This window comes from Plecotus auritus (genome assembly GCF_963455305.1).
Source record: "Plecotus auritus genome assembly, chromosome: 1".
Classification (NCBI taxonomy): Eukaryota; Metazoa; Chordata; class Mammalia; order Chiroptera; family Vespertilionidae; genus Plecotus; species Plecotus auritus.
The window spans coordinates 161,952,090-162,023,513 of NC_137770.1; the positions used below are offsets into that span (position 1 = coordinate 161,952,090).

The following is a 71,424-nucleotide window of genomic DNA, read 5'->3' on the forward strand; positions in this document are numbered from 1 at the left end:
ATCTAAAAATGCACCCTGCCCAGCATTTTCTTTCCCTCTGCCCTGATTTATTTTTCTCTTGGCACCTCTCCCTAATTAACATGCCATATAGTTCACTAACCTATTTGGTTACTTTTTGTTGAGCACAGAATGCTAGATCCTTGGGCATGTTTTTATTTTATTTTTAAAATATTTTTATTATTTTCACAGAGGAAGGGAGAGAGAGATGGAAACATCAATGATGAGAGAGAATCATTGATCGACTGCCTCCTGCAAGTCCCACACTGGGCACAACCTGGGCATGTGGCTGAACTGTGACCTTCTGGTTCATAGATCAAAGCTGAACCACTGAGCCATGCTGGCTGCGCAGATCCTAGGGCATGTTTTTAAATAAGCTACTCTTTCCCTGAATGATCAATAAATATGCTTGAATGAATAGGTAGAAGGGTAAGAGGAAGAGAGAATAGAGAAGTAGGTAGCAAACCTTAATAATAATCAATAATTATTCAGTGATTTAGCATTTTATTTTTTTATTGATTTTATAGAGAGGAAGGGAGGAAAAAAACATTGATCAGCTGCCTCTTGCATGCTCCCCTGCATGGATCAAAACCTTGGCTCAGAATTGAACCAGTAACCTTTGGTACACAGGAGAACACCCAACCATCTGAGCCATACCAGCTGGGGATGATTTAGCATTTTCTATCTCAAAAATTATTGTATATGTAGTGCTTGCTAACTGGAAGCTCTCTATCGAAGTGACTTATTTTATAATCATTGTATCCATCTTTAGGTCTAATATATACTTTCCTGAGTGCTTAGAAGAAATTGAACAACAGTCATATTTTTATCACATTCCTCATCATCAACTTGAAATGTTTATTAACTTCATATATTTAACCAGATTAACATTGTTTTAAAGGAAGGCATAATTCATTTCTGCTCTTTTGGGAGATTAAAATGGCAACACCAATAGTTTTATCTCCTTAATTTGTAGAATAATATGCCTGCAAAAATAGAATATAATAATTTATTTTTGTGTAGGTGCTCAAGTGCAAGTAAGTATATTTGTATTTTACAATGTATGTATTACATTGTAATGCAGCAGCACATGCTTATTATAACACTAGTTGGGTTTGCACTTCCCCATAAAAATTATATTAATTTTCATACTTAAGGAGTTTAAAAGAAACCAAACAGTGACTTGACTAAGGCTTTCCTTTTACCTTTTAGTTTTGCTGATCACCCAGATTATCCATTTAATGATGAATATTGACAACAGTGTCAGAGAGTGCTCCAGCTTTTTATTTTGGTTGCTGATTGGAGAACATCAAGGACAAGAAGATGTCTGATTCATTTTGTGCCCCTCAGCTGAACCAGTCATAATATGGTTGAGTCCCTGGACCAGGAAATCAAAGTCTCTAAACTCAGTCTTTTCCCCGCTGGAGTAAATAATGATACAGTTTGAACAACTTAACCTACCACTGCTTTGGCTATTTTGTTTGCTTGTTTTGTTATGTGTTTCCCTGTGTCACTGAGGTTGAAATGCTGACATTCCAGGAAGTAACCATAGTGGATATGAACTCTCAAAAAAAAAAAAAAAAAAAAAACACAAAAAAAACAGAAAACTAACCATTTACTATACTTGTAAATGTTCAAAGTCCACTTTTTTACTTGTCTGTAGTTCTTGTTTCATTTTCTCTTTTGTTCTATGAATTTGTCACACCATACAACTTTATGAGACATTTTAAGGAGATCTTAAACTTAACACAAATCCGTGAAAGGTCCATATTTCAATTAAAAATTACTCCCAATACCAAGAACAAGGGAGATACCAAATTGAATGAAAGATAAGCAACAGATTCATGCACCAAAATGACTCAGATATTAGAATAATCTGACAAAGGTTTCAAAGCAGCCATCATACAACTGTTTCATCAAGCAATTACAAATAAAGCTGGGACAAATGAAAAAAGAGAAAATTTCAACAAAGAAACTTCAAAGCAATTTTTGCAGCCTTAAGAGAAATGGTGCTGAGGGAAACCAGACACAATGAGGCAGGGACACCAGTGGAATGGTACACACATTTGAAGATATGCAACATATTTCCCTCGTGGCTGAAATTCTTTAGAAGAACACTGGCTATTTAAAGGAAAAATAGGACAAGAAGAGAGAAACCAAAGAACTTATATACTTACATGTATAGGTCATGGACACTGGCAATAGGGTAGTGAAAACCTGGGAGAGTGGGTAGGGTTTGGGAGAAAGGGGTAAAAGGGGGATGGGAGAAGTCTGTAATACTAATATTAAAAAATAAAAATAAAGGAAAAATGATAACATTGTATTGTGTATTACATCTTGGAGGAATCAGTATAACAAAGCACAGGGCAGGAATGAATGTGTACTGCTTCCTGGTGCTTCCATTATACTCTAGATCAGTGGTTCTCAACCTTACTAATGCCACAACCCTTTAATACAGTTCCTCATGTTGTGGTGACCCCCAACCATAAAATTATTTTCGTTGCTACTTCATAACTGTAATTTTGCTACTGTTAATGAATTGTAATGTAAATATCTGTGTTTTCCAATGGTCTTAGGCGACCCCTGTGAAAGGGTCATACGACCCCCAAAGAGGTCGCGACCCACAGGTTGAGAACCGCTGCTCTAGATGGTCTCATTTCACTTCAGAGAAGAAGGGACAGATTAAGGTGCAGGTGAGCCCCAGAGCCACCTCTTAAATGTCTGCAGGGTAGGTGGCCTAAGCCCTCATTAAGTAGACCCGGGTCTCATAACATGGTTGAGGAAAAGGCCCTCACTACCTAATTTCTGTCTTTTTACTGCTTTCTCCACAATCTCCAGTTTCACTTTATTTGCCCATTGTCTATAAGACCTGTCCACAACTGGCCACATCTCCTAACTTTGCTGAGGCTGTTTTCTCATTTTCCACGTATCTTTGGGCTTCCATTCCAATGAAAGGAGAAAATGCCCATGGGACAGGTATCCATTGCGATGAGCACTCCCACCCCATCCCATTCCCAAAGTCATCAGGAACATAACCAGCCATCTGACACAAGCAGGCTCCTTGGAGGGGTAAGTGTCTACCCTTTCTCACGGAGTCTGTGTCTGCAGGCACTTGGGTGGGAAAGAACTCCCACAGAAGTCAGGTTATCCAGAGAAGAGCAGGGTCCCAGGGGAGGAGGGCCTGTGAGACAAGCTGCACAGAGCTTTTCAAGTACCATGTGTAGGAAATTGATGGAGAATGTGACTGCATAAACTCTGTGAAACTTCCTAAGCTTTATACTGTATTTTTCTGTGTATAAGATGCTATTTTTTTTCCTAAAATCATCAGACTGAAAATGTATAGTTCTTATACACAGAACTAAGCCAAGGAGGGAGCCATGCAGGTATGTAGCTGCCCATACCTTGGCAAACAGGCTTCCTCCAATCACGAGCCTTATTTTACTGAAGGCAGCTGTTGCCATAATTGTAGGTGGAGGTGGAGTTTGTGCACAGATACAACAGAGAATGGAGCGTTCTGAGCCCATAAAGATGTCAAAAAATAAAAAGATAAATACTGGTAAGCAATTGTCTTACTCTGCAAAATTCAAACTGAATGTAATCAGCTATGCAAAAGAGCATGGAAATAGAGCTGCAGAGAGACAATTTGGACCTCCTCCCACTGAGTGTATGATCAGACAGTGGAGAAGACAGGAAGAACAACTCCTTAAGATGCTAAAAAAGAAGAAGGCCTTAAGAGGAAAACCAGCAAAATGGGCAAACTTGGAACAGAGGCTTAAGACTTGAGTTATGGAGCAGTGCCAGAGTGGCTTATGTGTGTCAACCAAGTTTATTCAATGTCAGGCAAGAATGTTTGCAAGCAAAATGAACATTGTTGATTTTACAGGAAAGGCAAAATGGTGCTTCAATTTCATGAGGAGGGAAGGGTTGGCCATGAGAACATGAACAAAGTTAGCTCAGAAAATTCCACCAGTTTATGAGGATTATCTCACATATATACTAGTAGACAGTGACTCAGAAGACAGCAGTGATACAATAGAAATTAGAGAAATCAATATGTCTGAAACTAATAGTGATGAACAAGAGAGCAGTGATGCAACAGAGGCTGAATAAAGTGATATGCTGTATAATATCATAGTACTGGTATGTAAACATTACCTGAGGTAATTACTAAACAAAAATGTGTTCTGTTTTGTGTTTAAAATATTGATTTATTAATTTTGTGTTGGAAAAGTGGGTGGCATCTTATACATGGGGGTGTCTTATACACGGAAAAATACGGAAATACCCTTATTTTTGCTACCTGTTGTTTCTTTCCTCACAATGACTCGCAAAGTGTTTAAAAATAAAAACAATAACAAAACAAAAAAACCTTAAAAATCTAAGGCATTGCGAAGGCACCTTCTGTAGGAAGATCCTCATTGAGCTTGAATGTTAGTAAGTCTCTGCTGCCATCTTGTGGCAAATGTACCCAACAGCTCTGATGCTGGCTGGGAAATTGTAAATGCGAGGACAGGGGATGCATGCATTACTCAGGATTCCATATTTGAGTATTTGCTTACAGGCTAAAATTTATTTGTAATACTGAAATCAACATTCTTGGGGCTTCCCTGATCATTTTCAGACATGCATAGTGCAACAAAAATTGGGGCCCCCTGAGCTGATTCGCACTGGGCTGCCAGGAGGCACTGCTGTGCCTCTTCAGCTCTCACTGTGTCCCTTACAGGATCTGTTTAGTGCCAAGTGCTCCTCATTTGTATCATTCTTGTTGGTGATTTTACTATTTTAAGTGGTCCTAGTAGAAAAGCTATTTAAAAGTTTGTAAAACGGTTTCTATAAAAGATTAAGTGATTATAAAAGTGGTAGCTATTATTGCAACATGGTACCCAGCCACAGTATAGCCTCTCCACACTTGTGTATGTCGTCAGCTTCCAAGCTTAAAGTATAAACATGTACATTCTCTCTCCAGCCTGCAGGGTCTTTGAAAGGTGTCAATCATTTACGGAAATTAGACAGTGTAACATGTGGAGATAACTTAGATGATACTATGATGAGTTAAAATTATGTAGTTTACAACATACAAAATTAAAGGCTCCATGATTTTTATTGATGTTGCTTATCAAACTATCAAGGGAACAGTTGCATGAACTGTATGTGCAGTATGTGTTTGTCTTTTTAAAAGGAAAATTACGAATTACATGTTCTTTGTGACTGGTTTGCGAGATATGTTTATGCACATTTATTACATACTAGAGGCCCGGTGCACAAAATTCATGCATGGGGGTGTGTGTCCCTCAGCCCAGCCTGCACCCTCTCCAATCTGGGATCCCTCTCACAATCCAGGACTGCTGGCTCCCAACTGCTCACCTGCCTGCCTTCCTGATTGCCTCTAACCACTTCTGCCTGCCAGCCTGATCACCCCCTAACCACTCCCTTGCCAGCTTGATTGCTGCCTAACTGCTCCCCTGCCAGCCTGTTTTCCCCTAACTACCCTCCCCAGCAGGCCTGGTCACCCCTAACTGCCCTCCCCTGCAGGCCTGGTCACCCCCAACTGCTCTCCCCTGCAGGCCTGGGTTTCTCCCAAATGCCCCCCCTGCAGGCCTGGTCACCCCTAACTGCCCTCCCCTGAATGCTTGATTGCCCCCAACTACCCTCCCTAGCGGGCCTGGTCCCTCCCAACTGCCCCCCCCCCCCTTGCTGGCCATCTTGTGGTGGCCATTTTGTGTCTACATGGGGCCAGGATCTTTGACCAGATGGGGGCAGCCATCTTGTGTGTTGGAGTGATGGTCAATCTTCATATTACTCTTTTATTAGATAGGATAGAGGCCTGGTGCACGGGTGGAGGCCAGCTGGTTTGCCCTGAAGGGTGTCCCGGATCAGGGTGGGGGTTCCCTTGGGGTGTGGGGCGGCCTGGGCGAGGGGCCTGTGGTGGTTTGCAGGCCGGCCACGCCCCCTGGCGACCCAAACGGAGGCCCTAGTGTCTGGGGTTTATTTATCTTCTATAACTGAAACTTTGTAGCCTGGAGTGGAGCCAAGCCTTCTGCTCGCTCAGTGGTGGCAGCCATTTTTGGGGGGATTTATGTATCTTCTATAATTGGAACTTTGTAGCCTTCAGTGGAGGCCTGGGACTGCCAGGGCTGCAGAAGCTTGGCTTCCTCCATCGCCGGGGGAAACCCTAGCCTCCTGCTCTTTCCAGCTCCATGGCTGATGCCATTTCTGTTTGGATTTATGTATCTTCTATCACTGAAACTTTGTAGCTTTGAGTGGAGGCCTAGGCCGGCAAGGGCAGGCGGAAAGCTTGGCTTCCTCCATTGCCGGGGAAACCCAAGCCTCCCTCCTGCTCTCTGTGGCTGCAGCCATCTTGGTTGGGTTTATTTGCATATTCGATCCTGATTGGGTGGTGGGCATGGCTGGTGGGCATGGCTTGTGGGTGTATCGGAGTGATGGTTAATTTGCATATTACTCTTTTGTTAGATAGGATTTTATAAAACTGATCTATCTCTGTACGTCATAGACATGAACAAAGATTAGAAGGATCCACTACAGAAATGATTATTCTTGAATCCTGAATATTTTAGGCCACTTTTATTTTCTTTCATTGAACTTTTCTGATTTCTTTGCATTCTGTATCAAGTGGAATGATTTAATGAAAGAGAAAAATATTGTCAGTATTAATAATAACACTCTATTAGGCAATTGTGCAGAACTTTTCTTATACTTAACATAAAGAAGAAACATCTGTCAATCAATTCATGAAAATGAGCCTTTTTAACCTAACATAATAAAGTATTTTATAGCAGCTTAAACATGTCCCCAAAGTAGTGCTGAAGTGCTGCCTATTGTTCCTAAGAGCAAGGAGGCTGTGGAGTGTTTTATGGGAAAAGTAAATGTTAGATAAGCTCTGTCCAGGCGTGAATCACAGTGCTGTTGGCTGAGTTCAGTGCTAATGACCCAACACTGTAAATGCAAAATAAGGTGTCTTTAGATAGAAGCACACATGGAACAGGTGATGTATGATCGGATGATGAAACTGTTGTGACCAGAGACTCAAAGCAGTAGTTCCAGTGCCTGCGAGTTCTGTGTTTGCGGTAACTTTGTAGAACAAAACCACTGTGGGTGTTAGTGGTGAGACAGCAAGACTTGTCTTCTTGAAGGAAAGATTTCAATAAAGAGACAATGTGTAGCAAAGTATATAAGAATTTACTGGCTGCAGCAAAAATATACGTAGGACAATGAAACAAAGAAGGGCAAACAGGAGATCCTAGGCTTGACTGCTTTGGCTCACCGGGAAGTCAGAGAAAAGGGGGTCTGGCAGACAGGTTCAGGAGGTTAGCCTGGGAGGAGATGCCCCTGCCCATTGCTCCCCTGGTGGCAAGTCTCCTGGGGTCCCTTAGAGGAAAGAAGGGGGAAGGAAATTGTATCCGCATGCTCCCCTGGGGAAGGGCTCCTCCTGGGTCCTTTGTGTTGAGCATATTTCTCTCTCTTGCAAGTGGAAATCTCAGGGGAGGTTTCAGGGGAAGGTCTCAATAGAATATGCATCAGCTTTCCAGGTATGCTCTTTCAGGGTCATGGTCTCCACTGATTGGTCAGCACCAAGGCAGGGGATCATTAGTCAATGCAGCTGGTCCTGAGTCAGCCACAGCCACAGTGTCACTTGTCTGGTTTTGTTGCTTTTCTGGGCTGGAAGCTGAAATACAGCTGAGGCCTAGATGCTATCTTTAGGGAGGGAAAGGTCAGGGCTTCCAAACCGCATGACCAGCAATATGCTAGGGGAGGAAAGGTTACTCTGGGGGCAAGGTCCTTGTTTTCCTGGTATTGTCCCTTGCTAGGGATCCGGGGCTTTCTGCCCTGGTGAGTGTCTGTACCTGGCCCATAGTCCTTGCTCTGCTCTTGTCTGTCTAACTGCTTATAACACGGGTAATGAGAACCTGCTGTGCTGGAGGAGGGGCTGAGACACGGGCTTCTGTCTCTCAGGAACAAAGACCCAGACACATAGCAGAGCCACCCTCGCCTCTGCAGTCACACACTCAGGACCGAAAGAAGGGAAGACCACCGACTTTGTCCCGGACACTCCAGTAGAGAAAGCTTGTTTTCCTATCACTGATGTTTTTATGTCCTCCGGGTGTCATGCATCAACTGGAAACCAAACAGAGACTCCTAGACTGTGTCTATGGCCCCACCCAGTAAAAGGAGAGGGGTCTGGGTGGGCGGGTGGGACCCCTTCTCCCGTGAGCCCAACGGGAGAACCCCAGGCCCCAAACAGACAAGCAGAGTGAAAGCACAGGCAGGACGTGCGGGCCACACCGTCAGGGCTTGAGGACACCCATGGCTTGGTTGGACCAAACATTTGTTCCCCAGACAGACCAAGGCCAGTGTCTGCTGATTTAGCCACCGGTCAGGCCAATGGTGCGCTCGGGAAGAGCCAGGAGACTGCAGCTTTGCACATTAGCGTCTGGGGCCCGTGCTGCCCGTCCCTGTTTCGGGCACTCTAGACCACCCTCTGCCTGTGGTAGAAGTGTGTCTCCACCCCGCCAGGTGCATCACACCCAGGCCGTGTGGGTGGGAGACCCCTGGGACTCCCGCCCTGGACCCTCTCCGGCTAGTTGGCCTCAGGAGCAGATACGGACAAGCTCCTCGACTGCTCCTGCCAGAGGCTGGGGGTTCAGGGCCACGTGTCAGCTCCCTGACTAAGCACTGAGGCTTGAACCTCAAGGGGGTATGGGTGGTGCACTGAGTCCTGAGAGCACTCAAAACAGCAGGAGGGATGGCCTCACAAATGAGGAAGACCCCGTGAGAAACAGGCAGAAAACACGTCAAGTCTGTGACCGGCTGGCCTCCACACAGACAGCTTCACCACTGGGCGAGGATGGTAGCCTGAGGTGAGGGTGTCGGGGCAACAACCAGGAGTAGCTAACTCCTGTGGAGGCACAGTCCTTGGAAATGCCCAGCGGGTGAAGTAAGTCCCATCCTTGGAGATGTGTGTGGGAGCGGGGCTTGGAGCTGGGCAGGATGTGTGGTGGAGATGATCCAGAAGCCCTGGCAGCAGGTCCCAGGGGGCGGGAGCTCCTGGGCCAAGCTGGAAGGAACGTGCAGGGGGCAGGAGTCACACACTGCCCTGCGTGGATACCCACCCTGTCCTTTCCTAAGGGGACAGAACGCCTGCCCCAGATCCACTCCACTGTCTTGGACTGAACACCAAGAGCATGAGGGGAAATGACCACATCCATCTCTGGTTTGTTTTCACAGGTTTATGTCTGATTAAATCTGATTTCCCAGAAACCTTTCTCAAACATTAGTGTTTTAAAATTAAAATTTAGACTGTAAGTAAGAAAAAAGGCCTCTGTTGAACTAAGACAGCTCACCACTTTCACCCAGTCTTCCTTTCCAGGTGTGAAGGTAAGGGGTTCGCTGTAAAATCATCTGGGGGGGGACTGGTGGGTGGCAGAGAGGAGGGGCTCATTGCTGAAGCTGAGTCGCAGCTGTAGAGGTTCTTCATGCTGGTCTCCCAGTACTCCGTGGGGCAGCACACTCTCAGACGCTTCCTCCTTCAATCTCACTGAGTCTGATGATTTCTTGGGGAGCTTAGCCTCCGTCCCTCCCATCCCTGGCCAGTGGCCAGGCTGTCTGTGCCTCTGAGGCAGAGCCCTGTGCTGCTGGGCGGGAGCCCTTTGGCCCTGGATTTGTTGGGCGGTGAGGGGGGGGGAGAGGGAGCGGGAGCCGGCTCAGTACTCTACGTGGAAAGGATAGTCCTTGTGATTTACAGCTCTGGAAACGGGGGAACAAGTCAAAGACAAAAACAAAGAGGGATTACTATTTTTAAGGGAAACATTTTTAAATGACACAATTATATATTTTTATACTCTCTAGTGTCTAGAATTCATCTTTGGGTTCCCTCACCAGCCCAATCCCAAATAGGAAAGAATTCTGAGATGATTTCATAACCTAAAACATATGATAACTATCCATCCAGGAACCAATGGCTCAACCTGAATATTGCTTCCTCTATTTCCAGAGTAGTGAAGGAGCTGTTCTTACGTGGAGAATTTGGTCAGTCGGAGGTTCCTGTCCAGGCTGAAAAGGGCATTCATATCCTCTTCTGGTAATTCAAAATCAAACACCTGGAACCAAAATTAAACGTTCATGGGAATGTCAGTTCAGTGAACACCTAACCGAGCACTGACCACCTAACCAAGCACGTATCACCTGCTGAGCACTGTGCTGGGCGTGTGGGGGACACTAGGATGTAAAAGAAACACTTCATGTGGCACCTGGCACATTCCCTGGCCCTCAGCCTCAGTTCCCAGGATGCACTGGGACTTGGGCCATTTGGGCTACAGCAGGGACCCTTGGAAAGATGAGATCTGTGCTGTGCTCGTCCCACAGGAGTGAGGAGCATACTAGGACAGTCCAAGGGTGCAGTGAAGGATTTTTCCCAGTGCTCACAAAACACACAAAAAACAAAATACCACAAATCCAAAACACAAACATGTGATCCACACGCCCCAGCAGTGAGGGAGAGTTGGGCCTCAGAGCATTAACTCTAATAATAGCCGTAACAGGTAGGGAGGCTCCAGGGTCAAAGCCTCGGGCTGACCTGTGGCAGGGCCACAAACAAGTCCCAGCCTGGAGGGCAGAGCTCTCCTAGCATTGTTAAGCCTGACCTTGCAGCCCTCCCTAGTTCCTTCCTAAGTAGCTAATGGGCTGTGGGAGGTGCAGCAAGTGTTGCCAAAACAAAAACATTTGTATACACGTTAATCTTGTTATAATCAGACTATAAAATAAAGGCGTATGGCTCTGGGTCACTGTCTCTCCATCAGAGGACAGCCGTCCCACCTGGTCCCAGCTTTTTCCTTCTATCTCTGTGTCTGTCTCTTTCTTTCATTTTCTCAATCCCCAGCCGCCTCTATTCAGGAACCAGACTGCTCTCTCTAGCCGCAGAAAAAAGAGAAATATTTATAGTAACACACTGTACTTTTGAGCTCACACTTTCTGTTCCTTCTAAATGTATTCTAAGCTGCCCCCTTACTTGGCACCTAACAGGCCTGAGGACTGTGACCTGCTCCTACAACCACAGCTTTTCACACGGGAGAGCCAGCCCTGAGCCGCCGCTAAGGACCAGGAAAGAAGGTGCAGGGCATGAGTCCATCTTCACTCAGGAGGGGACAGGCCCCGACCCGCCCCTACCCACCGGAGATCCTCCACGGATGCCTAGCAGAAACCATGGGCTCCCTGTTAGCAGTTCTGCCTGGAGGGGGAGCTGGCCCTGGGCAGTGTGGGTTAAGGGGAGAAGCGAACAGTCTGGAAGGGTCCCTCTCATCAGGGTGGGCAGCCCTGGGACAGCACTAGTGAGTGGTGCTGGGGCACAGAGTAGGCGCTGGGTGGCAGGTGGCCCCGCTGGCACCCTGGCCCCTCATCACCTGTCCTTCCCCATTTAATCTTGTCTGCATCTCCAGGTGGGTGTCAGCCAGGCGCAGCTCTGTGTCCTCTGGGCGTGGCCTGTGCTTCCCCGCCCCTCTGCTGTGTCAGAGCCTCGCAGGCCAGCCTGCTTGCTGCAGTGTGTAGCTGCCTAGTTCATACATGACCCCAAACCCACTGATGTCAGAGAAGGAGAACACCTCCCTGGATATTCTCAAGAATCCGCTTCGGGTTAACGGATTTGGGGATGGCGATCACATTCCTCTGGATCTGAAACCGGATCAAAATCTGCTGGGGAAAACGGATATTATGAGACCAAGGGAATCAGGTGGAGTCAGAAGCCAAATGCTTCCCCTACGAGTCACGTTTCACTGTGCAGGGAAGCCCAGTGACCCGGGCAGTAGGCACTGTAGTGCCCAGCGCTCCAGTCCACGGTCCTTAGGAGAAAAGTGGCATTTCTGCACTGTCCCATAGAATGTCTGGAGGGATGGCTGCTGGCCCCAGGAGCTCAGAGGACCTGCCAACGCCTTAACAGAGTTCGCTATCATGTCCAGTCCCACGAACCGCTGGACATTAGAGCAAGGAAGAGAGTCATAAACTCCTTTGGGGTCCACTCAACTGGTGGGCTGCGGGAGGAAGCCTGGGACCACGGCATGTAGAGAATTGATCTTGGGGCCTGAATGAATGGGACCACAGCGTCCTCAAGGGGCTGGTGAACACCGGACAGTTCTATTAGTCACCTGCTGGGCCACAACGAGGCATCCGCTCATGCCCACGCATGGCTCCTGCAGTGAGCAGAGAGGGGCCCTCCCAGCCCAGCGGGTACCCACCTACCTGAGCTGCGGACTTCTGGTGCTTCTGTGCAATAGATTGGATCACAGGGTTGTCCATCAGGTCCACACCCCCACTAGGGAGAACATTGTAGGGGCTGTGAGACCAAATCTGTGCACCTCCTTCTTTGAATAAACAAGACTTTCTCCAAAATGGAAACTCTAGATCTACTTTTGTCTGATCATGATAATTGCTCAGTGTGGGAAATCTAAATGGTGCAGAAAAGCTTGTCACCAAATCCACCGTCTAGTGATAACCACGGCTGACATTTGGGAGGATGCAGCTGAACACTTGGCCTTCACATCTATTCGGTGCTTTGTCTGGAGACCCAGATGGCAACATCGGAGTGTCTAAAGCACAGGCTCTCCACTGTGCTGTGCCCCTGGGACTTCTGACCTCTTCTGTAAGACCTAGAGTATTGTCTACAGCACCATCAGCATAAGTAGATAATGGATAGCATCTCAGAAATGTTCACCTCAAATCCCAAGAGAAAGCTGAGACAGTGGACCTGTGCAGCCTTTATGCAGAGACTGTGAAGACTGACCCTGGGTCTGCCCTTCCATGATGCCAAGCGGCCAGGCCCTAAGCCCTTGAAGAGCTATTGTTCTTAGTGAACGTTTTTTAAGCAGTTACTGTGTTTCAAGCATTTACTGAGATAAAAACCATCCTCAATGTCTATGAAGGGGCCAAACAGAACCCACCCCACTTGGCTGTGGGACATCGGCCACCTCCCTTCTCTCACGTAGCTCCCACCACCCACTCTCTCACTGGCTTCCTCCACCCCAAGCTCAGCTGTGAATACAACCCAGACGCTAGGAACTCCCTCACTCTACCAACTTCACACACATTTGCCCCACTTCACATGGGAAACACACAGGCAATAACAGTCCAATAATCTCAGCCTTTCCTGGACCACTAATACGTCCCAGGCACTGAGCTAGGGGCTGGTATGAGAGTCATGACTTAGATGCAGTCCCCACAACTCAAACAGTTCTGACAAGTAGAAGAGAATGAGAAAAAAATAATGACAAGATAGTGTGATAAGGGCTGTGGATGCAACACAAATAAGGGGAAATCGGGAGGGCTTCCTGAAGGAGGTGGTGCTGAACTGAGCCTTATATTAGAAACTGGAGTAAGCCAGGTTAAGAAAAAAGATAAGAAGAAGATTTCCAGGTAAAGCGAACTGTATTTGCAAAGGCACAGAGACTAGAAAGCAGGAGCTCGAAATAGTTTCAGATGGTTGGCGCATAGCATGATGCAGGAATAGGTAGAAATAGGCAGGGGCCAGACCAGGAGTTGAAGGATATGTAAGCAGGAGAATGACACAGTCACAATGAGATGGCTCCCTTCAGCTGTTGTGTGAACAGTGGCTGAGAACCAGGCAAACCTGGGAGGTGTGAAGAGGCTGCTGTAATCACCGGAGAGAATTCGGAGAGAATTCGTACTTAATGAAGGCATTATGTGAGAACAGAGATCAAGAGATAGAATCCAAGTTTCCTGGCAAAATAACCAGTGCAGCTTGCTGTCAAGTTGGATTGGGGTAGGAGGAGAGATCAATCAGGGAATAACTTTCTGGCCCACGTGGCCAGTGGGTGGTGGCTCATCCGCTGATGTAGGGGACACAGCACACAGTTCGGGTTCTGGGAAGATGATTCTGTAGAGATCAGGATGTCTGTGACCCGTCCCTAGAGCATGGGAGGTACCAGGAAAGAGCTCAGCAAAGAGGTTGCTTCCTGCTGGTTATGGCCCTTAAACATCACTGCCCTTCTGGAGGCAGCCACTGAAGATGACTGTACTATGTGCACCAGCTCCTCCCTCAGCCCAGCCCACCGAGGCCAGGGTGCTGGCAGTCTTACCTGCTGAGGGTCTGTGGTCTCCACAGCCTGCCTACACCTTCCTTAAACCTAACTCTGTAAATGAAACTGAGGCATGCATCCATTTCTGGCCACAAACCCCTACCTGGAACCCCCGAGGGGCTGGTAGGCAGTCACGGACACATCTCTGGACTGGCAGAAGCTGATCAGATTCTTCTGAGCGAGATATGGGTGGCACTCAATCTGCAAAGAGAATCACAGCTGACCAGAGACCATTGTGACTAACAGGGCACTATAAAAGAGGACCACATCAATGCCCTAGCTCCATCACTGATGAGCTACGTGGCCCACCTTCAGGCTCGCGTGGCCATGCCTGGGAAGTACCAGGCTGAGCTGAGGGGTCTCCGAGAGGCAGCCCGCTGTAAGCAAGCTCAAGAACACCTTTCCCATCTGAATGCTCAAGAATCCCTGCTCAGCAAGGCTCTTCCTGACCGCTTGAGGTAAAAGTGCGGCCCTCCCACCTCCTCCTTGCCTTTACCTTATACTGTAGCATGGATCGTTAGCTGACATCTTACATGTTGTCATTCTTTGCAACTGTCTATTATTGTCACTAGGGCATAAGCTCCCTGAAGGCAGGGATCTGGGTCTGATTTTCTTTTGTTCAAGACATGCCCCCGACCTCTGGAATAAGCTAGGCATAGAGCAAAGCTCTGTAAGTGTTGAGTAAATGAAGGAAGCTGGGGAGTTACGTGTGACAAACACGTGCTACAGCTGATTCCAAAGGATGGTGTAAGAAAATCAGGAGCAGATTCCTGTGTCCTCCCCACTCTCTAAATTCTCATGTATGATTCCAGGTTCCGTGTGAACTCAAAGTAAGTACTAGACTGGTAGAAGCTGATCAGAAGTGAATTCAGAACCAGGGACAGTGCCCTCACTGGTTCCCAGCTGAGCTGTCAGGACCCACAGGCAGAGCTGTCAGGGACCCCAAAGATAAGCCACTGGCTCTCTGAAAACTCCTCTGAGGGTGCATTCCCTAAGGGTTCCCCAGGGTATTTAGGAAACAGACCCTGCAGCCCCTCCTCACCCCACAGACCAGGCCACACCCCTCCCCATGATTTAAAGTGCCACTCAACAAAAGTCGACACAGAACTGAATGCTTATGCACAGACAGGAACAGTCTGTGAGGTTTTAAAGCAGGGGAGCTCAGCGAGGCTGCAGGTTAGGACACCGACCACTCCTCATGGGTGGTGACCAGAAGAGCTCCCAGAAGGCTGAGGACTTCCAGCTCTTGCCCTGGGTACTGAAGACTTGAGTCTGGTCACGTGTGGAAATTCACTGAGCTGTGTCCTTTAAGATTCATGCACTCTTCTGTACTTGTGTTATACCTCCATTGAAAAAGTTTATTTATAAAAAGAATAGAACATAATGTTCTATTATTAATATCGCTACACTGGAAACTACCCATGTGCCCATCACCAATTGACAGGATAGTCATGGGATGGAATACCACAGGGAAACAAGGATGGACAAATCACACCTGGATACAGGAGGACTTGACCCATACAATGCTGAGTAAGGAAAGCCAGATGCAGAAGAGCACATAGCGTGTCACATCCTATCTAATAAAAGAGTAATATGCAAATTGACCATCACACCAAGACAAAAGATGGCCACCCCCATGTGGTCAAAGATGGCTGCCCCCATGTGGACACAAGATAGCCACCACTAGATGGCTGCCACAAGATGGCCTGCAGGGGAAGGCAGTTGTGGGCAGTTAGGGGTAACCAGGCTATTAGAGGAGGGCAGTTGGGGGAGACCAGGCCAGCAAGGGAGGGTAGTTGGAGGGGACCCAGGCCTGCAGGGGAGGGCAGTTGGGGGGAACCAGGCCTGCAGAGGAGAGCAGTTGGGGGAGACCAGGCCTGCAGGGGAGGGCAGTTGGGGGGAGGGGGGCAAGGCCTTCAGGGGAGGGCAGTTGGGAGCCAGAAGTCCTGGATTGTGAGAGGGATGTCCAATTGTCCATTTAGGATCAGGCCTAAATGGGCAGTCTTACATCCCTCAAGGGGTCCCAGATTGGAGAGGGTGCAGGCTGGGCTGAGGGACACACACACCCCCATGCACGAATTTTGTGCACAGAGCCTCTAGTTTTCTATATAAAGTCCAAAGGCCAATCTGTGCTGTCAGAAATCAGAACAGTGTCTGCCTTTGGCGAGGAGCGGGGACTAGAAAGCAGCAGGGCGGGGGCTCTTAGTTGTTTCTTCCTCTGGGTCAGGGGTGGGGAACCTTTGTTCTGCCAAGGGCCACTTGAATATTTATAACATCATTCGAGGGCCATACCAAATGATCAACTTAAAAATTAGCCTGCTGTATTCAGTCAAACATTTAATTAACTCACCCCTAATGCCTTGGCAGGGCCAGACCAAATGATTCCACGGGTCTTATATGGCCCGTGGACCAGAAGTTCCCCACCCCTGCTCTGGGGGCTGGTCCAGAGCTAGGTCCAGTTATGAGAACATATCAAGCTCCATTCTTATGTGTGCACTTTTTTGCATGTACGGTACACAACACGTTAATAAAAGTTTAAGTAAAATAAGTGACCGTTTTTACATAGGAAGGCAGCTAGTCTAGAAAACACTGTAACCCTTTCCTCACAAGTCATTTCTCAGCATTAAAGTCTCACAGAAGAAGCTGTGATCTTGCAGAGGGAGGGTCCCTGGTGTGACCCCAGGAAGCCAGCACCACTTCTGACCATCATTAACGAGGGATCAGGACCGGCTGGACCCTTTGCCCCTTCTGAGCATACCTGGTGATCACCCCACGGCTGAAGTGAAAACCCTGCCTTCCAAGGACTCCACCTCACCAGACGAGACTTTTAAAAAGATCTTGCCTGTACACCTGCCATTTGCCTAAGTCCTCCATGGTCATGACTTGCTTTGTTGTTGTTGTTAATCCTCATCTGAGGATAGTTTTCCATTGATTTTTAGAGAAAGTACACGGGAGAGGGAGAGACAGAGAGAAACATCAGTGTGAGAAAGACACATTGATTGGTTGCATCCTGCACACACCTTCACCAGGACCAGGAACCTGCAACCAAGGTATATGGCCTTGACTGGAATCGAACCCGGGACCCTGCTTTATCCACTGAGGCAAAACGGCTAGTGCCGTAGTCATGACTTTTGACAGCCACAGGAGAAAATGCCTACTTCATGCTCCAGTGTAACCACGTGGAGACAACAGCTGAAAAGCCGACTCCATCCTTTCAAGCTGCTTAGCCATCCACACTCACCTGGTTAGTCAATGGCTTGAACCTCAAGTTGGGCTTATTCAGAAGCCTCTCCAGCTGCTCGTGGTTGAAGTTGGACACCCCAATGGCTTTCACCAGCCCTGCAACCACCAGGTCCTCCATGGCCTAGAGAGAACAATATAATTATTTTGGGTGCATGGGCTCTGTCTACTCCACTAGTAATTTGTGACCCCAAATCCTTCGCACAGTATCTTAAAACTGGATCCGCCAAAAATCTTAAAATATCTTAAAATATTTGACTTCATGTGTTATAAGCATTTCTGTACTTGAAGTTTCCCCCCATTTCATCATTATATGACCTCACAAGCCTCAATTTTCTCATCTGCCAAGTGGGTTACAACCTTACCGTGTCACAGGATTACATCAAATAAGGAACACAGGGCATTTAGCTCACACTCCACACATGTACCTATAATTTCTGTTACTCTGAATTCTGTTGATACAATATTGGCAAGGATGTCCACTGAGGACTGTATCTGCTCACCCAGTTTCTACCTAAATGACCATCTTCCTCAGCATGATGATGCACCATCATTCTAACCCACCACCTTTTACCCTGGAAGGGACTTGAGGGCAGAATCCCTACTCTGTGCTGTCCACTGGCCAGCAAGCCAGACTAGCCCTCAGAGTCAGGAAGAGCGTGGCCTGGTGCCAGGCTAAGTAGTCAGCATGAGTCCTAGTGGCCACAGGGCTGGCGGCCAATGTCAGTGTGCACTGCACGGTCACTCTGACCTCACTCATGCTACAAACAGCCCAGAGTTGCAGCCATGCCTTTCAGGAAAGGCAGTGTCTATGACCCTGTGACCAAAGGGTTGCAGCCCCTCGGGCACTGTTCCCAACAGATCAGACACCTCAGTTAATCTCTGTGAAGTAAGGTCGATTTGCCCATTTAGAGGACGACCTGACCTGGGAGGTCCTCCCTGACTGTGCTCCCCTCCTCCCTCTGCCTGGATGACCTCCGGCACTCCCACCCCTGCACCTGTCCATCTCACACCAGTGGCTCCAGCATCTTGTCTCCCTAAACTCATCGAGTTCCAATGTGAACCTCCTTTCTTTCCATGCCTCACACCCACCCTCATGTTGATTTGTAAGATTATAGGCGCCTGGTGGGCTGGACTAGAAGCCACAGTCAGCAGGAACCTCCTCTCCTCCTGCCACACCGTCAATTCACTTCCACACCTCACACCTGCCACTTCCCCTGACTCCCATGCTCAACATTCTACTTCAGGCCTCATCACTTCCTGTGCGGACGCTGGCAGCAGGTTAGAAATGTGGTCCCTTCCTCCATGCATCTCTAAGACACACCCCAATGTCACCATCCGTCATAGTTTTCATTCTGAAATTCTTACAAAAGAGCTAAAGGAACTATAAAGTACTAGAAGTGGCCATGGAAAATGGACTTTTGATTTTCTTTTTATACTCTTCTGTAGTTTCTATAGTGACCATGTGATGTTTTTCAATACAAAAATAAACATTTAAGAATAAAGGGAGGTCTGGATTAGTTATCCTTAAAATACGCATTTCAGAGAGATGAACAAGAGGAAACTGGGCTCTGAGTCCCACAGACAGGTGTCCCTTTGTGCTGCACACCTGCCTTTTGAGGAGACAACCTGGTATCTCTGAACGCAAGGAGCTCAGGAACCCTGGCTTCCCATTCGAGGCCCATCAGTAGGAGGAAGATGCTGCTGGCCAGCTCAGCTTACCTCCCACGTGTCCAGGTAATCAGTGTCACTGGGAATCACCATGCCACTGTGGTCCAGGGGCAGCTCTTTCTCCCCAGGCTGTCAGAACAAGAAGACAGGAGCTTAGTGGGGGCTTATTGGTAGTCACCCTCTAAACAGGAGACTGGTTGGAGGGAGAATCAAGACATGGGGAAAGAATGCTAGGCCAGAAGGTCTGGGTCCGAGCACAGCCCTTGCCATGTGACTTCCTTTCTCTATGCCCTACCTCCACCTTTATAAGACTGAAGGTTGGGTGGACTCGGTGGCCAGCAAAGTTCCCAACAGCCTGGAAGTTCACTGCCCACCTCTCACATGTCAGGAAAGGAGGACCTAGGATCCTTGCCCATTGTCAGAACATTGTTTAGCAATTTCAGGTAAAAAAGAGGGAAAGGGGTCTTGCCTTCTTATCCTTAGAGCTCAGTCAACTTTCTCCCAAGTCCACTGCGAGGCTCTTCTCTACTTTTCTTAGAATTCACATCACGGTGAGAGATATTGAAGCCAGAATACAAGGGGCTTCAATAATTCTCTTAAGCAATGGTGGGAACAACCTCTAAAATTGCAGCTTGATCCACATTTTTTAGGAATTTTCATGATGAAGCAACTAAGTGTCTCATGTCAAAGCACCCTCCCATGTTGACATATGTCCAGACCTCTGTACAAGTGCTACCTGGCCTTGTCCTTGAGGGCTGCCGACCACCAGGAGCCACTCAGGGATCTGCTAGAAGGTGAGGGCCAGGCAGAGTAACGCATGTCTGACTGAGCATCCGCTTCTGGGCCCCAATAATGACACTAAGTCTCTCTGTGCCTCAGTTGTACCCTCTGTGCAATGGGGGTGTTAACAGTACCTGCCTCATATAATTGTTGTGAGGATTAAATGAACAATACCTGTAAGGTGCCTGAAAAAGTGCCTGGTTCAATGCTAAAAGAACACGGACAGCTGACAGGAAGTGTGACACAGCTACTGTCATCACTTACCCATTATTCTCTGGGTGCACAGACAGATTTTACAGACAGAAATCATTTCTGAATCGTCCTCTCTCATTTCACTTTCTGGGCATCTTCTGTTCTCCACTAGCGGCATGACTAATGGGCAGTTGCTACGTCCTTTATTGAAATTTAAATACAAAGCCTGAAAGTAAAGCTGTGCTAGGAATGAAGTGGTTTTTGTCCTTTAATCTAAAAAGAAACCTGTCAGCTCGACACACACCATGAGCTCCTCAAACAAGGAGCACACGTGGGAGATTCCAGTGCAGCCACTACCCACTCCAGCGTAGGGAGAGCGTCCTCTTCCAGGGCTCGCAGTGCCACCTGTGTGCCTGAGCCCTTGGTCAGGCAGGATGTCATCGAGGCCTGGGGCAGTTGCACAAGGACATCCTGGCCAGGACTAAACTGCGGCTGAGGTTGGGAAAGCGGCTGAGCAGGGTGTAAGGTGTGGGGGCAGGGAGCGTGTGAGACACTATCAAATGGAGAGAATAACACCAAATGGAGAAATAATCTCCCTCCAGAACCCTCTGGACCTGCTGCAGGTGGATAAGCAGGCATCTCCCATATGGCAAAGCAGCCTTCACGCCCCAAAGAGATCATAACCTGCACGAAGAGACAGGGCCAAGGAACTCCCTGGGACCCGGGAAATTACATGAGCAGCAGCTCTGAGTTGCAGTATGTCCTCTGTCCGGATACCTGCTTTTACCTAAAGACCTATGGAAAAAGTGGGCTGCTCTGTTGGCTTGGAGAAGAAATGACTGGCTTAGAAGCAAACACCATAGTTGGTTAGAGGTCCTCGAGGCCAAGCCTCTCCTAAGTTGAGGCCCAGAGATAACTGAATGTGTGTGTGTGGCCGGTGCAGCCCTGGAATCTCTGTGCCCTGGCTCTGGCCCAGCTCTTTACACCACCCACTGGGGCATGACCAGGAAAGAAGCTGCCTATGTTAAAGGCTGGGCAGTACCTTGAAACCCATGGGCCAGTGTATGAGGTAGAGGTCCAAGTACTCCAACTTCAAGGCCTTCAGAGTGTTGGAGCAGGCTGGTCTCACCAAGGACTTCTTATGGCAGGTGCACCAGAGCTACAAGGGAGAGGAGAAGCGTGACAATCAGCCACAGAGCCAGTGTTGACACATCTGCCCCTGGGTCCCACAAATCCAGTATCTGGAAGTCAAACAACATCCAAGACCAGGTGGCCATAAATACAGCAGGCCGTGACATTATTCTCCAATGGTCCAGGGCGTTCACAGGGAGGGAAAGCTCAGCTCCTCCTACCTGATTTCTCCTTAGGGAAAGTGGGAGGACAGGGAGGAACACTGAAATTATTTGATGGGAGAGCTGTCTGGTTATTTGGATCCACTGAGTCAATATATATATACACACACACACACACACACACACACACACACACACACACACCTATGGGCAGAAAAAATATGAGAAAAATCAGAAGAATTTATATATTGAGTTTTCCACTTGAACAGACTCTATGTTAAAGGTTCTCTGTTATAAAGGCCTCATTATCCTGCAGATTACACTAGGTAAGTAAGTTAACACACATGGCCTTATACTTAGTATTTCCATCCACACCCTTTGTGAAGTTAAAAGTTTGTAATTTGTTTTCTCCTCATTGTTTCCTTTATTATACTATTTAGGCACCATCGCAGCAAGAGCAAAACAAACAAACAAAAAATTAATAAAAGAAAGAGGATAAAATATATGAAACCAAATTATAAGTACAGTATGTTTACAAAAAAGAAACTAGAATACATCATATTGTTAACAACAGCCCTTTCTAGATGGTGACTATATCAGTGATTTTTTTAAAAATTATATTTCCAAGATTTTTCTAAATTTCAGGAATAATGAGCACACATCCTCTGCTGGCTATGATCCAGCAGGGAGCAAACGTCCCCTCTGCTGGCTAGCCACAGGAACCCCAGGTACCCACCTCCCTAACTGGAGGATCAGGAGAGATTTGGTTCCTTGACTAAGGTCACCTGGGCCTTGAGTTACAGCATTATACCCAGGTAACACATAAAAGCACCGAAGCTTGCAATTACGGAAATTCATTTATTTTTTAAATGTATTTTATTGATTTTTTACAGAGAGGAAGGGAGAGGGATAGAGAGCTAGAAACATCGATTAGCTGCCTCCTGCACACCCCCTACTGGAGATGTGCCCGCAACCAAGGTACATGCCCTTGACCGGAATCAAACCTGGGACCCTTCAGTCCACAGGCCGACGCTCTATCCCAGGGGTGGGCAAACTTTTTGACTCGAGGGCCACAAGAGGTTCTTAAACTGGACCAGAGGGCCAGAACAAAAGCATGGATGGAGTGTTTGTGTGAACTAATATAAATTCAAAGTAAAGGAGCGGAGGGGAGATCAAGAGAACCGGATAGAACAGCCGGATCCAGCCCGCGGGCCGTAGTTTGCCCAAGGCTGCCTATCCACTGAGCCAAACCGGTTAGGGTGCAATTACGGAAATTTAGATGTGGCAATCACCCGGGAGATTGTGAAATCCACTGTCTCCTCTTCCACGAGGGAGCCGGGTTCCTGAGCCAGCCTCGGGAAGGACAGCTGCCATGTGAACTCACTGCTCCCGGCCTAATGGCCTTAATATTCTTCTTCAAAGTCAAAAGCAAAGGAATTCTTTAATTCTCCACTCTCTAGGTCTGTCGCCAGCAGTTCTTACAGGGCCCACCTCCTGGCTATCTTTTCCAGCCATTTCCTTGCTATCTGTCTAGTGCTGTCCCAAGGCAGGCTATCTCCCCTCCCACCGACACTGCTGTTAAGGTCTCGCGCCTTCTGCCTCCTGTTCAAAGGCACTCTGCTTTCACCTTCACAATCTCCTCTATACACAACAACTTGCTCAACAGAAGGTAAAACCTTCAGCGGTGCTCCTTTGTCTGTGAGAAGAGAACTCCTGAAATATTGATCAGGTCTTCTGTGATCAGGCTCGTCCACGGCTCCAACCTCACTGCTCCTTCTCTTCGCTGCCAACACTGCTCAGTCCAGGAACAACAAGCTTCTCAAGGGTCCCAACGCTCCCCCCCCCACCACCATCACCACACTGCCCCATGCCTCCTGCCTTTGCTCTAGTTGTCCCTTCTGCTTGTCACACTGTCCCCGGCCCCTTCACCTGCACCACTCCCAGCACGTGCACAAAGCTGCAGAAGCCCTTGTCAGGTCTGGTTCAAGTATGAAGTCAGCAGCTCTATGGGAACCTGGAAAATCATCCCCGTGCTACGTCAGCTGTCTCAACACCCAAGCCCCGAGCAGCCTGCAGGCGAAGTCCTACCTTACTGACGATGAACAGGTCCTCCCGCCGAACCACGCCCTCTTGGATCTTGCTCTGGATCCCGGCTCCGACCTCACTCTCATTGTGGTACAGATAGGCGCAGTCAAAGTGCCGATATCCCACATCTATTGCCACCTTCACTGCTTCTGTCACTTCCCCGGGAGCCGCCTGCAGAATGAAGAAGATCCAAGGAGTTGCACGGCTGACCACCTGCAGCAGTAATAAACTAGGTGCTTGTAAGCCACCCAGCTTTTGTGGTTGGTGGTTATGCAGCACTTCGTGGGCAATAGATTTCAATGGCATATTTGTAATCTTACAAGATTAAAAATAAATAAAACGAAGGCTTTGCATGGATCAGGGAAAGGTGATTAGGATTAATCCAATTCTATACCACTTAAGTCCAACAGCTTTCGCAGCTTTTCCTTACCCTGTGTACGAGAACGTGTGGACTCCTACACCCAGCTGTGTGCAGAAGACATAGTGCATACAAGAATTAAAGTCAAGACAGTTAAATCCGTAGAGTGCTTATTGAACGGCTGCCAAATGCATGGCCTTGGCTAGATGCTGAGAACCACCAGTGAAACCACATACTTGGCCTCTAAGAGTGGTTAAGTGCATAGAGGAAATAATTTGAATAATATTTAGGTGAGTTGGGGGGGGGGGGTTTGATCATTCTAATTCCTACTCTAATAATTTCCTAGGTGACTTCTTAAAGGAACATATTTTGTATCAAAGACTACATTAAAAAAAAAAGAAAAGCAAATTTGAAAGTTAGTTAGTGCCAAGTCTCAAAGCACTAACAGGTCAGAAAGCCAAAGTAGAGGAAGTTCCCAAGTTCAAGGTGCTCCACTATCAGGTTTTACACAGGGGACGCAAAGTTACAAAGTTCCTGTTGAAAGCCAAGGTGACAATGGCGGAATTCCTTTATCTTTTTCATACAGACAACTTTCCAATAACAGTTGCCTCTGATCTAGTTAGGTGACTGCCACTCTTTCTGTCTATACACAAGCCTGACAATCTTTTCTTCTGGGCTTTCCCAAACATTATTTCTGAATAATTATGATTTGGCTTCAATATGCAATATCAGAGAGACAACTCCCATTTCCAGATCATCTGCGATCCACAAATTCCATCTTTCAAACACAGGAAGCCGACTAGTTGGGCTGGGGGCTGCAGGTGTCCCCGCGGGTTTCTCCAGGGCGTCCAGGTAGGTGTCCCCCAGGTTGTCCCTGCGGCTGTCCCCTCCACATCAGGGCGAGCCGCGGTAAGGAAAGACGCCGCCTCTCCTGGACCCCAAGGCCGCCTCACCTTCCAGGTGCCCAGGCCCAGAACAGGAATCTTCTCCATCCTTCGGAGCGGCTTCTGTGGCTGCCGTGCTGCTCTGGAGGTGAGCCACCGCGGCGGACTCCAGATTGGCTGGCGGCTCCGAGGTGGCGGGTTAGTAGACATCTCAACTGGGGGGGCGGCGCCTGCGGCGGGGACCGCGATTGGCCGGTGGCTCTGAAGTGTCCGGATAGCAGACCGCGCCCCTCTGGCCAGTGGACACGCCCACATCTCTGGAGAAAGTTGGACGTTAGGAAGCGGGGTGCGCGCGCGCTATGCATTGAGGTCCTGGCAGGTCCCAGTCGTCAAGCCAGGCGGATGGGCAGGGGTCCCCAGAATCCCAGGGTCGGCAGAGCCACCCCCAGGGCAGCCCGGAGAGGACCCGGTCTAGGGCGCTCTGTGCACCGCTCTGGGCGCCTGGCACTAGGGTAGGTCCCGACCCCCACCCCATGGGGAGGAGCCTCCAGGATAAGGAGGGGATGCCAGATTCCTCCTCGACAACTGGATGTGCTTAGGGCGGGGACCCTGAGGGTTCCACTGGTCCCTAGGAGTGTGTAGTGCTTTGTTCCCATCGATGACCTTTTGCGCTAAGGCCAGTAATGCTTTCTACACCCTGAGGTGCTTGGGACAGGGGCGGCCTGGAGGCCGGGGCAGGGCACTGGGCCGCTTCTTCGGGGACCAGGGGCCGGAGCACCCTTGCTGGAGCCTCAGGTCCTCAGGTGGAACTGGGCGGAGTCATTGCCCTGGCTGAGCAATGGAACTGGGCACCCCACGACCAGGACAATAGACGGAATCTGGGGGCATAGAGTATTCCAGGTCTCTCTCATTCCCCCCCGCCCCCCTCCACCCAGGGCCTGGGACCCCACTGCCTGGATGACTCCAACCAATAGTGTGTTTTGTTGTTTCCGGCTTGCGGCTGCAGTGCTGGGGCTGACCACAGGGGGCGGGCGGGCTGTGCCCACTGGGCTCAATGGAGAAACTGGGGCAGGGAAGGGGTCAGTCATTCTGGGCGCGGCCCTGCCTCTGACCCACCTGGTTCCTTTAATTATTAGCTTCCATCTCCTTGATGATGTGAGCTGCTCAGAGGCGGGAGAGGGCTGTGAGATCCTCTCACTGATTTATTCAGTTACTGGGGGGAAAAAAACACCCATAAAATTACTTTTTATTTGTGGGATTACCAGAAAATTCTTTATAGACTGCTTTCACTTCACAATATGGCCACAAGTATTTTTGCATCTGGTACTGTTTATATTGTTTGATCCGTCGCCCCTCTTTTGTCCTACTCCAGCCTGAAAATAAGTCGTCCCTGAACCTGGATGAGACTTGCAGGGTGGGGACCATGCAGACAGACACACTGCAAAAGCTGGTAAAGTACCCGGTGTCTGCCCTCCAGAGCAGACTACTGTGTCCCGCCTCCCTGTCTATCTACTGAAACTTCTCCAGCACCCAACAGGTCACACCTGCTGCGGAAAAGGTGGGTGCTTCTCCCCCACTACAGCACAGTGGTTACTCTGCCACCTCCTAGCTGGATGTCTTGAGAATGTCACTTCACCTCTCTGAGCCTCAGTTTGCTTGTGTGAAAACTGGGGTGCTATGAGGACCAAACTCAGAGGGCTACTGTCAGGACTAAGTGGGATAAGCCATGGACAGTGCTGACCGTGTCTGTGCCTGGCCCTGTGGAAAGGGCTGCTAACGGTGGTGGTTTTACTTATGATTTTTCTCTTCCCCATGAAGCTCTCTGCCTCAAGCCTTATTTATTCTGTGGCCTGGGAAAAGCTGCTTCCCATTTGTAAAGGAGGTGTCACATTCTATCTGGGCGGTTCCCTGTGCTGGGTGTAGCCAGAGCAAAGACTCTTAGGGGCTTGCTGAGGAGCCTCAGGTACACTCAGATATCTGAGAAGGTTCATTCAATTAACAATAGATCTATTAAGTGCCTACTGTGTGCAGGCCCCTTTCTAGACACTTGGCATAGCTCAGTGAATGGAGCAGACTAAAATCCCTACCATCCCTTGCTTCCATTCCAGTTGGGGCATCAGCCAGTGTCACTGGACATCACAGCAGGTAGAGGACACAGGATGTTCAATGTGACACCTTGTTCGCCTTCTCTAGATACGAATTCCTCTGCCCTAATTGTCAGAAGGATGACAGACCCCAGGAACAAACTAAAGGAGTGAGTGGGTGTTGGGTCAAGAGACAGGGCTCCTGTCTCCACGGTGGGGGACATTTGGGGCTGAGGCCAGTGGGGGGCAGCCTCTGGAGGATGTGGACTTCACTGGCCTAAACCAGTTTATGACTTACATGCAGCTCAGCATGTCCAGCCCAGACCTGGAGCACCGTGCCTACCTTCTTTTGACCCAGCTGGAGGCAGTAGCGTGGATGCATGTGAGCATAAGGGGAAGGTTGGTGCTGGGGCTACTCAGGGAGAGCTGCCAGAGGTTGGTGTAGGGGCAGGAGCAGACTAGCCTCAGACCACCCATTAGGAGGACTCAGCCTGGGAAGATGTCCTTTTCTGGAAAATTCTGGGATACGTTCTGTCTTTGGAGAGGCATGCGAGTGACCTCTCCTCCTCTTGCAGCTCAAGCACCATCTCCAGAGTGGCTCTGGCTCCAGCATCAGTTTCTGTAGCATCTCCAGAGCCAGATCCAGCTGTGTAACTACAGGACCCAAGCCTGCGTAGAGCTGGAGGCACTATTGTCATTAGATTTGATGCCACCTCCAGCAGCAGGTCCAGAGCCAGAGCCAAGTATACGACCAATTCTAACAGCAATTCCAGAGCTAGAGACTGCTCCAGAAGAAGCTCAGAGTGGCCTTGCCTTCCCACATGTGGAACAGGAGCTGCACCTGGGGCCTCCCGCCACGCCAGCTCCTGAGCTACACCCAGCACCAGAGCTGGCCTCCTCTGCCTTCTGGTGGTAGCACTTTTTTTTTTAATTTTTTCTTTTTATATTTAAATTCTTAAAAAACATTTTGTTAAAATTTAGATTCAGTATAATGTAACCTTTTAATCATTTTAAACTGCAATTTAGAGGCATTAAGTACTTCCCTACGCTGTGCAGCCAGCCCCACTGTCTAATTGCAGACTGTTTTCATCTCCCCAAGAGGAAAGCCCATACCCAGTTGCTGGAAACCAAGATCAACAGTAATTAATATAAATGTGAGAAGTCCTTCTCCGGCAGAAGGCTGTTTGGACTCCCCTTTGATATTCACACGGTGAATATTTGCATTTTATTACTGCTGACTCATTGGCCTATTTTGGCCCCTTGAGTGTGGCTCTTCCACAAAATACCACGGCCTGGGCGAGTCTATTTTGAAGAAGTGGCATTAGAAGAAGTTTAATTTTAAAAAATTTGGCTCTCAAAAGAAATTTCAATCTTGTACTGTTGATATTTGGCTCTGTTGACTAATGAGTTTGCCTACCACTGGCCTAAAGCAAACTCCCCACAACCTGATAATCTTACTGTTTACTATAAACATTACCATTGATATATCTGATATATCTGTTTGCATTCCTAAAAGGCAATTGTGTATTCTAGTAAATAAAAGCAGTTGGGAAAAGGAGACTCAGTGGAACCTGACTGCTATAGTTGAGTTTGCCCTGGCCTCCCCCCATAATAACAAAATTAATCTTGTCTTGTATCGTTTGTGCATCAGATCTTTCTCCAAGCCTTTGAACCTTTGGCTATGCCCTTTCACACCCAGTGGTCACTGCCTTCCCTTAGTCCCCAGCAACAGCTAACCTGTTTTGCCTGTTTCTTTACCTAGTCTGGATTATTCATATAAATGGAATCATACTATGTGGCTTTTTACGTATGCCCACATATTTTAAGAAGGGCTCATTTTTGGTTTTCTTAAAATTTCTTAAAATAGCACTTTTTATTTAAAAGAGAAATCCCAGATGAAAAAAAAGATTATATGTGAAAACTGAAGCCCTTATAGTAGATACTAGAGGCCCGGTGCAAGAAATTCGTGCACTTGGCGGGGGGGGGGGGGGGGGGGGCGGGGAGGGGGGGCGGTTCCCTCAGCCTGGCCTGCACCCTCTCGTAGTCTGGGAACCCTGGGAGGATGTCTGACTGATGGCTTAGTGGGCCTAAACATTGCCACATCCTTAGCATTGCCACAGATGCAGGAGAGGCTCCCACCACTGCCACTGTGCTTTCCAGGCGTGAGCCCAGCTTCTGGCTGAGCAGTGCTCTCCCTGTGGGAGCGCACTGACCACCAGGGGACATGTCGCTCCTGTGTTAAGTGTCTGCCCCCTGGTGGTCAACGTGCATCATAGTGACGGGTCATTCCACCATTCAGTCATTTGCATGTTAGCCTTTTATTATGTAGGATACACTGTAGATGAGGCCCCCTAGAACCATAAGAAATGCAAAAAAATTCACTGTTAACTCATTCTCTAATTGGTCCCACTTAAAATCGAATTGACCCCCCGTGGGGCGTGTGCCGCACCTTGGGAACCACTGGGCTTGACACTTTTCCTCTCTGAGCTTCATTTCTGAATACATATGCATATACCACGGGAATTGTAATCTCTTCTCTGCCTACCTCACTGGGTTGTCATGAGGAGGTTCTGAGCTAATAAACCTAGAAATGTTTCATCAAGTAAGTGATGTCTAAACGGGAAGGGATTGTTATTTTTAAGCTCATGGGTACCCTCGCAGGTAGCAGGTGCTGATTAGGGGAGGAGGGCATGATTGTTTCCTGGGACTGTAGCAATGGAAGCTTTGCAGAGGGTTCCACAGGCCTTGGAGGGACGGCTCTGGCCAGCAGCCCTGTAGTGGTGGTCATCCCTAGAGGTGCTTGCGGCGGGCAGGGAGTTAGAGGGGTGCTAGGGGTGCGGTGAGGCCAAAAGGGGAGTAACTGTCAAACCTTCCCGCTTGGTGCCATTCTTTAAATTGTACGTGGCTGTTTTGCAGCTGTACCAGCTCAGGGCAGGGCTCCAATCTCCTGGAGCCAGTGGGGCCGCGCCAGGGTGGAGCCAGGTGGGCTAGGAGGGTGGGTTTGGCCGCATTCCCAGCGAGGTTCAGCGTGCTTCACTGCAGAGACAGCGCTGCTGCTGTTGGGTGTTGGGGGGAGAAGGGTCTGACCCTGGGAGGCTGCTCAGGCCTGCCTCTACCTGGGTCTGGAGTTGTAGGTAGGAGAGGCGTGCCCATCCGCAGCAGGCCATGGGCCCTGGGTGCCTTGGGGGCGCTGATGGGTAGTTGCCAGTGTGCTGTTGTTGTGGGCGCCTTTGACCAGGGTGGCAGGGGAAGAGATTGGGAGTCGGAGGTGTGGGCTGCAGCTACCCCTGAGGCTGGGTGTTCTCCCCATCCAGTCAGCCTCCCCATCCCCCTGGGGATGCGAAGGTTGTGGTAGGCTGTCTGTGCAGGGGGATTGGAAGAGCTACTTCCTCTTTCTTCTTTGCAGTCTGGGTTCCTGTCAGGCGCTCTCCGCTCTCCTCAGAGCCCCGGGAACTTGGCTCCAGCCTCCCACCCCTTGCTGTGTGCTCATCAATATGCAAATAGGTCATTACAGGGACACTGTAATGGCAATTAGCATATTACCTCTTTATATATATATAGATGTTCAAAATCTGGGGTGAGGGTGGGGGGGGTAGAATGGGGGAACCACTGTTCTAAATGTCACCAGGAGCCAGGAACCATAAAGAAACAGCTGGCTCTTTGGTAGCCATCTGAAACAAGGAGAACGTTCCCAGTGGAAAGACAAATGGAAACTCAAAAATCAGTTTAATGAAACATGCTGTGCAAATGAGAAGCGGGGCACATGGCCTAAGTGCCAGAATGCCTACCTCCCTGCTGAGGACACACACTATTAGATAGCATGTCACCATCACTAGCAGGTTTTATGTCAGGTGATAACCAACTTTGGGGACAATGTGAGGAAGCAAAGGCCCCACCAGATCCCCTGGAGAGAACTGTGAAAGGACACTAATCTCTGGGAGGGTGCATACAGTCCCACAGGTACAAAGGTACAATCTTTACCTAGCAGTGCTGAGTCTAGGAATGTATCCAGAAGAAATGCCTGCATAATTCTACCAAGCTACATTTATAAGGCTACCCATTACAGTCCACACAGACTATTCATTGTGGGGCCATTTCACTGGTCGTGGTCCCATCCATGCCCCTGTCCTTCTTGCCCCATAACCTAGCTTCTGAGCAGAACAGTGGGTCTGCTATCTGGGACAGATGGGGGAAATGGCCTGGCTGCCTGCCTGCTCCCTCTTCTTCCAAGCACAAATCCCTTCCTCTCAGGAAAGCACATCAAGGTCGAGCAACAGGGATGACCTTGAACATGTCTAAGGGTTGGTGGTCTAGGGCATGTCGAGCTATCCCTTCCAAGATGACAGATACATTGCTGCACCTGGCCCCTCCTCCTACCAGAAAAGGTACAACCCTAATGGCCTCTCAATTTTGGAGGCAACATATTTCTCATTTTGGTATGTGACTCTAGCTAGCCCATTTACCCATCGAACTGAAAAGCTGCTAGTTTTGATCTGGGCCCAGAACAAGAGAAGGCTCTTCAATAGTCCCAGGCTGCCATGCAGGCTCTTCTGTCCTTGGGCCACGGGCTCCAGCAGGTCCAATGGTGCCTGAGTGCCAGGGGCAGTCAGGCTGCTGTGTGGAGCCTTTGGAAGCTCCTTTGGTGAGTCAAGGCACAGACCCTTGAGATTTGGGAGCAAAGCCCTGCTATGCTTTTTAGATAACTATCTATCTATCTATCTATCTATCTATCTATCTATCTATCTATCTATAAAGAGGTAATATGCAAATTAGCCAGGATGCCTTAAGGCGTCACCACGGGCTCAGGAGGAGCTTTGTGTGTAGATGGCAGGAGGGGACTGTGTGCTGCCCCCAGCCCCAGCGGCTGCGAGGAGGCTGGGGCTGGGGGTGGGCCGGAGTGGAGACACAACACCAGGGGTGGGGGTGTGCTCCGAGCAGCCACGGCGTGGCTTGGAGCACCCCCGCAACCCAGCAGACACACACCAGAGGGCCCTCTGCACGTGAGCTGCAGAGGAAACACCTTTTCTGACCGCTCGTTGGCTAAGCTCCCAGTACGCCGCCATTCGCAGTGTTCTTGGTAACTTGGGTAATAAGAATCCAAGAAGGTGATCTACGGTTTTTTCACCTGACTCCTGGAGGAAAAAACGAAGGTCCGCTGCTGGAGGGGCTAAGAAATGTCATATCCTGCCCTAGCCAGTTTGGCTCAGTGGATAGAGCCTTAGCCTGCAGACCACAGGGTCCGGGTTTTATTCTGATCAAGGGCATGTACCTAGGTTGCAGGCTCCTCCCTGGCTGGGGCCCAGGTCAAGGCTCATGCAGGAGGCAACCAATCGAAGTGTCCCTCTCACATGAACGTGTCTCTCTGTCTTTCCCTCTATCTTTCCCACTCTCTAAAAATCAATGGAAACATATCCTCAGATGAGGATAAAAAAAAAAAAGAAATGTCATATCCTATGAAAGACACATCTTGAAAATGCCTAAAGAAAGTTGTCATTTTTTCGTGGTGAAGGGACTGGGGTCCGTGTTGATGAAAACACCTTGGCAGCTGTGGCGGCTGGCAGTGGCAGCAGCAGCAGGGTGATGGGGGTGGCACCTTCCCCTGATCAGTTGAGTCACCTCCTGCCCCAGGGGGAGCAGGCCTAAGCCATCAGTAGGACATCCCCCGAGGGCTCCCAGACTGTGAGAGGGGTCAGGCCGGGCTGAGGGACTCCTCACCCCATTGCATGAATTTTGTGCCCTGGGCCTCTAGTATTATATATTATATAATATGTAAAATATTAATGGTATATATTACAATGTTATAAATAAACTATTAATATGTATAAATATTTTAAATACAGTATTATATATAATAATGATATCTTATATAATAAAGAGGTGATATGCAAATTGACCATCATGCCAACACACAAGATGGCTGCCCCCATGTGGTCAAAGATAGCTGCCACAAGATGGCCAGCAGGGGAGGGCAGTTCTGGGCGATCAGGTCAGCAGGGAAAGGCAGTTGCGGGGGACCAGACCTGCAGGGGAGGGCAGTTGGAGGGGACCAGGCCTGCAGGGAGGGTAGTTGTGGGGGACAAGGCCTGCAGGGTAGGGCAGTTGGGGGAGACCAGGCCTGCAGGGGAGGGCCATTGGGAGGGACAAGGCCTGCACAGGAGGGCAGTTGGGGGAGACCAGGCCAGCAGGGGAGGGCAGACCAGGCCTGCAGGGGAGGGAAGTTGGAGGTGACCAGGCCTGCAGGGGAGGGCAGTTGGGGGCAACCAGGCCTGCAGGGGAGGACAGTTAGGAGTGACCAGGCCAGCAGGGGAGGGCCATTGGGAGGGACAAGGCCTGCAGGGGAGGGCAGCTGGGGGTGACCAGGCCTGCAGGGGAGGACAGTTAGGGGTGACCAGGCCAGCAGGGGAGCAGTTAGGCGTCGATCAGGCTGGCAGGGGAGTGTTTAGGGGGTGATTAGGCTGGCAGACAGAAGCGGTTAGGGGCAATCAGGCAGGCAGGAAGGCGAGTGGTTGGGAGCCAGCGGTCCTGGATTGTGAGAGGAATGTCCACCAGGATTGGGCCTAAACAGGCAGTCAGACACCCCTCAAGGGGTCCCAGATTGGAGCGGGTGTAGGCTGGGCTGAGGGACACCCCCACCCCCCGTGCACGAATTTCATGCACCGGGCCTCTAGTATAATATATAATGTATATATAATATGTATATAAATGTATAATATATTTATAAGATAGTGTATATGGCTATATACTGCATAATATATTATCTTTATATACTAATAGAGACCCTGTGCATGAAATTCATACACCGAGGGGTCCCTCAACCTGGCCTGCACCATCTCGCAATCTGGGACCATTGGCTCCTAACCGCTCGCCTGCCTGCCTGATTGTCCCTAACTGCCTCTGCCTGCTTATTGCCTCTAACCACTCGCCTGCCTGCCTGCTTGATCACCCCTACCTGCCTCTGCCTGCCTGATCAACCCTAACTGCTCGCCTGCCTGCCTGATCACCCCAACTGCCTCTGCCCCCACCGCCTTGGCTTCGTCTGGAAGGACGTCCAGAATGACGTCTGGAAGGTTGTTCAGCTGTCCGGTCTAATTAGCATATTATGCTTTTATTATTATAGACTAGAGGCCTGGTGCATGAAATTCGTGCATGGGAGGGAGTACCTCAGCCCAGCCTGCACCCTCTCCAATCTGGGACCCCTGGCTCCTAACTGCTTGCCTTCCTGCATGCCTGATCTCCCCTAACCCCTCTGCCTGCCTGCCTGATCACCCCAAACTGCTTCTGCCTGCCTGCTGGCCTGATTGCCCCTACCTTGCACCCCGGCTGGCCTGATCACCCCTACCTTGCCCCCCTGCCAGCCTGATTGCCCTTAACTGCCTCTGCCTCGGCCCCCAGCCTAAGCCGCAGTCTGGCCTCCCTCTGCTGGAGGCAACCTGGCCCATCAGGGGAAGGCGCCACCCCCATTACCCCACTGCTGATGCTACTGGCAGCCTCCATGGCTGCCTGAGCCTCTGGCCAGCCCTGGCCAGTGGCAGCCGCCATCCACGGCTTGCTTGAACCACGGGCAGCCACTGTGGTTTTGTCCAGAAGGGTGTCCAGATGGTTGTCCAGAAGACATCCGCCCTAATTAGCATATTACCCTTTTATTATTATAGATTGCCTAGTTGCTCTGGCTAGAACTTTCCATATTATGCTGAGTAGAAATTGAGGGAGTGGGCATTTTTGCCTGTTCCTGACCTGACAGCAAAAGCTTTCAGTTTCTCACCACTGAGTAAGCTATTAGATGTGGGCTTGTCATGAAAGGCCTTTATTATGTTGAGTAAGTTCCCTTTTATTCTTAGTTCATTGAGTATTTTTGTTATTAATACTCACCCAAGGATATTTTTCCATTGATTTTTAGGGAGAGAGAGAGGCCAACATCCATGTGAAAGAGACAGAGACACATCCATTGGTTGCCTCCTGCATGCTCTCCAACCCGGGCCGGGGATCAAGCCTGCAACCGAGGTACATGCCCTTGACTGGAATTGAAACAAGGACCCTTCAGTCTGCAGGTCAGTGCTCTATCTACTGAGCCAAACTGGCTAGGGCTTGTTGAGTGTTTTTATCATGAAAAGTTGTTGAATCTTGTCACTTTTTTTTTTTTTTTTGCATCAGTTGAAATGATCACGTAGTTTTCCCCTTTATTCTGATAATGTAGAGTTTTTTGGTATGTTAAACCATCCTCAGAATAGACTCCCTTATGTCTGGCTTCTGTCCTGACGCTGGTGAGATTCACAAATGTCTGTGTGGGAGTCTATACTATTGTTTTGCATGTCTATCCTCACACACTACCTTACTGCCTTGATCACTGTAGCTTAAGGAAAAGTCTGAGTAGCTGGAATTGTGTGTCCTCTAACATTGTTTAAGATTGTTCTGATTACTCTTGGTCCTTTGTATTTCTATATAAATTTTGAAATTAGCTTATCAATTTCTACAAAGATATCTGCAGAGGCGCTTTTTAGGGATTGTATTGAATCTATAAATCAAATTTGAAGAATTGACATTTTAACACTATACCAGGGAAAAAGACATCAGACTTTAAAAAGAAAGAAATGATAAGCTGGGAACAAATATTTGCAACTCAAATCTCAAGCAAAGGACTAATGCCCCCAATAAATAGAGAGATAATAGAAACTGATAAGAGCAGCCACACAATAAAAGTGGGCAAAATACATCAAACACTTCACAAAAATAAATACCTTATACATATGAAATATGCTCAGTCTCATTTAATAAAATTACCAAATCTAGAATATTGAGAATATACTATGAAACTGTGCAGAAATAGAAACTTTTATCAGTGGTGAAAATGCCAGTTGCCTTCGGTGAAGACAGTTTGACCACATTGATCAAACTTACAAATGTATTTACTTCTTAATTCATCAGTTCCAGGTTCAGGGAATTTATCCCATGGAAACACATCCACACTTGACATATGTACATGGTCACCCATCACAGCCTTCTTCATATAAGAAAATATTGGAAAAAAAACAATTTCCTTCATTGTCTCTCAGGTTATATGAGTGATGGCCATCCCTGAGATGGAATACAATGTAGGTGGGGAAAAGATCAGGAAAAAAGAGTGAAGAAAGCAAGCTATTAATTTGCAAAGGTCTCTCTCTGGTGCTGATTGTTTACAGGGATGGCCCTTACTGTTCTGCCCCACCCAAGTCAAGCTGGCTTTTTTGAGCACCTAGAAATATGACTTTACTAGTGTGCCACCAATGCCAGAGTCTTTGTGGTCAATGGGGGTTAAACCCAGGGATCTGGGCCAAGTGTGGACAATGACCAGAAGGATCCTGGTCAGTCTCCTGGAAGACATTGCCCAGTTCCTCTGGTAAACTCAAACCTCAGCTTCTGGGTTACCAGTGGGAAGATAGATCACAGGGATTTCTTTGTCTTATAGGATCAAGAAAAACTTCATGGAGGAACCTAGGAATGGTTTCCTCAAATGACCATTTTATTTATTTTAAAATATTTTTATTGATTTCAGACAGGAAAGCAGAGGGAGAGATAGAAGCATCAATGATAAGAGATAATCATTGATCGGCTCCTCCTGCACGCCCCCTACTGGGGATCGAGCCTGCAAACAGGCATGTTCCCTTGGTCGGAATTGAACCTGGGACCCCTCTGTCCACAGGTTGACGCTCTATCCACTGAGCCAAACCAGCTAGGGTCAAATACCCATTTTAAATATGACAAACCTGAGGGCAGTTAAGGGAATGGCTAGATGGGATCACCAATAGCATGGGTGCTCAGACCAAGGGCCCTGCCCACATATTCTCCAGTCTCATCCAGGTTGGTTCTGAGTTGCTGGACAAGGACATGTGTATGACCCTGATCCTGGAAGCTGCTCCCAAATGAGCTGGGATGGCTTGACTGTGACCCACATTTCCTCTTTAAGCCCTGCTCCAGTCTGTTTCCTCTAGTAGTACCTAGTAGGCACTTACATATGCACTGAATCAGTGTAATCCTCCCAATAAGCCTATGAGGTGGTTGCTTTCATTTTACAGATGAGAGACCTGAGACACAAGTCTTGGGTTGATTGGCTCGTCACTGATGCACTCAGCTCCTGTGTACTGCTCCCTGTAGTATGCAAGCAACTGGAATATAGATGTGAACTCCAGACACCTTCCCTGCCCTCAGAGCTCACAGCACACCAGTTGGGACAATATCTAACCCATAGCCAGTAAATGGAGGCTCCAAAGTTATGGCCACCTCTAGCACAAGGTTGTACACACCCGTGGAGTTAGCTAGAGCTAGATCTGGCACTGGCTATACAGCTAAATCTAGGACCAGCTTGAGAGTTACAGCCAGTTCTGGTTCTCGATCCAGGCCAAAGCAATATCCATAATTCATTCTCTCACCAATTCTGGTACCAGTGCCAGAATTAGAGTCAGCCACAGAACTAGAGCCACTTCTAGACCCAGCTGTAGCAGCACTGCCTGAGATAGAGCCTGCTCCAGCACCAGCGCTGGCACCAGACCCTATGCTAGTTCCATAGTCAAAGCCAACTGCATGTCTAGCATCAGCTTCCGCACAGTCTCCCGTGCTGGAGGCGCCCTGGCAGCTCCATCAATATTGGCTCCTGAGCTCCAGCCAGCGCCCACGCCAGCACCAGAGTTGCCTTTCTCTTTCTTGTGATAACTTTTTAAAATAATTTCCTTTTTCCAATTCATATACTATATGGTTTACTAGATTTTATGTTTTAGAATTTAGGTACAGTGAAATTTTACCTTTTAATCACTTTTAAATTTGAAAACTCAGTGGCATTAACATCCTGTGCAATCATCAACACTCTATTTCTAGAATGCTTTTACCATACCCAACGGTAATGCTGTATACATTCATGCAGATGCCAGACTCTGCCAGGCACTTCAGACCTGTGTTTAGCGTGGAGGGCCCAGGAGTTCTGCTCAGGAGCTGGGGGAACTTGGCTCCTTCTGTGGGTGCAGAGTGGGAAACACTGGCATCAGGAAGAGTCCCAACCCCCACATCCTTCACCTCCCCGCTCCCCACACTTAAGCCTTTGTTTCTATGCAATTCTTTATCCTTGGCCTGTGGGCCCCTCCTAAGCACAGCTGACCTTCCCTCTGCCTCTGCCCCTCCAGAGCTAAAGTCCCCTGACAACACCAGCCAGTTCTATACCATGCAGCCTCCCTCTCATGAAGCAGGTGGGGCCCCAGAGTACGAAGGACACCTTCTAATTGGTCCCTCGTGTTGGCCAACACAGGGAGGGCCACATCCCCCAGGGACTGGTTAGTCAGGGAGCTAAGCCACATACAGAATAGTGTCCCAGACCAGGTGGACATCGCCAGCCCAAGTCACCCCAGAAGTCCAGATTCACCTTGAAACTCTCCTGCTGTAGCCTCAATGCCTAACCTTCAATGGGCTGGCTTTGCCTCCCCTTGTTCACACACAGCCCTGGGTGTCTTCTGCTCTTTGGGAACCAGATTAGCTGACACTTTCCAAGGAGCACTGGCAAGGAACATAGCATCCTGCCCACCTCAGGACACTGCCCTCTGTACACTTCCCTCATGGCCACTGGTGCGCATGGACTATCTTACCATCCAGCCACAAGGGTCAGCATAGCTTCCATTCCTAGTCCTCAGACCAGCTCAAACATGTCTCCTGTCTTAGCAACAGGGATGTGCTTAAGTGCTCAGCATGCGCTGAGTCAGCTCTTCCAATCTTATGGGAAAAAGAACAAGGCAAGCTTTCCTGGGGTTCCCATTGGCCAGGACATGAAGTTCTCACCTCGCCCCATTTTCCTGATATATATTATCCTTCTCAGCCTTTCCCTTCCCAGAAGCAGGCCTGGCATTCATGAAAAAGTCTGGCATCTGTGGCTCTTGCTGTCCTCACAGCTCTGGGGGCCAACATCCCTGTTATCCCAAGGTCATCCAAGCATAGGTCGACTCCCAGAAGCTCCTCTTTGTCTTCAGCTTCCACCACACCTGTGGTCACTTTGTCAGCCTTGATGTGGACAACAGCAACATGCACAAGAGCATCCTGGTGAGCTGGGCAGGTGCAGTGTCCCCTTGGTTCCCACACTCAGACCTGAGTATATACCTCTCCTGAATAGCTATTTTGAAAAGTAGCAAGCTCTGGAATTTCTAGGCATCATGGCATCCCTGGGAGAAGGCAGATGGCCACCAGAGTCCCCCACTGTACACAGGATGTCACTGAGGCAGGCTCATCTTGACCTAGTCAGGTCCCAAACCAATTGCAGTGTTAGAACCATAAGGCTTGAGGAAGAGCCAGTTACAGTACTAGTTCTAGTGTCAGTTACAAAGTTAGAGCCTGTGCCAGCACCACCTCCTGCACTAGCTTCACAGCCAGCTCTGGCATCAGCTCTTGAACTAGAAACAGCTCCAGTGTCAGCTCTAACACCACCACCAGAAGGAGAATCAACTCCAGCAAGAGCTCTAACACCAGCTCCAGAGTTAGAGGCCACTTTGGTCTCCTGTGCCAAATCCAGCAACAGTTGCATCACCACCTCTCCAGACCTAGAACCTGCTCCAGATTCCAGAAAGCAGTCCCAGGCTGGAACTGGGAGCAGCGCCCGTTTCAGAGGAGGAGTCAGGTTCAGAACTGGATATGCTGTATGGAAGGGCCAGAACTGGCTACTTGTCAAAGTCACTGCTAGGAGAGGTCTATACCCAGAGAAGTTAAAGTGAGGGGACCGCCCCACCCATGGATATCACGAGGGTGCTCACGTCCATGTTGCTGTTGCATTCTCTGAGCTAACAGGGATGAAGCAGTGCTGCCCACCTGCTGGATGTGAATCAACTGTAAGGAGCTGTGGTTGCAGACCACGGAGGCACCATGCTTGTGGCTATGTGTGGCAGTCAAGGGCACAGTGCAAGCTGACAAGAAGATGCTGCTGGAGGTTGAACCAATGCTGTGGATTTGGGAGGACTAAGTGGAGGTCGACTCCCAGAACAGTGGGGGATGGTAAGGTCAGCAGAAGTTCCAGACTCTGCAGGGGACCCCATGCCAGGGTGCAGCTTCCAGGAATTCTAGGAACTGGGACTTCTTGACTTTTTCATGGGTGCAGATTAGGGAACATGGGGCTTAGTAGGGAGGTGTTGTGGCAGTGCTGACAGGGAGAAGGAGAAGGCACTCACCTTCTTTTCTTGGCCATCAGAGAACACTAGGAAAAAGCTCTTGTTGATCTCCTTCAGTTCAGAGCTGGAGGAGCCAGCTGAGTGCTCACTGAACACACCAAGTGCCCTCTGTGAGGTAGAACTGTATCTGTAATGGTCACAGGACTTGGAGTGGGAGTTGCCACTGGTCCTGCTTTCTCCTTTAGGGCCCTTGTGTCTGACTGTACAGCCAGCCCCACTGGGAAAGTGGGTGTCCCAGTGTGCCCTTGGGCACAGGTGGCAATGACCACACCCAAGAATACACAAGGGAAGTGCACAGAGGGCAATGATAGGTGGTGGGAAAGGGCCCATGCCAGCATTCCTTAGCAAAAGTAATTTGTCTTTTAGATCCCAGAGAGCATAAGATACCCAAGGCTCTAAGTGGTCTCTGGGATAGGTCAAGTCAGCTGTTGACCAATTAGGAGGTAGACAACTACCACAGCCCTCCACTGTACACGAGGACACTGAGGCAGGTCTCTTCTCTTCCCTGGAGAGCTGTTGGGGATCTGCGCTTTGGTGGGGGTAGATAACATGCCACACTCAACTCTCCCCAGTTCTCGAATGCTTATAAGACTACCTGGATTGTTTATCTTACACGCCCCCCCCCCCACCCCCACCCCCCTCCGGACTCATTGCCTGGCATTCAGAGCCCTGTGTGGCCTGGTTCTTTCACCCTCCCAGTGTGCACTCCTCACCCCCACTCCAGCCTCCCTAGAGCTTTCTCACCTGGGGACTCTGCAAGCCCTGGCCTGCCTCACAGCTCCCTACCTGCAGTGCTCCCCATCTATGATGGACTCACCTCCAAGGCTGGGCTCAGGGGTCACCTCCTTGGGCTTCTGTTAATAGCACAGCCTTTGGAGCAGATTGACCTGGGGTGGTGTTACAGTCCTGGGACAAGCAAGATATGAGTTTGCAGAACCTCAGTTCAGCTTGCCTTGAGCTCTGGTACCACGGCTCATCTCTAAAATGGGGTGGACTCACCGATCACATGGGGTTCTCTAATAGCAGTAATTACTCCAAATACTTACTCTGCTCTCATTTTGGGGCCACCTCCTCCCAGGATTCCCTCTTGCCCCATTACACCAGCCAGGGACAAGCAGGAACTCATGTCCTGGGCTCCTGCCAGAGGAGGGGCATAAAGGAGGAGGGGGAAGGGCAGCCTGAATTTCTCCCTGCCTGGACTCAGTGTCTGCTGCCTCCTCTAGGATGCCTGTCCTAGTCATGCTCAGAACTGGCCCCTTATGTACTGTCTGGGAACAAGGACAGTGGGACAGGGGCTGTTCCACAACTCTCATGTTCCCAGGTCTCTGGCCCAACTGGCTGGAGTGGGGTAATGCAATGGTTCCAGAGGTTGTGGGGTCTCAGAGCAGTGGCCACTGAGGTCCAGTGGTACTGGCCGGGCTGGGAACCATTGGTACATTGTGCATACTATGAGGTGGCATTTCATGCACACACTGTCCAAGACCTTGTGTGTGCCCCGCCATAGACATGAGGCTGGCTGCTCTGCTCGAGTCCACATGTGGAGGGAAGCCATGTACCCCTGTGTGTGCCCTGCCACTCTCACCCAGGGGCCAGGTCCACTTTGAACTGGGCTCATGTGGTTCCCTGTCCAATCCTCATGGGATAATCATGAAACTGAGGCCAGGAAAGGTAGGAATTGGTCCAGAGCGAGAGGTGGGTTTCCATATAGGAAGAGAGGGTTCCGACCTCCTAGTCCAGGGGTCAACCCTCCCATGAGGTTGCTTTAGGTATGAGAATACCTAAGATCCCGGGGCCCCCTGCCTACTTTTCTCATGTGGGGCTGACTCTTCTGGCTATTCCCACATAAGGGCGTGCGCACGCACGCGCGCGCGCGCGCGCGCACACACACACACACACACACACACACACACACACACAAACACCATTCTAACTATCCATCTATACGCTTAGTATGCCTAGTAATATATAGTGTAGTACTTCACGCTTGGGAACCACATGTGGACTTTAATTTGGTTCTCCTGCGCTCTAATGGTCATTTCTCAAAATGCAGACAAAGCTGTATTAGGGGAAACATTTGAAACTATTAATGCAACACAGGTATGTGAATCCTGCTTCAAATTTTAGATTTTTGGAGTACATGAGAAACTTAGAAGAGTTACCTGTGGAACTGAGCAATGAGGTAGAAGACATAAATACATTTTGAATATTGAGAGGCTATTTTTACAATATACAAATAATTTTTTGAATTTCCAAAAATATTTCATAAATTGAAGCAATGTGAAAAAAAAGTTTTATATTTCTTTGAGAAGTTAATAAATGTAGGGCTAATGTGTTTTTATAGACATCATTTAAAAATAATTATCTTATTGTTGATTATTTATAGATGGATACAGAGAAAATTGGCAAATTGTAAACTAATACCTGTATTTAGAATGTGCTTCACCTAAGCTTGGGAAATATTTTGTGACTGTAGAGATGGATTTATTTATTTAGGAAATACAATTGAGGAAAAATAATTGTATGATTAAAAATAGTTACTTATTAGTTGAAAATAATCCTTCTAATATATAGTGTAGTACTTCAAGCTAGAAAACCACACATGTGGATTTTAATTTAGTTCTCCTGCCCTCTAATGGCCATTTCTCAAAATGCAGACAAAGCTGTATTTTAAGGGGAAACGTTTGAAAACTATTAATACAACCCAGGTGTGTGAATCCCACTTCAAATTTTGGAGATTTGAGGAACCTGAGAAATTTTCTCAATCAGTTTCCTCATTTTAACTTTGCAACATATCACTATACCTCAAGTGCATGCTCTCTTGAGATTCCAGACGTAAAATTGAATTCTGGCATCTCTTGACCATTTGACTAGTAAATTATCCAAAGCTACAGTAATTTTCTGTAAAATTTTTACATAGATAGTATAATCTTAGACCTTATAATTACTGCACAAAGGGTAATTGCAAATAAATAAATAAATGAAACACTTTTAATGTTTCCTACTACTAAGTCCTTTATATGCTGTATTTGTTTCCTCTCATAACCACCGCATACACATTGTGAAGTATATACAGTTTTATTCAGATTTCATGAAGAAATAAAGTAATACTAAGGGATTAATAAAACTTAGGAAGTGGTACACCCAGGCTTGAAACACTGAGTTTGGTGGCTTAACATTCCTCCTTCTTTTAAAAATATATCTAGTTAATTAAGTTTGAATTAATTTTAAGTTATTTAACCAGAATAACTTGGTAGTGTACTTCAATGTTTTAACATATTAGTTTAAACAACATTTATGTATCATATTTTTTCATGTTAATGTATACCAGTCTCAAAGATCTAGGTTCTTCTCTAAATTTTAAGAACCAGACCCCATTTTAGAGAAGGTGAGTTTTTAGGAAATCTAAAAAAGTTTTTTTTTCATTTTTCAACTGAAGAATTTACATACAGAAACTAAAGCTTAGTGTCCTCTTTATGATAGACAGCAAACAGATGCTTGTGGGCCAAGAAAAAGTTTACCCTGGAGAAATTACATTGTACAGAATTGAGTATGATTTCAGATAAAAAGGATTGGCTTCAAAAAGATTTTTCACTGATACACTTTTAGAGTCCTTTGTCTACAATAGCTTCATTAAAAAAAAATCCCTTGGGTATTTCTCAGATAGCCAGTTCCAAATCAGTTATTTCTGGATTAAGCTAGTAGTTATCTACAGACAGGTCACCCTGGTAATTCTAGCCAGTAATGACTTTTCATCCCTTGAATTTCTATGACATTTTGTTTAAGCTGCTAACACAGTACTAAATTCATACATAAGAACAGTGGGATGACCCCTAAGAACAAAAGAAAAAGAATCATCCCATAAGAGTTAAGCACAAAAAACTCATACATAACAAGAAGGTTAGCTGCTTGTAAAATAATCAGAGATGTATCTGGAAATGTGTGACTCTTCACAGGTTCAAATTGACTGAATTTCTTATAATTAATATATATACACACACAGATAGATAGAAAACCTAGAGCAGTGGTTCTCAACCTTCCTAATGCCGCGACTCTTTAATACAGTTCCTCATGTTGTGGTGACCCCCAACCATAAGATTATTTTCGTTGCTACTTCATAACTGTAATTTTGTTACTGTTATGAATCGTAATGTAAATATCTGATATGCAGGATGTCTTAGGCGACCCCTGTGAAAGGGTTGTTCCACCCCCAAAGGGGTCACGACCCACAGGTTGAGAACCGCTGACCTAGAGTGAAGTTTCAGGGAGGCAGATCAGAAACTCAGCCATAAATAGGAAAGCTCAAATCTAAAGCCAGTTTTACTTTCTCCTGTGTGAAGAGATTTTTAAAATATTCATGAAACCGTTTTTATGTTAATTTAATAACAGCTATGTGAAATAATTAAAACCCAATTGTTCTGAATATTAATTCAAGCAATTCTGACCCTCACCCCCAGGAGATGGGTATTCTTGTTAATCACACATTCATGATGAATAAACTGAAACACAGACAAGTTCAGCAACTCTCAGGATTCCAAGTGATGGAGCAGGAGTCTTTCCTGGGTTCTAGGGTCAGCACACATAAACACCCCACTCTTTGCTGCTTCATTTAAGATGGTGTATCTTTGTGATGGTTATTTTTGTGGGGCAACGTAGCTGGTCTGGATATTTGGTCAAACATTATTTTGGGTGTTTCTGGATGAGGTTAACATATTAATTGGCAGAGTAAAGCAGATTGCCCTCTCTAATGTGGACAGGTATCATCCAACCACTTGAAGGCCTGAATACAAAAAATTAGCTGACTTTCCCGAGTAAGAAGATAATCCTTCTGCCTGAGAGCTTTTGAAGGGGGACATTGGTCTTTTTCTGTCTTGGACTCAGCCTAGAATTTACACCATTAGCTCTCCTAGTTCTCAGGCCTTTGGACTCAGACTGACACCATTGGCTCTCTTGAGTCTCCAGCTTGAGTGTTAATATGGGGACTTCTCAGCCTCCATATAATTGTGTGAGCCAATTTCTTATAATTAATACACACACACGTAGATAGAGAACCTAGACTAATACAGATTTTTGCCTTGAGAACGGGGCGATTACACATGACACCCTCATGTTCTGTAAGCTCTCAAGAATGGGGACATGTTATCTTTCCACTATATATCCAGCACTTGTTCTAATTCCTGCTGCAGTATACTCCCCAGGTTAAGCATGTTTACTGGGAAGAAGTGTCCAGAGAGCAAGGATTTGCCTTTATTCTTTTCATATAGCACTGTCAGGGAAAGAAGGGGTCAGATCCTGGGAAAGAGGAAATATTCTTTTATTCATGTATCAGGCACTCAGTGTGTACATAGCATATAGTATAAAACAGATCTTGTGCTAGGTGAAAGAATACAGAGATAAAATACACAATTCCTGCTTTCCCAGACCTCTCCCTTCTTAGGATGACAAGTAAAATCAATATGGATAAAACCAATTAATCTTAAACGGGTAGGGACCTAATAAATGGAGCTTCAAAAGACATGAATCCAAAGCTGATAGAGCTAAGCTAAAGGATAAATAGAATCATAATTTCAATATGCTGATCAGTAACTGTAACAGATAGCAGATAGCAAATCAGTAAGGAGAGAGAACACCTGAACAACTTCCTCCACCAAGAGGGCAATACTGGCACGTACAGAGCGCTGAACCCACACAAAGCTGCACATTCTTTTCAGGAGCATCAGGAACACTCACCAAGACAGACCGTGTACTGGGCCATAAAATGAGTTTGATATGCTTAAAACGATTGGAATCCAACAACATTTGCATCCTCTCTGGCCACAAAGCGACAAAAAACTCCATTCTGAGTGCAGGTAGTGAGAGCTCGGAAGGGACAGGGTTGCATTCAGCGGCGACAGGCAGGAACTGCGTACAATTTTACGGACCTGAGCGCAACAATGTCAGACAGCGCGACGGCAGAGGAAGATTGTGAGTTATGCGGAAGAGGAACACAGACAGGTCTCGACCCCTAGTAGTGACGTGTGAGGAGAGGCGTGTCAGCCCGGAGTCGTCCCCCGGTTTCTGGCGTGGGTAACTGGATGATGATTCGGATTCCCAATAATATAAACAAAATACAGACCCCGAAATAAGAAGTATCGCTCTAACTCGTCTTCCCTCTCAAGCCCCGCCCAGTTACCAAACGCTTTGGAGGGGAATCCACCGACTAAAGCAGCCGTAGAAAGCACCACGGAGTTCGGAGGAAAGGAAGTAGATTTTACGGTAAGCCGTAAAGTAGGGTTTACGGTGAGCTGTAAAGCACGTTCCTTTCCGGTTCACGACAGCAGCCCCGACCGTCTCAGCCGGCCTTCCTTCGGTAAGCGCCTCTTCCGATCCTCGCGAATTCAGTTCTTTCCTCTTTCGGGCCCTTCCCTACTGTCGCCCCCGTCACCTTGGATCATGTTCAAGAAATTTGATGAAAAAGAAAATGTGTCTAACTGCATCCAGTTGAAAACGTCAGTTATTAAGGGTATTAAGAACCAGTTGATAGAACAGTTTCCAGGCATTGAACCATGGCTTAATCAAATCATGCCTAAGAAAGATCCGGTTAAAATAGTGCGGTGCCACGAACATATAGAAATCCTTACAGTAAACGGAGAGTTACTATTTTTCCGACAAAGAGAAGGGCCTTTTTATCCAACTCTAAGGCTACTACACAAATACCCATTTATCCTGCCGCGACAGCAAGTTGATAAAGGAGCCATCAAATTTGTGCTCAGTGGAGCAAATATCATGTGTCCAGGCTTAACCTCTCCTGGAGCCAAGCTTTACCCTGCTGCAGTGGATACGGTTGTTGCAATCATGGCAGAAGGAAAACAGCATGCCCTGTGTGTTGGAGTTATGAAGATGTCTGCGGAAGATATTGAGAAAGTGAACAAAGGGATTGGCATTGAAAATATCCATTATTTAAATGATGGGCTGTGGCATATGAAGACATATAAATGAGCCTCAGAAGGAAAACACTTGAGATAAATATGGACATTGTACTGTGTCTGTGTTTGTGTCTGTGTGTGACAGCATGAAGACAATACTTTTATGGTTATGCTGAATAAATTCAGCAGATGCTACAAAAAAAAGTAAAGATTTGGAACGAGTCCATGTCTATATCTGTGTCATTGTGTGCATGTTTGTGTGAGTATGTATGCCTGTGAATATGTCTGCATATGAGAGTGTGCCTGTGTGTGTGTGTGTGTGTGTGTGTGTGTGTGTGTGTGTTTGCAGAGGGGTAATTAGGTTTGCTCTCTTGTCTGTTCAGGCAGATGGCAGTTCAAACACAGGTAAATTACCTCTTGCAGAAAAATAGGTTCATATGTCAAGAGATAATAGTTGGTAGACAGACCCAAAGGTGTGAGTGAAGAATTGGGAAGAAGGAAATGACTAGAGAAGGTCCCTGAACAACTCTACCAATATGAATATTTAAGGGATAAGCAGAAGATGGGAGGCCTAAACAATTTTACTGGAAGCAGAAAATCTAGTAAAAAGTATACAGATGGCATCATTGTTTATCCACCCAACAAACACTGACCCCCTCCTTGCTGGCAGAACTCTGGCATCCCTTTTCTACATGAACCAGGTAAATGCTGATTATTCTGGGTCCACATGATGGTCTATTTCCCAATGAAACTGGTTAATTTATAGGTAGGCATGGGTCCTATGGACAAATAGAACTTCCTCTATTTAGGAACCCTTAAAGAAAATGGGTATCTCTTCTCCCTTGTCTTTGAACCATTCACAGGTGAGTATGTAATCTACATTATTTGGGGCCATGAAAAGATGTCTGGGGAAATTTTTCAGACTTTTAAAAAAGATTTATTGTTGAAAGTATTACATATGTCCCTCATTTTTCCCATTGACACCTTCTAGCCCGCCCCTGCCCCCCCACCACCGACCCCAGGTTTTCATTACACTATTGTCTGTGTCCATGGGTTATGCATATATGCATACAAGTCCTTTGGTTAATCTCTTCCCACCCACCCACCCACTTTTGCCTTCCCCCTGAGATTCCACAGTCTGAGAAAGATGCATGGGGAGAAACATCTCTGAATAGATGTTGGCATGTACAATTTTGCTCTTGTAACACACACACAACCTTGATGTCTAACATGTCCAACCATGGTAAAATTAAAAATGAAAAGCAACGGTGTCCTTGATTTATGAACCGGTGATTAACAGCCATGAAGATGCCATATATTGGGCATCTTACTAAGGAGTGTGGGTAGGTTATGTGAGATAATAAAATTCCCTTATAGGTTACTCCCTTTTTACTTGAGGTTTCTGAAATTGAAAGCCAAAGGAATTTCAGTTTTTATAGAATGACATGGACACCCAACTGAAAAATTAAAGGTGGATAAAATAGGCCAAGTGAAAGTTCATCAGTGACTTTTGTATGAGCTGTTTTGGTGTAATTCTATTAGTGCAAGATAAATTGCAGTAAATTTAGGGGTGAATGGAAAGTTAGAAGCTAGGATGCAGAAGTTTAGACTTCATGTTATTCCCTACAGAATTTTGGTTGTGAATTAAAATATATTGATATAGAGGAAGGTTATAATTAAGATATTTTGTTTTGGAGTTTAGATTATTTTGCTGTTGTTATTTTATTGTTTTTTTTCTTTTTTGTTACATGTTTGTTAATGAGATTTCTGTGTGTATGCTTATATGCTGGGGGGAAGAGAGGGAATACTCGCCCTGGCCATTGTGGCTCAGTTTGTTGCAGCATCATACTGTACACTGAAATGTCGCAGTTTCTATTTCCTGTCAGGGCACATACCTAGGTTGTGGGTTAGGTCTCCAGATGAGGAGCACGCTGGAGAAAACCAATCAGTGTTTCCAATGTTTCTCTCCTTTCTCCCCTCCCCTCCCCTCCCTCCCCTCCCCTCCCCTCCCCTCCCCTCCCCTCCTCCCTCCCTCCTTCCTTCCCTCATTCCTTCCTTTCTTCCTCTTTCCCTCCCTCCCTCCTTCTCTCCCCCCTCTCTTTCTCTCTCTCTTTTCTCTCCTCTCTCGCCTCTCTCTCCCTCCCCTTCCCCTGTCTCTAAAAGAGGTGTAAGGACAGCCTTTTACCCTCATGTGGATTATCTGTTTTCTCCATAGTGTTGTTAACAATTCTTAAGCACTTTTCTGAAGAACACTTTTTTCCTCAGAGGATTAGGGCTTTAGCCCCTATTAATTCTTCACCTCAATCAACACTATTTAGTCTGGACATTGGTGGATACCTATGGAGGACCTCTAAACTTCTCATAACAATGTTCTGGAGCACCAGTGACTCTGACAGTCAAGGTAAGCAACCCTACAATTCTTTTACTTTATCATAACCAATTATCTCTATCAAAAGTTGAAAGAGGAACCCCATGGATCTATTCTAAGCTTTCAGGTCTCTTCATCTGTGCACACAATCCTATCTTCCATTCCTTCCTGGTTTACCTTGACCCTAGCTAAAGAGTAGTATGACTATGACTACTGAGTCACAGGATCTCCAGTGCTGAATTCAGTACTATTCCCATGGAGGGCTTTGGAGAGTTTGTTTATTGAGAGGAACAGGCAGCATTAATTCATGTTGAGAAGACTCACTCTTCTCTACAGGTCCCTAATGCCTGTTCCCCTCAACTCCTGCCTCAGCTGCTTTAGAACAAAGCTCAGTGAACTAGGCCAGTTCAGTGGGATAGGAATGAAGGTGACCAGCCATCCAATTTGCTGGGATTGAGGTGGTTCCTGGGATCCTGAACTTCCAGTGGAAAAATCAGGAAAGTCCCTCAGGAAAGTCGGGGCATGCAGGTATGAGCAGCTCTAGGAGGAGCTCAAACTTGACTGCTGTTGTGCAGAGGCCCAAATCATCATTCTACTTTGTCCTATGGGGAGAGCAGTACTGGGTATAGGGTTGGCCAAGAGTGCTAAGGCAAAAGCAAAGTCCCTGAGTCCATATGCGTGGGAGGGGGTGCCAAATGAGAAAAACGCCCCTGGTTGCTCCAGCCATTCACAGGCTAGCTTCTGCCACCTTTGAGTAGCAAGGTAGACATCAGAGCCTCCGGTGGCTATTATAGCCCCTAATGCACAGGTGTGCATTAGGTGTTAAATTCTTGGTCTGTGTTACCATGATGGGAAGAAACACCTGAATTCAACTGATAGGGTTTGAGAAAAACCCACAGAGAAAGAAAAAATGGTAAACTATCAGCTCACTGAGGAAGAAATACATAACTAAAGTAATTAAATTTGTAGTTAAAATTCTTCAAAGAAAACTCCAGACTTAGAAAGTTTCACTGGTGAATTCTACCAAATATTTAAGGAAGAAATAAATATTTTACAGAATTTCTTCTACAATGAAGAAGTTTTGGGGACACTTCCTAGTTCATTTTATGAGGAGAGCATTACCCAAAAACCACAACTAAAGTCATCATAAGAAAATAAAAGGACAGAGCAATAGCCTTCATGATTGTAAATATAAATATCCTTAAAAAATATTGGCCAAGTGAATTCAGCAATATGTAAAAATGGTAAAATGTGGGGTTTATTCTGGAAATGGAAGACTGGTTCAATAGTCAGAAATCAATCAGTATAATAAACCATTTGTAAGGAAAGGATATGGTCATTTCACTAGATGCAGGAAAAAAAAATTTGGCACAGTTCACTATTCATGCAATAAAAGAAGTCTTCCTCAACCTGATGAAATAGATGTACAAAATACCTACAGCTAACATTAATTGGTCAAAGACTGAATGCTTTCTTCCTAAAATTGGAGCAAGACAGCAAGGCCCCCAATAACTACTTTTTTTTTTTTAAATATATATTTTATTGATTTTTTACAGAGAGGAAGGGAGAGGGATAGAGAGTTAGAAACATCGATGAGAGAGAAACATCAATCAGCTGCCTCCTGCACACTCCCTACTGGGTATGTGCCTGCAACCACAGTACATGCCCTTGGCCAGAATCGAACCTGGGACCCTTGAGTCTGCAGGCCGACGCTCTATCCACTGAGCCAAACCGGTTAGGGCAACAATAACTACTTTTATTAGTCAATGTAGGTAGTGCAATAATGGGAGAAGAAATAAATAATAAATACAGCTTGAAAATAAAAAATACTGTCTTTATTCACAGACAACTTAATTGTCTAAGTAGAAAAACCCAAAGGAATCTACAAAAAAGCTATTAAAATAGATAAGTGAAATTAGCAAATCAATATTTTAAAATCAAGTGCATGTCTGTATGCTAGCAATGAACAATTGAAAATTGAAATGGATATATAGACCATTTTCAGTAGTATCAAAACACTTGACATAATTATGGATCAATCAAACAGAATATGTGCATAATCTGTATGTGGACACCACAAAAACACTTATGAGAGAAGCGCCAATTAAAGGAGACATTAATGAACATGGTAGTGTGCTCTTTTCATGAATTGGACAGCTCAATAATGTGATAATGTCAATTCTCCAATAATTAATGCATAGATTTTAAAATATAGTTTGAATAAAAATCACACTGGATTTTAAAATAAGAATTGACAAACTATTTCCACAATTTTAATGGCAACTCAAAGAAACAGAATAACCCAAGCCATTTTTTAAAAGGGAGAACAAAATTGGTGGGTCCCCACTACCTGCTTCCAAGGCTTATTACAAAGCTGAGGTAGACATGTCAGTGTGGTATTAACAAAAAGATGGACACATGAATCAAAGAACAGAGAAAAGTCCAGAGATAGAGCCACTAAATGTTGTTGATTGATTTTCTACAAAGTTGTAAAGGTAATTCAGTTGAGAAAAAACAGTGTTTTCAACAAATGGTCCAGGGGTCTTCCATATGAAAAAATACTGAACTTTGGCCCATACTTTGCAATGTAGACAAAAATTAACTCAAAATGAATTATTAACCTAAATGTTAAAATGCATCAAATTTCTAGAAGTAAACATAGGAGAAACACTTTGTGACTTTGAGTTCAGAAAAGATTTCTTAGGCATAACACCAAAAGCACTACTCTTAAATAAATAAGTGAATAAATTTAAATAAAGGTGATGGAAAAAATAAAATAATTTTTAAAAATAAAAATGAAAAAAGAACTGAGTTTTGAAAGACACTATTAAAATGAAAAGCAATAAACTAAGAAAATAACAGCAAAACGTATTAAATAAATAATGAGCATTCAGAATACATAACAAACTCAAAATTCAATGGTAAATAAGCAGGAACAATAAAAAGAACTGGCTGAAAGATATGAAGACTCACTTCACCAAATAGGATATTTAAATAGCAAATAAGCACATAAAAAGATGCTCAACAACTGTAATCATTAGAGAAATTCAAATTAGACCACAATGAGATACCCCTGCATATCTGTTAGAATAAACAGCAATGAAAAAGACTGGCCACATAAAGTGTTGGCAAAACTGCTGAGCAGATGGAACTCTTACCCTTGGCTGGTAGGAATGCAAATGGTATGGCCACTTTGGAAAAAGAAGTTTGTAGTAGATTTCTTTGTAATCCTCCCACCCCCAACTATAAACACATAAAGTGACATTGCTACCATTGTAACATATTTACCCACTCTCAATCTTTATTTTTCTAGAAATCTTTTATGGTAAGCACATTGCTGATAATGACCAATAAGGACTTAAAATATTACAAATTGAGCTTTTCAAATTCTGAGGATTAATGATAATGTCCATGTTGGCACTTTTTTTTAAAAAACTTTGGTGCACTTTCTCTTTTAAAAATCAAAGTCTACATTAATCCTAGGACTACAGTCTCTTTAGTTCACCTTCGCATGATAAACTCCAGGAAAACTTAAAAACATTTACAAAGAGCGTGATTGCAATTCTTGCATGCTTTTCAGCAGACCTAAATTCAGGATATAAATTATTTCCTTGAAAAATTCAGTTGGCTCAACATATTTTTGAAAGAGGAAATTCCAAGGCTTTGAAAAGCACATCTGTGTTACAGAGAAAACACTTTCTAAGCAGAACAAGTCTTTCTGACTATGCAAAATATCAAAATTTCAATTTCATGTTTTGAGATTATCTGTCTCTAAAGACTTTTTCCTTCAGTCAGAATGGTTCAAAAATGTTGACAGGCAAATCACGGTCATGTCAGAGGCTTAGCCAAGTAACTATGAAAACCAAGTGCTATATTAAATTATTTTCTTAGGGCAAATAGGTCTTTTCAAATTAAGATTTTCCATTCCCAAGTGGTGAGGATTCCAGTTGAAGATGACCGTGCCTTTCCAAAGCATTTGGAATTAAATGAGAGACAAATCAGGCAACTGGGGATTAAAATATTCATTACCACACAAGTTGTCAGAAAACGTGACTTAGTTGTGTGGCAACAATGTTTTTACATATACTATGACAAACCCACAAAATTTAGTGTCAAAAACTGTTGGAATTAAGGCTTCAAAACATCTGAACCCTAGTGATTCTGGCCATATCATATGTCCTTGTTTGAACCTCAATTTCATTATCTGTAAATAGAAATAAATATAATACCAACCCTACAAATACTCTTATAGTTTTATTTTTTAATCTTCAGATGAGGATATGTTTTTATTGATTTTTTTAAAGAGAGAGGAAGGGAGAGAGATAGAAACATTGATATGGGAGAGAAATGTCAATCAATTTTATCCCAAACACTCCCTGACTGGGGATCAAATCTGCAACCTAAGTAAGTGCCCTGATTGGGGATTGAACCTGAAAACTTTTTGGTGTATGGGATGATGCTTCAACCAACTGAGCACCAAGCCAGGGCTCTTGTAATTGTTTGATGGACTATTGATAACATGTGAGCACATTCCATGTATTTTTATGTGGTGTAGACATTTTATTAATTATTAGAATAGCAATAACACACTGTACTATCCCTGAGATGATGTGAGACTTAGTAACTTAAGAGATTGAGAGCTGCTGGCTCTAGGGCACTTTATACACCAGGCACTCTCTCAGTGTATACTTCTGTGACAAATGTATGGTTCCAGATTTTGTACCTTGAATACATTTATGTATATTTGCTGATTTTTCTTCTGTGTTTTAGTCAGCCATGCATTTGAGTATCTTTCTTCAACTCATATCAGTTTATCATCCTATTTAATAAAAGAGTAATATGCAAATTAACCATCACTCCACTACAAGCCACGCCCACAAGCCAATCAGGAGCGAATATGCAAATAAACCCAACCAAGATAGCCATGGCCACAGAGAGCAGGAGAGAGGCTTGGGTTTCCCCGGCAATGGAGGAAGCCAAGCTTTCCGCCTGCCCTTGCCGGCCTAAGCCTCTGTTTAAGGCTACAAAGTTTCAATTATAGAAGATAAATAAATCACAATAGAAATGGCTGCCGCCACGGAGCAAGCAGAAGGCTTGGCTCCGCTTCAGGCTACAAAGTTTCAATTGTAGAAGACAAATAAACCCCAGATACCAGGGCCTCTGCTTGGGTTGACAGGGGGCGTGGCCGGCCTGCAAACCACCACAGGCCCCTCATCCAGGCCACCCCACGCCCCAAGGGAACCCCCACCCTGATCCGGGACACCCTTCAGGTCAAACCAGTTGGCCCCCACCTGTGCACCAGGCCTCTATCCTATCTAATAAAAGAGTAATATGCAGATTGACCATCACTCCAACACACAAGATGGCTGCCCCCATGTGGTCAAAGATCCTGCCCCCATGTAGACACAAGATGGCCACCACAAGATGGCCAGCAAGGGAGGGCAGTTGGGAGGGACCAGGCCTGCAAGGGAGGGCAGTTGTGGGCAATCAAGCCTGCAGGGGAGGGGAGTTAGGGGTGACCAAGCTGGCAGAGGAGGGAAGTTGGGGGCAACCAGGCCTGCAGGGAAAGGCAGTTGGGGGGGACCAGGCCTGCAGGGGAGGGCAGTTAGGGGTGACCAGGCCTGCAGGAGAGGGCAGTTAGGGGTGACCAGGCCTGCTGGGGAGGGCAGATAGGGGAAAACAGGCTGACTGGGGAGTGGTTAGGCATCAATCAGGCTGGCAGGGGAGTGGTTAGGGGCAATCAGGAAGGCAGGCAGGTGAGCAGTTGGGAGCCAGCAGTCCTGGATTGTGAGATCAGGCCTAAACAGGCAGTCGGACATCCCTCGAGGGGTCCCAGATTGGAGAGGGTGCAGGTTGGGCTGAGGGACACACACCCCCATGCACGAATTTCGTGCACCAGGCCTCTAGTATTGTATAAAGAGAATTCATCTGGGATAACTTCAGTTTTTTCAAAATCTGACCTAAATGCATTTGCTCAGCTAGAAAATATTTCATTGTCATGAATACTCTGTCTACATCACCCATTTTATCTTCTATTCTGTTTATTTTGAGCTTCAGTTTACTAGGTGGTTAGGTTAGTTCTGATTTTAGGAACCATTACTGCCAACCCACCCCCTTTCCTTTCCAAACAAACAGAATGTTCTGTAGGCTGGTGTGTATGGAAAAGGCCTGTGTGCGCTCTTATACATTTGTTGAGTTGAAGAAATAACGTGACAGCTACGTGGAAAGCTGTAACATTCAGTTTTTGATTTGCATGTGAATTTGAAGATAGATGTTATAAATTAAGGTGTAGTTTTGAGTATCCTCAATGCACACTTATTATTTCTGTGCTTTAAAGGAATCACTTTCCAAGGCTTATCTACTGATAGCTGTGTTGTTTGGGCCTACTGATTCTCTACTTCCCTCTTTCTTCATAAATGCACCTAGATTTTTGTTCCAGGATTTCCCCATCCCTCAAAATTGGTGTGTTCCAGACTCTCCTGCAGGTCTGAGCTCCTCAGTGCAATCCCGCCCTGGCCCCAGCCTCACTCAAACACATTATTTTAGGGATTTGGGCAATTACTCCTATTTGGTGAGGAAAACTGGGCAGCAGGCTTGGATGCCAGCAAGCAGATTGGAAGTCAGCCTGATTGAAGCCCAGTCACGAAGGGGATCAGGTCCTGCAAAATAGAACATGCAGAATAGGGCTCTGGTGCAACTGCGTTGGAAGCCTGAACTTCTTCAGACCTTACATGTCCATTGCTTTCATTTACAGCTTCAGCCAATTTGATTTGTAGCCCACAGATTACATTTTTGTTGCATTGATACATTTGCTAATATAACTGATTCATGAGGTGGAATTTAAAGATTGCACAAGATATTCGAATCATGCAGTAGCATCATATGTTTCTAACTATATGCAAGAAAGCTTTGGCAATTTTATCTGAGAACTACACACTATTAGGAACCTCTAAAATCATATAGTTCAACCCCTCATTTTATAAATGAGAAACAGGTCATCAAAAATAATTGAAGTTGTCCAATTTAATAGACTTGGATAATGACATGGGATTAAAAACTAGTTCTTTTCAGCACAGAAATCACTTCTTCTAGCTTGAGCATTTTTCATTATGTTTTCCATGAGCTGTGAAAGCCCAGTGCAGGTAACAAAGCTAAGCCAGCTAAGAGAGCTTGCAAAGGTGAGGGCAGAGTGGGGCATCCTCTATGAAATCTAGAGCAGAAGTTCAGGAACAGTGAAGGGGAGTCACAATAGTAATCCTAGTGCTCAGTGGTGATAAGGTGCTCACTCAGGGTCAGAGGTTAGTGTTGAAGATGGGGACTTCACCTGGTTGTGGTACTGGAGGCCTCATGGTTTCAGTAGGCAGGGTAAGAACTCACAGAACAGCCCCCCTGCATCTGCAGCTTTTTCCTTGGTCCCATGGTTCCTGTGGCTAATTTTAAGTTCTGAAAATACCTGTCAATCTTGTTACTAATATGAATATGAATTTCTAGGAAGTGAAGGTAACCCATAACCCACCAATCAAGGTTTATCGAGGCCCAAGGCCGAGATACCAGGGCTGATGTGGGAAAATGATTTGAAACAGTGCTTGACATTCATGAAATCAGCTAGAAATGTCAATTGCTGCTTGAGGTAAACATTTCTTTTCTAGGGTAAATGTTACAGCCTTTACGTTTTATGATCGCATGTCATTCAAGCACTTGTCTAAAGGACAGAGATACATCTTGGAAATACCTTCCATTCCTAATACATATTTGTGTTTAACTATAAAACCATTTAACCCACTAGCTTATTGTAATTGTCAAAACAGAGAACACAGAAAACATTTCTTTCATTGTAAATATAAAACAAAACCAAGTTCTTTTCTCTGCTTTAGCATCCTTTTGAATACTAATGCATAAAATCCCAGATTAAATTAATCTCAGTTGTCACAGTCACACTTGGCAAATGAATCATAAAATAGTTTCCTCTTCATGTGACAAGTTGTCCTTGACAGCAAATTAAAATCTTAATAAGGGTTCCTGGAACAAACGTGCATATATACATGCATAATCTCCTGTTGCGAGTGTCCCCCCCTCCACATCCTGCGTGGTTCAGGGTTCAGGTTCAGGGTTCGGGCTCTGGAGGAGGCTGCACACAAATGAAAGAGACTAGAAAATATTAATTTGGAAATATTGGGGGCCAGGCAGGAGCCCAACTCAAGGGGAAGGACTCCACCCCGCTCTGGCCTTGCTATCCCTTTTATTAAGACTATGGGATACACCCATAGCCTTTAGGCAGGCAATTCCAATAATAGCCCATCAGCAAGGATTTACATAAGACTAAAAGGTGGAAGTTGCTTTAGCTCCCTTTGTTTCAACTAGACAGTGGGTGGTTGGCTCTGACCTTTCGGAGCCTTCAAGGTTAACTAGCCTTCCAGATTCCTGTCCACACCTCTCTGCTAGTGAGGACACTGGGAGGCTTCCAACAATCTCCTTTATTGGAGCTCATTGAGACAATACAAATTATTTTGCTTTGTATTTCAGAAATTGTGAATTTTAAAGAATATCTTCCAGATCATTTTATTTCAAATTATCTATACACTTGAATACCTTTTACTTACCTATAAAATAATTGCTTTTGAAATCTTTTTGTTTTTATTTTTTTATTTCTTTGTTTTGGACATCTTGCTAGGATTGTTAGATAATGATTTTTTTAAAATCACATAACAATCATTTATTAACTGTTTACTTAAAAAATACAAATATCAATGGTATAATTCTCTGCCTCCTACCTTCCCTCACAATCAGTGTGTTCTTGTGGCAGTGGTGCAACATAGAGAGGTCAGAGGACACTTACAGAGACAGGTCTGAGATAGGAAAGTGGAAGAAAGACACACCAGAAAATGGGTGGAGACTTACAGCTTCAACTCTAACATAGGAAGAGCTTGGAAGTTATCATTATTGTCCTCACAACAAGACAAAAGCTGAACAAACTGAAAAAAAATTGATGAGGCCTCAGGTCTAGGCACTACTCCACAATCTTGAGAGAAAAGAGAACCTGAAGAGTCACAGCTAAGATCTGCTTACCTGGAACAGAAATCACTGGGATTAAACTGGGAGAAACACTTAAATGGTAATTGTGCTGAATTGCTGGAGGCAGAGTATGGACCTGCATGTAAGAGAGAAATTGGTAGGGTTTTACCTCCACAAACTCTGTGGAGAGCCAAGGAGAATCTCTTTGTGACTCTGGCAGGGTAGAGGGAAAAAAGTCATGGTGAAACACACCCAAGTCTTCTCCATAACAAAAACCTAGTCTGAGGGGAAGATTTTATCAGGGCCCCATTCTACCTAAGAGAAACCTCATGCCAGCCTTTCCAGATTTCCTGAAGCTAAGTAGCACCCATAGGGATCCCAGCCTAGGAACACAGGCCATTAAGATCCTGAGAGTTAATCATAAGGAAATAGAGCACTTCCCACCCCTAACAACATATCAATGGGCCCACCATATAATTACAGTAGATTGTAACTGCAAGAGCTGTGACATTCAGATTCCATCTAAGGAGGAATTCTTAGGGAAGTCCCAAAGACATCAGGGGAGACAAAAACACTGAAACTAGAGGAATTTGAAATATCTGGCATATACAGATAAAATAAACATACCCCAAACCTCACTTGAAAGGTCTATTTATCTAAGTTCCAATTGCCCAGAATGTCATGTCTGGCTTTAAGTCACAAGACATGCTAAAAGATGTACAGTCTGGAAACAGAAGCATCAGAAACATAGGTATGACACAGATTTTGGAATTATTTAAAAATCACTATGAGTAACATGTTAAGGGATTTAATAGAAAAAGTAAACTACATGCAAGAAGAGGCAAATAATGTAAGTGGGGATATGGAAACTATTTGATGGATAGGGGAAAGAATCACTGAGTTTGAAGCTATGTCAGCTGAAACTTCCAGACTAAAATTCAGAGAGAGAGAGAGAGAGAGAGAGAGAGAGAGAGAGAGAAAGAAAGAGGAAGATAGTAGGGAAAAATATGACTGGTATTTGGACTTTATAACATTTCTGGTAATTTGGGGATTGGAAAAAATAAAGGGCAAAGGTCTAGTCTAGATCACATAATCTTGGAATATTTAATAGATGAGCAGATGCCTAAAGAACGAAGGAAGGTGGGATCTGGGTAGTTCATGCCCAGTTCAAAGGGGCAATTTTTTAAAAAATTGATTTATAATTTAGAGAGAGAGAGAGAGAGAGAGACATCAATGTGTTGTTCACTTATTGATTGATTCTTTTATTTCTTTTATGTGCCCTGACTTGAGATTGAACCAGCAATCTTGATGCATCAGGATGATGCTCTAACCAACTGAACTACCTGGCCAGGACAATGGGACATATATATATTTTTTTTTTAAAAAAAAATATTTTTATTGATTTTTTTACAGAGAGGAAGGGAGAGGTATAGAGAGTTAGAAACATCGATGAGAGAGAAACATCGATCAGCTGCCTCCTGCACACTCCACACTGGGGATGTGCCCGCAACCAAGGTACATGCTCTTGACCGGAATCGAACCTGGGACCCTTCAGTCCACAGACGGATGCTCTATCCATTGAACCAAACCAGTCAGGGCAAAGGGGCATATTTTAACTGCAGTTTACATAAGACATTTTCTTCCCCATGTAACATCTTCCTTAATTTCCTGACCTCCATCCTCTCCTCTAGTGTCCAGGAGGTAACATGATGTACTAACATTACGTACTGTACAATTCAGCCTTATTAGTTTCCTGGCACTAACATCCAAATTATAAGTCTGCATGGGGAGGATGGCCTGGCAATGTTTTAGTGATTCTAATAGTTATAATACTGCCTGCATATCTGGGACAATTAGAAACAGATTGTAGCATGGCTGGTTGTAGCTCAGAGGTTGAGCATTGACCCCAGGAACCCAGGTCCCTGGTTCGATTCCAGATCAGGGCAAATGCCCAGGTTGCAGGTTCAACCCCAGTAGAGCTTGCAGGAGGCAGCTGATTGATGTCTCTCTCTCATTGATGCTTCTATCTCTCCATCCCTCTCTCTCTAAAATAAATAAAAACATTAAAAAAAAGAGATTAGCCGAAACCGGTTTGGCTCAGTGGATAGAGCGTCGGCCTGCGGACTGAAGGGTCCCAGGTTCGATTCCGGTCAAGGGCGTGTACCTTGGTTGCAGGCACATCCCCAGTAGGGGGTGTGCAGGAGGCAGCTGATCGATGTTTCTCTCTCATCGATGTTTCTAACTCTCTATCCCTCTCCCTTCCTCTCTGTAAAAAATCAATAAAATATATTTAAAAAATAAAAAAATAAAAAAATAAGAGATTGTAAACTGTTCTCAGATCAATTTTTCTCTGCTTCAGTCTTCCAATATTTTTATATTTTTTAAAATAACATCTCATTTGAATATGTGCTTTACGTGAGAAATGTGCAATACTTTCAAATTAGTTATATTTTTAATAACAAATATTGTATTATTTGCACACTCCCATTTTGATTTACACAGGCTTAATGCCTTGTATTTTCCATAATACTTCCCTACAGAATTGAAGTTGATACTTGATGATTAGGCTTACTTGAAGACTCATCAATTTGGTCTTATGATGATTGAAGTTTTAGATGGAGTTTTTGACATTTTAACTCTTTCCGTATGTTAGCCTTGATGTTTGGCTCACCCTAAATCAGTCTAGGTATACATAATAATCTATAAAAAATAAATTTGTGACTAAAGTTTTATATCAAATTTTGCTTTAGTTTGAAACCCTGAAACATTATGGCCTTTGCTGAGAGGTGGTAAATATAGTAGGGTTGGAGGTCAGGGGCTCTAGTTAAGCTTGCTGGGTTGGAATCCTGTCTCTGTGCCTTAGAGTCTGTGTAACCCTGGGGAAGTAACTTAAACTCTACATTGCTCTGTATTTTCATAAGTAAAATTGAGATAATAGTACTGATTACCTTATTTACTTCTTATGGAGATTAGAGGAGTTAATATACATGTCTTCAGAAGAGTGACTCAACTAGATACTCAAGGAGTATTTGCTGTTATTTTAAAACTTCCTTGGATAAGGATTATACTGCTCTGGGAGTACATGGAAATGTTGTTAAAGCCAACTGTTATATTTGGTAAAATAATTTTAAAATATAGATGAGTATTTGTAGTCCCCCCAAATACAGCAGTGTTTGACTCACTGGTGTTTCCTTGCCCCCATGATGCAAATCTGATCCCCATGAACAAATGCTTCCCTTCATAACTGCCATTATTGTACCTTGATGATTTTTCATGTCTTTATCAGAGTCCTGTCTTTCCAACTTCACTCATCAGCAGTATTTCCTGGGGCACTGACTAAACATAGCGATTCCTAAATCTCTCATCTGAAGGTCTAATGTGACACCTCACAATCTATTTTTAATAAGCACCTCAGATATTTTTAATGACTAGCTCAGTTGGAGAAATATTGGTCTAAATATTTACATAGTAGTTGATTTCTATGCCTCAAAGAGAGTTGGAAACAAGCATATATTCCATATATATTGGAAATCATGTTAGAAAAATTAATCTCTGAGGTTATTGAGAACTTTCTCTCTTTTGTGATATAATGATGTGGTTTAAGTTGACTCTCATTTGTTAGCACAATGCATTCTTTTACATAGTGTGAGTGTGGTTGGCAGAATAATTCCTACCTCCCCACCAGATATCCACATCCAAATCCACAGAAACTGCTACTAGGTTATGTCAGATGGCAAGAGGGAATTAAGATTGCCCATGAAAGTGAGATTGCTATTCAATTGACCTTAAAATAAGGACATCCTCCTGGATTACCTGGGTGGGCTCAATCCTATATAATAAAGAGGGCATATGCAGATTGACCGTCACTCCACCACAAAGATGGCGGTGCCCACAGTGGAGGTGGGGTTTCCATAACACAAGATGGCTGTACCCACAGTGGAGGCCGAGTTCCTGTAACGAGCCTTAGTGAGCAATCAGCAGGGACATGAGGCTGCATGCCGCCCCCCGCCCCCCGCCACCGTGGGACTTGACAGGGGACCTTAGGCCGCACCCCCCACCCAGCAGGGCTTAGGCCACGCCCCTCACCCTGGCGCCAGGCTGGGGGACCTCAGGCTGCGCTCCCTGCATGGCGGGGATTGATGGGGGACCACAGGCTGTGCCACCCACCCAGCAGGGTTTGACAGGCAGGGGACCCTGGCACTGGGCCAGGGGACCTGAGGCCGCGCCTCCCACCCCGACACCAGGCCGGGGGACCTGAGGCCACACCCCCTGCCTGGTGGGGCTTGACGGGGGACCTCAAAGTGTGCCCCCCAGCCTGGCACCAGGCTGGGGGACCTGAGGCTGTGCCCCTACCTGGCAGGCTTGACAGGGGATTTCAGGCCATGTCCCCCGCCAGGCGGGGCTTGATGAGGGACCTCAAGGTGTGACCCCCCACCCCAGTGCTGGGCCAGGGCACCTCAGGCTGCTCCCCTTGCCCCAGACCAGGGGACTTCAGGCTGCAACCCCTGCCCAGCAGAGCTTGACAGGGGACCTGAGGCGGCCCCCCACCTGGCAGGGCTTGATGGGGGACCTCAGGCAATGCCCCCTGCATGGTGGGGCTGGACGGGACCTCAAGGCACGCCCCCTGCCCCAGCCCAGGCTGGGGGACCTCAGGCCACGTCCCCACCCCAGTGCCAGGCCAGGGGACCTGAGGCTGTGCCCTCCGCCTGGTGGGGCTTGACAAGGGTGGGTCTAGCCGGGTCTGGATCTAGCCCAGCCTTGGGCAAACTACGGCCCGTGGGCTGGATCCGGCTGTTCTATCCGGTTCTCTTGCTCTCCCCTCTGCTCCTTTACTTTGAATTTATATTAGTTCACACAAACACTCCATCCATGCTTTTGCTCCGGCCCTCCGGTCCAGTTTAAGAACCCATTGTGGCCCTCGAGTCAAAAAGTTTGCCCACCCCTGATCTAGCCCAATGGGTGAGGGGGGAGGCAGCCACGTCTGGGTCTCATGTGATTTTGAGTTGCACGTGCGTGGGCAGGGACTTGACTGGGTCCTGTGGTGCACCCCAGACTCTGACAGGAGGAAGATTTTCATATACATTTTACTAATTTTCTTTTATCTCTGACACTTCTATTATAGAGAAAGGGCAAACGGCAATATTAAAATATTTCCTCTAATTAATCCCCTTTTAATGTGCATTTTAATTTTGTGCACTGGGCCACTAGTATAGTTATAAGTGTCCTTTGAAATAGAAGAAAGAGACAAAAAGAAGGGCAGAGTCAGAGACAAATTTGAAGATGCTTGGCTGCTGGCTTTGAAGTTGGAGGAAGGGGCCATGAGCCAAGGAATGCAGGCAGCCACTAGAAGCTCAACAAGGCAGAGATACAGATTTTTCCAAAAGCCTTCAAAGGGAACATAGCCCTACTAACCTGATTTTAGCTCAGGGAGACCAGTTTTGGACTTTTGTCCTGCCAAACTGTAAGATAATAAATTTGGAGAAAATTACTTGACCTTCTGTTTGGTGATGAATTTCTACAGCTAACACTGAAAGCATGATCCATTAAAGAAAAAGATTGGTCTCTATATTCCTCTCTCTCTCTCTCTCTCTCTCTTACACACACACACACACACACACACACACACACACACACACACAATATGAGAGATAAACTTTGGTATTTTAAGCCTTTCAGATTGAAAGTTATTTGTTACCAAAGCAAAAGAATAACCTCATCTCTTTTGACTTGTAAGAGCTAGAAGAATCCACCCTGTAACATGCAGTGTAGAATCACTCAGGAGCATATATGGGACCAAACCTCCTTCTGTCACCTCAATTAGTAGACCCTGACCTTTGAAATACTAGTAGGGGAAGCAGACCCTACCATTAAGATGTCATGGAGGGATGTTACTTCATTTGATAACATTTTATTTGGAGATGAAAGGCAAGAATGAACTCTCACCATGGAGCACTCAGTTACTTTTAGCTGTTACTCCATTATTATATCTACTAATGGCCCAGTGCACAAAATTCGTGCATGGGGGGGTGTCCCTCAGCCCAGCCTGAACCCTCTCCAATATGGGACCCCTCAGGGGATGTCCAACTATCAGTTTAGGCCCACAGGGATTGGGCCTAAACTGCAGTCAGACATCCCTCTTGCAATCCGGGACTGCTGGCTCCTAACTGCTCACCTGCCTGCCTGCCTGATCACCCCTAACCACTCTGCCTGCTGGCCTGATTGCCCCCAACTTCCCCCCCTGCTGGCCTGCTCACCCCCAGTTTCCCCCCTGCCAGCCTGCTTGCCCCCAGCTGCCCCCCTGCCGGCCTGATCACCCCCAACTGCTCCCCCCTGCCAGCCTGCTTGCCCCCAGCTGCCCCCCCGCCAGCCTGATCACCCCCAACTGCCCCCCCTGCCAGCCTGATCACCCCCACCTGCCCTCCCCTGCCAGCCTGATAACCCCTAACCACCTCTGCTTTGGCCCTGCCACCATGGCTTTGTCCAGAAGGATGTTCAGAAGGTCTCCTGGAAGGTCTCCCAGTTTAATTAGCATATTACCTTTTATTAATATAGATATGTTGGAAGGAGGATATAAGACAAATGAATAACAAAAGCAACAAATTAAAAGATAGACTTTAACTTGAATAATTTTACATAGCACATTCTGGGGAAAATACTGTTCTTAATATTATAGTTATACTAGAGGCCCAGCGCATGAAAACATGCACAGGTAGGGTCCCTAGGCCTAGATTGTGATCAGGGCCATCTTCCACCAGCTCGCCAGTCCCCAGTCCTGCCCCACTGCCTCCACCCACCCTGGTTCCCCTTGGTTCCCCATTGGCCATCCAGCAATCAGAGCCTGGGGGCCTGGGGGAGGGACCAAGAGGTGGTCAATGCACCTCATAGTGACTGGTCGATCGGTTGTTCCTGTTGTTACACCGTGCGGTTGCTGGCCTTTTATTATGTAGGATAGAACTTTAATGTGCATCCACACCACCTGGGAATCTTGTTAAATGTAGATTCTGATGTAGTAGATCTCAGGTAAAGAGTAAGATTCCACATTCACAAGCATTCCATGTGATGCTTAGCCATTGACCACACTTTGACAACCAAGGTGTAGAATACACACATGTAAATAGAATATTTTTATTTTGTTTGAAGGTATAATTCAAATTTTAGAAAATAAAACTGTATCTAGGCAGGTAATTATGGTACTTGTAGTTTCTCCAAATATGATGAATTAGCCAGCTAAATTAAAATCCTTTGTTTGCTACCAAGTTTCTTTGAATTATCAACATTGACTTAATATCATAATATATAATTTCCACCTGGCTCAGAAAGAATTCCTAAATGAAAACTATTATTGCAGATAAAAACAAAAAGAGGAAAATAATAATGTCAAAATATAAAGAAAAGCATAATCTTAAAATGAATCAGGGTAATTCTGTTTTATTTTGCTTTGTTGGATGGAAGAAGATATGATATTTTATATTTACCAAAAATTTAAAATAAGGATTTGGAATATTACAATTTATTTTCTAACCATTTTTCTTTGAGCATTAAATAAAATGCTCAATGGAACAAGTGCATATTCAATTGTAATACTAATGTTCATGCCAGGTTAAAACTGAAACCCAAATGCCAAGACATTTAGAAAATGAAATTCTTAGATGTTATCTCAGTACTTTTTATTTTTCCAAGGAGAGAACATTGTTATTGGTGCTCTGACCTTTCTCCCAGGTCCCAAACTCAAATGATTGTTTAAAAAGCAGCATTCTTACAGTCAAACTTCAAATTAAATTATTTTTTTAATGTTCCTTAGCAATTCTCTCTTTTATAGATTTTTTTAGAATAAAAATATTTGTTGACTATAAAATCTGTTGTTATCCTTATTTATAGAGTGGAGAATAGAGGCAAAAATCCTGAGACATCCAAGATCACACTGACAGTTAAGGAAAGCTTAAAACAAAGATCAGGTGCCCCGTCAAGTACTTATTTTCCAGATGAATCATATAAAACCATATGGAAAGACTAGAATCAGACATATTTGATGTTGAATTTAAGTTTATTTTCTTGATATTCCAATTACACATGTTACATTCTTTAAAATTGTCCCTCCATTCTCTTTTTAAAAATTCTTTATTGTTTAAAGTATTACATATAGTATTGCATATGTCTCCTGTTTTCTCCCATTGATCTCTCCCCAGCCACCTCCAACCCCCAGCACATGCTCTCACCCCTCTACTGTCTGTATCCATGGGTTATGCATGAATACAAATCCTTTGGTTGGTCTCTTCTCCCTCCCCACCCCCTTTGCCCCCACCTTCCCTCTGAAGTTTGACAGTCTGTTCGATGCTTCTCTGTCTCTGGATCTATTGTCCCTCCATTCTTAAGTGTTCTGTTTTTTGTTTTGCTTTTTTCTCTCCTTGCATTTCAGTTTGAGAAATTCCTGTTTGTGTGTCCCAGCTCTCTGACTCTTTTCTCAGGTGTATCCTGTCCACTGATGACCCCTTGGAAGGCATTCTATATGTCTGTTACTGTTCTTTATTTCTAGCACTTCTTTTTTGTTCTTAGAGCTTCTGTCTCTCTGCTTACATTATCCATGTGTTCTTGTATGCTCTCCACTTTTCCCATTAGAGCCCTTAACATAGTAATCATTGTTACTTTAAATTCCCTATCTGATCATTCCAATATCTGTATCACATGTCTCTGATACTGATGCTGGCTACATCTCCTCACATTGTATTTTTTCTTGTCTTTTAGCATAATTTTTTGTTGAAAGCAGGGCACATATTGGGTAATGGGTACCAAAGTCAATAGGCTTTTAGTTGGAGGATATATGGTCACCTTGCTGAGGGCAGCTATAGCTAAATGTGCCTGAGGGTTCAGATTCTCTAGTCCCTTGCTTTCACCTCCCCTTTGACTTTGAGGTTCCCTAAACAGACCTCAGAGAGAATCTGTGTCTTTCTGCTCTTTCAGGGATAATTCACTGTTATGTTGAAGGAACCCTATGATTTTTTGGTAACACATGGGTGAGGGTAAGTGCTCTACAATCTTAGGACAAAAATCTCAGTGTCTTGAGAGCCTGCATCTTTGGACTGTGACCTTCATGAGTGTTTCTCTGGTGGTTTCTCTTGGAATGTTCCCCCATCTCCCTCCTTTTCTTGGCTTTAGAGCTCGCCATCTATTTCCATGCAGTTCTAGTCTGACTACTGTTGTTTTTGTTTTCTCCCCTTGAGTGAAATATAAATCTTATAGGGAGCTGAAGCAGAAGAAAGACCTCCCCGCAGCTGAGGTAAGGCTAGCAAAGTCTTTTCTAAAAGAAAAATCTGGGTTCCCCTTGATTACTCTGCCCTCTCCTTGCCAGAGCCACAAAGTGTTTTTTTTTCTGGGCTCTTTACCACAAGTGCCTTATGGGTTATATTGAGGTTTGGCCAGGAAAGTGTGGGTCCCTAACCATCAGGGCTTTGACTCCTAGGAGTTTCTTACTCTCTTACTATTCCACACTTATTTTCCAGCAATTCATAACATTTGTATTTCAAGTGTTACCCCCTGTTTATGGCTCCAGAAGCTTCTGGTCCAGGTGAGCAGGTTGGCTGTGGCTCCAGATGTTAGGGCTGCCCTGCAGCCTCAGTTCTCTAGTGCCGTGGTCAGCAAACTGTGGCTCGTGAGCCACATGCGGCTCTTTGGCCCCTTGAGTGTGGCTCTTCCACAAAATACCATGGCCTGGGCGAGTCTATTTTGAAGAAGTGGCGTTAGAAGAAGTTTAAGTTTAAAAAATTTGGCTCTCAAAAGAAATTTCAGTCGTTGTACTATTGATATTTGGGTTTGTTGACTAATGACTTTGCCGACCACTGCAGTCTAGTGGGTCCAAGCAAAGTCATTTGTTTTCAGTTTGTCTAGCTTTCTTCTTGTTGCAAAAATGGGACTGATGGCTTCTAAGCACTTTTCCTGTCAAAACTGAAATCAGAAGTCAAGCATTAGTTTCTTCCATAAGTTTTCTCTAAAACTTATAATTTGCCCTGTAAACAACAACAAACAGTTTTATATGGGACAGTGACCAAGTAGTGAATGTCCATAGGTATGTTTCAGGACAATGGAGATAATCAACAGTATCTTACATGACTAGTGGTTGAGAAACCTTCGATGTTTATCCATTTATGGAAAAAAAAAACTCATGCAGGAAGGTGGGAACTCATTGCAGCGGTCCTCAAATATTTGAAGGGCTGCCTTGGAAAAGCACAATAAGATTGATTTATATGATAAATTGATTAAAATATGTGTAAAAATATTACTCAGAAATAATTGATTTCTTTCACAAGTTTATTTAGAATGCCAAAGGTCATGCACATGCATAATTTTCCTGCTCTGGCTAATGCATCTGTCAGACTGTGTTCAATATTCTGAGCTACCTATCACTGTTAAAGTTTCTTTGTTGATGAACTTAGAGCTACTCAGTGCTAGGTTTACACACAAGCTCACAGTAGAATCTCTGGATCCATTTTTTTTTTTTTTTTCTGGATTGGAGAGTCAGAGTCACTAGGCTCTGGAGAAAGAATCCTGGACAGTGGATGAAAATTCAAGCTGTTCATCACCCTCCTAGTCTAAGCTGTCCATTTGTTCTGCTTGCAGCACTTGGTCTTCAGTTTCTGGATCTTTCCCTAGTTCTACTAAGGACTCAGCTTCCTCTCTTCTACTAAGTTTCCAATGTCCCTCTGCTCTCTCTCTTTCAAATAGTTATTAATGTCTCCCACCCAGTAATGTATGACGTTTGTGAGTTTATACATTTCTATCATTTTAGTAGGACTTATAGAAGGAGCAGACTTAGACAAGTATATATTTAACCTACTGTAGTTAACCAGAATTCCTACAATTTATTTGCTTAGAAATGTTATAAAGCTTATTTCCAAACTAGAGGCCCAGTGCACAAAATTCGTGCACTTGGGGGTGTCCCTCAGCCCGGCCTGCACCCTTTTCAATCTGGGACCCTTCAGGGAGTGTCTGCCAGTTTAGGCCTGACCCCTGCGGGCAGTCGGACATCCCTCTCACAATCTGGGACTGCTGGCTCCTAAGAACTTGACTGACTGCCTGCCTGCCTGCCTGCCTGATTGCCCCTGACTGCTTCTGCCTGCCAGCCTGATAGCCCCCTAACCGCTCCCCTGCTGGCCGGATTGACACCTAACTGTTCCCCTGCTAACCTGATCACCCCCAATTGCCCTCCCCTGCTGGCCCAATCACCCCCAACTGCCCTCCCCTGCAGGCCCGGTCCCCCCCAACTGCCCTCTCCTGCAGGCCTGGTCGCCCCCAACTGCCCTCCCCTGCTGGCTATATTGTGACAATGTGGGGGCGGCCATCTTGTGACAATGTGGGGGTGGCCATCTTGTGACAGTGTGGAGGGGCCATCTTGTGGTGGCCATCTTGTGATGACGTGGGGGTGGCCATCTTGTGATGACATGGGGCAGCCATCTTGTGACATGAGGGCATGAGGGTCAATTTGCATATTACCTCTTTATTATATAGGATCATATGACAGCCATAATGCATTATTAATAGAGCAGAACCTTATGTTTTACAATTTTATCATTTATGCACAGTAATGGAAACTGAAGGAGACTAGATATTAAAATGGTTGAGGCTGAAAAATGTCTAATTTGTGGAATTTGAGAATCTTTCTAATTTATGATTTGTAGGATAACAACTAGAATTTCTCTTTGTGGCCAATCCTTTCCTTATTCTGGGATAAAATGATTTGGTGATACAATTTCATACATGCAGTGGAGTTTCTGTATGAATTCCTGTGGAATTGAGGTAGCTGATCATCTTGGTTAGTACAGGCGACTCACCCAATACATTTTCTTCATTTTGTGATGCTGTGCTTTTATTTAGAAGCTAGAGGCCCAGTGCACGGATTCGTGCACATTGAAAGTAAATTAATTAGAAGGTGTGGCTGGCAGGGCAGAATTGGGCAAGAAAGGCTGGACATACCCTAGAGCCAACCTCCTGCGGTCCCTCCCAGGCTGGCCACACCTTGGACAGTGCTGGGGCTCAAAGGATGTCTGCGGAGTGAGTGGGGTCTCTCAGCCTGGCCTGTGGGGATCAGGCCAAAACCGGCTGTCCGACATCCCTCAAGGGGTCCTGGAGTGTGAGAGGGCTCTCTGCAAAGTCGCTGTTGCTCGGCAGCTCCTGCATTGAGTGCCTGCCCCCTGGTGGTCATTGCGGATCATAGCTACTGGCCGGTCGGTTGGTTGGCCAGTCAGCTGGTCTCTTAGGCATATATATATATATATATATATATATATATATATATATATATATATGAAGTTGGTTGTATAAACAAGGCACTCCCCCTGTACAAGTAGAACATTTTAAATCTAACTAACTGGAGTTACACTAATGAAAAATTAGGTCCTTGCTCTCAGAAATTTGGGGGCCGTGCAACTGTTAGAGGACATGTCTGCATTATTCCCACTCAATCCTTTTTGGAGGACATTCCAAGACTAGGAACTGGCTTGGCTGGTATCTATATGGTTCCTCTCTCACATTTCCTTTTAGTGGTGTTGGAGAGAGCACAGAAAATTTGAGGATATGGCTAAGGGGAAGGAGAGTCAAGGATTCACTTAATTTGGGTTTAGTGAGAGGTATTTATATAATTCACAGTCACTTATTAACAGTTCTGTTGTGGAAATGGCTGTTAGGAGTGTTTTTTTTTTTCTTCAAGGATCTAAAACTTATTTTTTTAAAATATCATCTGGAAGAACAGGTCCTCTGTCTCCCAGTCTTTGTGGGAGGATAGACTCCTAACTTTGATAATCACCATCTAACAGACACAGCTGCTTAATCAACATTTGCATTGACCAACCTTTAGTGATTTTTCCACTTCCCTGACTCTACTGAGGCCCTGATCGCCTCTTCCCCAACTCTCTCATTCTCTTTTTTTAAAAGAACGTTTTTATTGATTTTAGAGTGAGGAAGGGAGAGGAAGAGAGAGATAAGGACACCCTTTGGCTGCCTCTTGCATGCCCCCTACTGGGGATCGAGCCCAAAACCCATGCATGTGCCCTGACTGGGAATCAATTGGCAACCTCCTGGTACTTGGGACTGTGTTCAACCAACTGAGCCTCACCATTCTTGCTTTTAAATGCTCAGTTACCTCTGAAATTGAGTTCAGTTTATGCTGGACCTTCTTCTCTATTGCAATAGCACATTATTGATTAGAACTGTCATACTCCTTTAACTACTGCCTGCTTTATTTATCTGTGATAGTCTCAAACCCTCCAGTCAGGCATCTTGTCTTCACAAAATCTCAGAATGTATG

At 45.7% G+C, this 71,424-nt stretch overlaps 3 protein-coding genes across 11 annotated transcripts in view; 2 read left to right on the forward strand and 1 right to left on the reverse strand.

Annotated features, from left to right (window-relative positions):
- Window positions 1–2,284, forward strand: part of LOC308235037 (aldo-keto reductase family 1 member C4-like) — a 21,202-nt gene extending 18,918 nt beyond the window's left edge. For all 5 annotated transcript variants that reach the window (XM_080643648.1, XM_080643651.1, XM_080643649.1 and 2 more), the window contains one exon: window positions 1,210–2,284. In XM_080643648.1, coding sequence (XP_080499774.1) covers window positions 1,210–1,252 — 43 coding nt within the window. In that variant the 3' untranslated portion in view covers window positions 1,253–2,284. The remainder of the gene's footprint in view (window positions 1–1,209) is intronic.
- Window positions 2,285–9,235: 6,951 nt separating this feature from the next.
- Window positions 9,236–45,802, reverse strand: AKR1E2 (aldo-keto reductase family 1 member E2). Of its 5 annotated transcripts, none has more exons than XR_013960481.1 (12): window positions 45,576–45,777; window positions 25,715–25,811; window positions 24,668–24,915; window positions 23,360–23,527; window positions 21,022–21,138; window positions 19,059–19,136; window positions 17,338–17,460; window positions 14,200–14,297; window positions 12,244–12,316; window positions 11,610–11,697; window positions 10,030–10,112; window positions 9,236–9,759 (listed from the first exon to the last, which is right to left on the reverse strand). XR_013960481.1 is itself a non-coding variant. In XM_080666241.1 (12 exons), the coding sequence occupies exons 3-12, from the start codon at window positions 24,911–24,913 to the stop codon at window positions 9,717–9,719; spliced, it is 1,113 nt and encodes a 370-aa protein (XP_080522367.1). In that variant the 5' UTR covers window positions 24,914–24,915; window positions 25,715–25,811; window positions 45,576–45,691; the 3' UTR covers window positions 9,236–9,716. The 5 variants fall into 5 exon arrangements, 4 of the variants coding, with proteins under 4 accessions (XP_080522367.1, XP_080522366.1, XP_080522368.1 ...); XM_080666241.1 differs by having other exon boundaries at window positions 10,030–10,111; window positions 11,613–11,697; window positions 45,576–45,691; XM_080666240.1 differs by having other exon boundaries at window positions 10,030–10,111; window positions 11,613–11,700; window positions 45,576–45,691.
- Window positions 45,803–46,014: 212 nt separating this feature from the next.
- On the forward strand, window positions 46,015–46,959 carry LOC308247319 (malignant T-cell-amplified sequence 1-like). The gene has a single exon (XM_080666280.1). The coding sequence runs from the start codon at window positions 46,278–46,280 to the stop codon at window positions 46,821–46,823; it is 546 nt and encodes a 181-aa protein (XP_080522406.1). The 5' UTR covers window positions 46,015–46,277; the 3' UTR covers window positions 46,824–46,959.
- The last annotated feature ends 24,465 nt before the right edge of the window (window positions 46,960–71,424 follow it).

Bases quoted from the DNA above. Each gene is read 5' to 3' on its own strand.
- LOC308247319 (XM_080666280.1), top strand. From the start codon at position 46,278: ATGTTCAAGAAATTTGATGAAAAAGAAAATGTGTCTAACTGCATCCAG.
- AKR1E2 (XM_080666240.1), bottom strand. From the start codon at position 24,913: ATGTGGGCGTGTCCACTGGCCAGAGGGGCGCGGTCTGCTATCCGGACA. The intron at 11,701-12,243 runs GTAGGTGGGTAC...CGTTTTCCCCAG, and splicing joins ACCAGAAGTCCGCAGCTCAG to CAGATTTTGATCCGGTTTCA. The intron at 10,112-11,612 runs GAGGTGTTCTCC...TTTGGTTCCAGG, and splicing joins GATTCTTGAGAATATCCAGG to TGTTTGATTTTGAATTACCA.